This window comes from Lolium perenne, chromosome 3 (genome assembly GCF_019359855.2).
Source record: "Lolium perenne isolate Kyuss_39 chromosome 3, Kyuss_2.0, whole genome shotgun sequence".
In the NCBI taxonomy this organism is placed as follows: domain Eukaryota; kingdom Viridiplantae; phylum Streptophyta; class Magnoliopsida; order Poales; family Poaceae; genus Lolium; species Lolium perenne.
Window position 1 is genome coordinate 244,270,652 of NC_067246.2, and position 72,089 is coordinate 244,342,740.

At 46.6% G+C, this 72,089-nt stretch overlaps 3 protein-coding genes and 1 long non-coding RNA gene across 4 annotated transcripts; 3 read left to right on the forward strand and 1 right to left on the reverse strand.

Moving 5' to 3' along the window:
* The first annotated feature begins 8,537 nt into the window (after nucleotides 1–8,537).
* Nucleotides 8,538–10,458, forward strand: LOC127343749 (anthocyanidin 5,3-O-glucosyltransferase-like). The gene has a single exon (XM_051369930.1). The coding sequence runs from the start codon at nucleotides 8,709–8,711 to the stop codon at nucleotides 10,134–10,136; it is 1,428 nt and encodes a 475-aa protein (XP_051225890.1). The 5' UTR covers nucleotides 8,538–8,708; the 3' UTR covers nucleotides 10,137–10,458.
* Nucleotides 10,459–11,755: 1,297 nt separating this feature from the next.
* Nucleotides 11,756–13,341, forward strand: LOC127343747 (UDP-glycosyltransferase 88F3-like). Its single transcript, XM_051369928.2, has one exon. It carries the CDS (start codon nucleotides 11,779–11,781, stop codon nucleotides 13,192–13,194), a length of 1,416 nt encoding a protein of 471 aa, XP_051225888.2. The 5' UTR covers nucleotides 11,756–11,778; the 3' UTR covers nucleotides 13,195–13,341.
* A 3,684-nt stretch (nucleotides 13,342–17,025) lies between these two features.
* LOC139838126 (leucine-rich repeat extensin-like protein 6) lies at nucleotides 17,026–18,328 on the forward strand. Its single transcript, XM_071827482.1, has one exon. The coding sequence runs from the start codon at nucleotides 17,026–17,028 to the stop codon at nucleotides 17,671–17,673; it is 648 nt and encodes a 215-aa protein (XP_071683583.1). The 3' UTR covers nucleotides 17,674–18,328.
* Nucleotides 18,329–36,685: 18,357 nt separating this feature from the next.
* Nucleotides 36,686–37,147, reverse strand: LOC127343748 (uncharacterized). The gene is made up of 3 exons (XR_007877489.2): nucleotides 37,042–37,147; nucleotides 36,856–36,928; nucleotides 36,686–36,769 (listed from the first exon to the last, which is right to left on the reverse strand). It is a non-coding gene; the product is annotated as an uncharacterized lncRNA (long non-coding RNA).
* Nucleotides 37,148–72,089: the final 34,942 nt, after the last annotated feature.

Sequence of the window (72,089 nt, forward strand, 5' to 3'; positions counted from 1 at the left end):
CCATCTTGATTGGAGACGCATTTAAGAAATACCCCTGCTGCACTTCGTTTGTAGAGCTGTCCATCAACTATTGTGTAGGTTCTTGCTCGTCTGACGATCTGTCGTGCGAGGACCTCGTCCTCTGGCAACTTCTGATCGATGAGGTAGTCCAGGAAAGGCTGTGTCCAAGCCGGAATGATAGCCATCACTTCCCTAGCTGGAGACACTGCCACCTCTGGGTTTTCCGGGTTAGCGCCCTTAACTGAGGGTATCCGGAGATGCTCCAGGAAAATGCTAGGCGGAATTTGCCTTCTGCCGGATCCGAGCTTGGATAGCATGTCTGCCGCTGTGTTATCGTCTCTTCTGACGTACTTGACTTCGTATCCGAGGAAGCACTTGGCGATCTCATCAACTTCGTCTCTGTAGGCCGCCATGACGGAATTTCTGGCGTTCCAGGTTCCGGCTACTTGTTGTGCCACCAGGTCGGAATCTCCACAGCATATGATGTGCTTGATCCCAATTTTCTTAGCGATGCGCAGACCGTGTAGTAGAGCCTCGTATTCCGCCATGTTGTTTGTAGCTTCGAAGTGGATCTGCAGAACGTACTGCAGTTCTTCTCCGGTAGGGGACTTCAGGGTGACTCCGGCTCCTGAGCCTTGATGCTGCTTGGATCCATCGAAGTGCATGACCCATGTCTCTGGTTCCGGCTCCAGACTTGCATCCGGAGCTTCTGTCCAATCTGCAACGAAATCTGCCAGAACCAGGGATTTTACCGCAGTCCTTGGCTTGTAAGCGATGTCGAAGGCGGATAATTCGATGCCCCATTTAGCCGTACGTCCTGTTGCGTCAGCGTTGTTGAGGATTGTTGACAGCGGAGCCTTGCTCACGACTGTTACTGGATGCTCTTGGAAGTAGTGCCTCAGCTTCCGGCTGCCCAGGAACACTCCATAGGCTAGCTTCTGAAAATGAGGGTATCTTTGCTTTGACTCCGTCAGCACCTCGCTTATGTAGTAGACAGGTCTCTGGACGTCATATTCACGACCTTCTTCCTTTCGCTCCACCACGATAACGAGACTGATGACTTTGTTGGTAGCTGCCAGATAAAGGAGCATTGGCTCTGACTCTGCTGGAGCTGCCAAGATAGGTGGGGAGGTGAGAATTTCCTTCAACCCTCGAAGAGCTGCGTCAGCTGCGTCGTCCCAGACAAATTTGTCTGTTTTCTTCAGCAACTTGTACAGAGGTAGTGCCTTCTCGCCAAGACGGCTAACAAACCTACTGATTGCTGCAACACAACCAGTTAGTCGTTGCACATCTTTGAGACAAGTTGGCCTTTTGATGCACAGGATTGCCTTGATCTTTTCCGGGTTAACCTCAATGCCTCTGTGAGAGACTATGAAGCCAAGGAGTTTTCCGGCTGGCACGCCAAAAACGCACTTTAGCGGATTCAACATCATCTTGTACCTGCGGAGGTTGTCGAAGGTTTCTGTGAGGTCGCTGATCAAATCGGATCCTTTCCGGGTCATGACCGCGATGTCGTCGACGTAAGCGTGTACGTTCCGGCCAATTTGGTCCTTCAGGCACCGCTGCATCGTACGTTGGTAAGTAGCACCTGCATTTTTCAAACCAAAAGGCATAGTAACATAGCAGTAAGTACCAAACGGGGTAATGAATGAAGTCGCCTTTTGGTCGGATTCCTTCATCCGGATCTGATGATACCCGGAATACGCATCAAGAAAACACAGAAGTTCCGCCCCCGCCGTCGAATCAATGACTTGGTCAATGCGCGGCAGGGGGAACGGATCCTTCGGGCAATGCTTGTTCACGCCAGAGTAATCGATGCACATTCTTAGTATTTCAGTGTCTTTTTTGGGTACAAGGACGGGATTCGCGACCCAATCGGTGTGGATAACTTCTATTACAAAACCTGCTTCTAGTAACTTTGCTAGTTCCATTCCTATGGCGCGGCGCTTCTTATCTCCAAAGCGTCGCATAGCTTGCTTCACCGGTTTGGCTCCCGGATTTATGTTGAGGTAGTGCTCGGCGAGTTCCCTAGGTACTCCGGACATGTCAGAAGGCTTCCATGCGAAGATATCCATGTTAGCGCGGAGGAACTCGACGAGCGCGTCTTCCTATTTGGGATCCATGTTGGCTCCGACCGAAACCTGCTTGGAAGAGTCACCTGGGATGAGGTCGTGCTTCTTGGTTCCTATCGCGGCCGTAAAGGAGGTTTTTTGCTCGGAGATCTGCTTCTTGGTGGTCTGCATCGCATTCGGATCCACCGCGGCTCTGTAGCCTTTCAGCTCTTCTCCCGATATCACAGACTCTGCGAAGGCGGCTTCGCCTAACTCGCACTCATGAGCCTTTTTGTAGTCTCTGGATATGGTAATCATACCTTTAGGACCCGGAATCTTGAGCTTGTTGTAGATGTAGCACGCTCTTGCGTGGAACTTGTGGTAGGTGGGCCTGCCGAAGATGACGTGGTAGGAGCTCTTGAAGGGCACAACTTCAAACGTGATCTTCTCTTGGCGGAAATTATGAACATCGCCAAAAGCCACGGGAAGTGTTATGCTGCCGAGGGAGTTCGCCTTCTTACCCGGAACCACGCCATGAAACTCAGTGGTGCTGTGTTTGAGCTGTTCCTTGGTGAGGTTCATCCGCTCTAGAGTCTCCAGGTACATGATGTTCAAGCTGGCTCCGCCATCCATGAGGCACTTGGAGAAGTCATACCCATCTATGCGGGGACTTACGACCAAGGCATAGCATTCCTTTGGCACAATTGCGGGGTGATCCTTCCGATCAAATGTGCACGGGATTTCCGACCACCTGACGTACTGCGGCACAGCCGGAACTATGGCGTTCAGGATCCGGGTAGCTGACTTGGAGGCGCGAACTGTTGGGGTTCCGAGGAAAGTGTGGTAAGCCCCCACACTCTTTTTGTCGAATGGGTTGGATTTACCTGCGGATCCTGCCTTGGGATCCGGCGAGTTATCATCCTCATCCATCGCCTCGGAACTATCGTCCTCTTTGTCCTTGTTCTTGCCCTTGCCACCTTTGCCGCGTGGGCGGTGCTTCCGGGCGCGCTTGTACCCTGCCTCCGGGTCGTTCTTTAGATCATTGACCCATTTGCAGTTGCGGTTGGTGTGAGTGGACTTCCCCGTAACCGGATCCAGATGGGCCAGGCAGGGCATGTCTCTGTACTCCTCGTAGGTTTGCGGGGCGCGGGATCCGCCAGCAGTGACCTCGGAGGTATGCTGCTGACCCCGGCCGGCTCCGCCTCCACGTCCGCGTCCTCTTCCGCCTCCTGGACCTCCGCGTTGAAACGCCATGGCGACCATCTCGGATCCGCCACTCTTCTGGTCATCAGGGTTCTTGCGCTTATGACTGCTGCTGCCACCGTTGTCACGGTTCTTCTTTTGTTGATGCAGGGGGATTGCTGTAGCTGCGAGATCACCGCCTGCGTCGTCATCGGCGGCAGTGTGGTCGCTGGCGATGGTGATCATGTCGTCCAACGTTAGTTGATTTGCATTGACCATGCAAGTTAGCTTGTGTCGCAGCAATCCTCCTCGCTGCAAGCCCCCAATGAAGGCGTGCATTGCTGTGCGGTTGTCAACGTTCTCGCACTCGTTTCTGCATGCCAACCATCGGGTGAGAAAATTCCTCGATGTTTCGCCCTTCTTCTGGATGCATGCCTGCAGGTCGCTTGTTATGGCAGGTCTCTTGTAGGTGCCCCTGAAGTGTTTCTCAAAAGCGTTCTTCAGGTCGAACCAGCAAAAGATGGAGTTCGTCTCGAGGTCACTGAGCCAGATCCGGGCTGGACCTACAAGGTACAACTGGAGCATGCGGTAGGCGATGTTAGGGGTTCCTCCGGCGAAGGTTACATCATTATAGTAATCCTCAATCCAGGTATCCGGCCTTTCGGTGCCATCATAATGCTTCAGATTTCCGGGTAGCTTGAGGTTCATCCTTGGCTTTGGTTCCTCTCGAATCATCCTGCCAAAGCACTTCGGACCAATGTAGTCGGTTCTGTACTCGTTAAGGCGGTCCCGCGCGTCGCGCGAGCCGTGGCGAGGAGACTTTGAGCGAGAGCGAGATCTCCGGCCATTGCCTCCGCCTCCACCTCCGCCGCCACCGCTGGGTGGTGGTGAGGGAGACCTGCGAGGTGGGCGGTCTGACTTCTTGCTTCCGCCATCTGAATCTCCTCGGCCTTCCTGGTGCTGGCTCCGGCTCCTGTGGCTGCCTTCGCCTTGGCGCTGGCTGCCCTGGTTGTTCCGGCGAGGCTCCGGGTCACGGCTCCGGCGAGGCTCTGGGTCCCGGCTCCGACGAGGTTCTGGGTCGCGGCTCCGACGAGGTTCTGGATCGCGGTTCCGGCGAGGTTCTGGACCGCGGTCTTCATTCTGACTCCTTCTGGGCTCGGGCTCATGAACATTGTTCTGATTCCGGCGAGGTTCCGGCGAGGGCTCCCTGTTTCTGTTTCTTGGCAGCACGTTGTCGCGGATAACAATCGCACCATGCCCTATGGGCCTGGTGTTTCCGGCTGGACTACGGCGGCGAGGGGGTCGCGGGTAACCGTTGGGCGGAGGAGAGGGGTTGCGGTATTTGTCTCGTCCGGAGTACATCGCATCCTTTCCCTTTCTTGGATCTGACGAAGGCGTCTTTGACGGAACGGGGATCGGATTTGGGTGTTCCCTGGTCCTTCTTCTGCGCTCCGAGGATCCGGTGCGTGATTCATCGTCGGGATGCCGATCGGCGCGGGCGTCCTTCTGCGCGGTAGATACACAGTTAACCGGATTGGATTCCAGCCTGCGCGAAGTATCCGCCTTGCTCTGCTGCTGCATTGCTGAAGCGACGATTGTGCGGAGATAGTTGATATCAACCTCTTCGTCCTTCTTCTGTAATAGTTCCGCAGCTTTTAGCATGTTGTCCTTTGGGGTTTCCAGCGGCTGGTGATCTGCGGGCGTGTTGAAGGGTATCCTGCGAGGCGGAATTGCTTCTCTAACAATTCGATCGGCCTCCGCCTGCGCATAAGTCATCTTCACTTCCCACTCTTTCGCCATGCCCTTGACCTGCTCGAGTGTAGCAGCAATTTCGCGATCCTGTCTGTCGAAAGTTTCCGCCAGACCTGCAGCTTGTTCCCTTTCTTCCCTTAATGCGGCTTCGGTATCAGCGAGCTTCTTGGCTGTGGCCAGCATTTCCTTTCTAGTGGCCTCTAGGGCCTCCAGATCTGCGGCGTCGCCCGGGGTTATAGGTGTGTTAAGAACTGCTCGCGCCACCATCTCTTCAGCTGACAGGATTTCCTCCGAGGAAGAATCCCTGTGGGGTCGCACCCGAGACACTGGAGATCCTTGTTGGGATGGTTGAGGGTCAGATTGGCTGGTTTGGTCTCCAGATCCAGTTTGTCCCAGCGCTGCTACCGTTGCGAGAACCTGCTTAGGCTGGGTGGAGTCAACTTCAGGTTGATCACTGTATCCGTATTCCCTTATCTTGCGAACGAAGTCGTCAGATTCCATGGAGGGGGCATCTCCCGAAATTGGGCTTAGATTGCCTAAAATCGACTCTTCAACCGGAGTTTCGCTTTCTCCGACAAGCTCAGCCTGATCCGGATCCGCGTTGTGTTCCGGTGCCTCTACCTGCTCAGGACCAGCTCCGAATTCTTGAGGGGCAGTTCCGGCGGTATGGGCCAAGAAGTGTACGAAGTGGCACCTCTGCTTTTCTAACACCTGGGAGACCCAGGCGGATCTGCATTGGTCTTCCACCTTTGTTTCCTGCTCAGGGGCGGATTGGGTGGGTTTTGAAATTTCCAGATCCAAGGCGGAATCTTCCTTGGGAAGCTCCTGCATCTCAGATCGGATCTTTGCGACAGCGTCCAGCTCTGCGGCGGTCGCGTCTGCGTTACTTACCAGTGGGTTTCCGTCGGAGCCGACGGTTTCCCCGATGAAGATGTGAATGCCGCCAATTGGGACGATGGAGAGCTTGACGGGGTTTGTCCTAGCCGGAATCCAGCACTCATCCGGAGGGATGATCGGCAGATTCCCGGCGTAAAGGACGCGCCCCACAGCAATGGTGTCGTCGTAGCTTCCCATGGCGGAACCCTCCCGGTTCCGGCCTCCAGACGCCACAGGCCCCACGGTGGGCGCCAACTGTCGTTGCCTAATCGACGGTACCCCGGAGGAGGGATCCTCACGAGGGGGAGAAGAAGTAGGGGCCATAGGGCGGAGTGCACACGGGACGGTGGTACGCGAGTTACCCAGCTTCGGAACACCTGCACGATGACAGGGCCTACTGCTGCTTGTCTGGAATTATCTGGGCGCTTTCGCGATGTTACAATGAGTTGTACTTGTGCCTCTAGGGCTCCCGGGATCCGGCTTATAAAGGCGCACGGATCTAGGGTTTACATGGAGAGTCCTAGCCGGATTACAGATAGCCTAGCTACGGTACAATATCTTGCCGTGCACGTCACGGATCCGCCTTCCATACACGTCGTACTGGATCCGGGTTCCTCACGGGCCTCCGTGGATCCGGGTTACTCCTATGTCAGTACGGATCCGGCCATCGATCCTGGGCCGGACTTCTTCCTTCATGATCAACAGCAACTGGGCCGCCCGATGGGCCACATGCCTCATCACCGTCTGTGGGCCACCCGGGCTTGCCGGATCTAGGCACTGTCGATGGTACACCCATGAAGTATACCCACAACAGCGGCGGCGGCCCAGGACGAACAAGCGAGGATGATCAGCATGGCCATGGGCGGCGGCAGCATGTTCCCCGGCCAATGGCCGACGCAAGGTACAACCAGTTCCCCGTCGTCCTTCTCCCCTTCGCTGTACTCGCCGTCGCCGTGTTCCAAGAGGGCGCCTACGTCCAACCGTCCAGGTCCACGCCGTCGCCGCCCGAGCTTGACGTCAGCGGCGGCGGCCAGTTCGTGGACACCTCGCCGGCCATGCGACGAGGGCCGCTCGCGTTCGGTGCGATGGCGGCGCCGAACGAAGAGGAGATCCACGAGATGATCACCTCCGGCTCCGCCGCCGCTGCTGCGAGCCCGGGGTTTTTCATGGCCGCCGCCGCTGCGTGCCCGGGGTTCTTCACGCAAGAGGAGCAGAGGGCGACGGCCGCTGTGGCGGCGCGCAACGAGCATCAGGAGGATGTTGCCGACGGAAGCCAAGCCGTCGAAGAAGAAGACGAGGAAGAAGAAGAGCCAACACAAGCCGCCGCCAACCTGTCGAAGGGGAAGAAGAAGAGGAAGAAGGACTCGCCGCCTGCCGAACCGCGTATCAAATGGACGCCGAAGGAAGAGGAGTGCCTCGCCGAAGTTTGGAAGACCGTGTCCACGAACGGCATAATCGGGGCCAATCTGTCGTTCGACACATATTGGCTTCGAGTGAAGCAGGCGTACGAGGAGCGCAAACTCGTCGATCCCTACTTCAACAAGACGAACATGAATGTGTACCGGGGAGACAAGGCAATGGCCACCCATTGGGGGATCATGCAGACGGCATGCAGCAAATGGCACGGCATACAGGAGGAGTGCGACAAACGGCCGATCAGCGGCCACGACTTGGAGCAAAAGGTATGCTCCGTCGACCCTGCATCACCGAGGTACATCGTCGTTAGCTGACCCGTATCGCCGTGCTCTTTTTTCCCCAGCTGCGCCGAGCTTTGGACATGTACACGGACGACACCGGCCTGCAGTTCAAGTTCCTCAACGTCTACGCCCGCCTCGAGAACTGCGAGAAGTGGAAGGAAGTCCGCACGACCCTCTCGAAGAGCAAGACCGAGCAGTACAACCCCGACGCTCCGGCGGCAAGCGCGGCGGAAGGGCGCCCTGAACTCGGCCAGAAGAAGCTCAAAGAGCTCAAAAAGACAGGAAATCCCGCCGACAGGATGCAGGCGTCGATCGGCAAGTGCTGGGCCGACTTGAGGTCGCACGCCGACGGGAGGAACGACAAGTTCGACGGCAGGTGGCGGGAGATGCTCGCCAACCAAGGCGTCCGGATCGCCCTGCTGAAGACGACGGCGGCGGCGAAGAAGAGGAACACAGACTTGGCGTTCCTCATGGGCGGCGGCGACATGGAACTGATGGACGAGGAGACGAGGAATTGGTACCAGGGCCACCGCAGCGACATCCTCCGAGCCACTCCGGCCTGTCCTTCGTCGTCTCCGCCGGCTCCTACCTCGTCGGCCTCACCATCTACCTCGTCGACTGCGGCTGCTTCGACGTCCACTGCCGCTGCTTCATCGTCGGCCGCCGCAGCCGCTTCGGCCACGACGTGTGAGGAAACTGGTCCGTCGGACACCGCCGTGCCGCCGGATCGCGACGAGCCTGTCTCCGTGTAATTTCCCTCCGACCGCCGATCTGTGGCTGATCCTTTTGCTCCTTTTGCCGATCAACTGGCCGTACTTGTAGCGCGGGACGGCGATTTGTTTGAATTTAAACTCTATCCGCCGAACTCCGGGTGGACGACTGGAAATACGGTACTCCCCACGACTTATTTTCGTCCAATTCGGCGGTTGTTTCGTCCAGATTTAGGCGTGAGGAGCGCCAACGAGTGGGGATGCTCTGACTTACACTGCTTGAGTGCTGAGTGCTCACTGCTCATGACATGAGTGCTACATCCGTGGCACGCGGTTCACCCTTCACTCTTGTAAACCGCGCACGCTCGATTTCTCCGTCCATTCTGTGCTGACCAGCCAAATCTCTACTCCTCGTGACTCCTGTGATTCGGCGGGCGGCCATGACGGACAAGACGGTGGTCCTCTACCCCGCCCTGGGCGTGGGCCATCTGAACCCCATGGTGCAGCTGGCCAAGGCCTTTCTCCGCCGCGGCGTGGCCGTCACCATCGCCGTCGTCGATCCGCCGGGGAAGGACCCCGTGCTGGAAGCCGCAGTCGCGCGCCTCGCCGTCGCCTGCCCCTCCATGACGGTCCGCCTCCTGCCCATCCCGCCCGCCCGCGCCGACAAGCCCTGCTCCCACGGCGCCATGCGCATGCTGGCCGAGCTCCGCCTCGCGAGCCCCGTGCTCCGTGACCTCCTCGCCTCGCTCCCCGCCGTCGACGCCCTCGTCTTCGACATGTTCTGCATCGATGCGCTCGACATCGGCGCCGAGCTCGACATCCCCACCTACATGTTCTTCCCGTCCGCGGCCGCCGACCTCGCGATCTACCTCCAGGCTCCCGACCGCTGCCGCGCGGCGCCTTCCTCGTTCAGGGACATGGGCGAGACGCCGCTGCACTTCTCCGGCGTGCCGCCCGTCCGCGCGCTGGACATGCCGGACACCATGGTAGACCGGGAGAGCGAGCTGTGCAGGACGCGGCTGCAGCAGCTCGCGCGGATGCCGGAGGCGAGAGGCGTTCTGGTGAACAGCTTCGAGGAGCTGGAGCCGAGGGCCTTGAAAGCCCTCCGGGACGGACTCTGCGTTCCCGCCGGACGCTCCACGCCGCAGATATACTGTGTCGGCCCACTGGTCGACGGCGGCGTGAGCGCGAGCGGGGGAAGCGGCGAGAAGCACGCCTGTCTCGGATGGCTGGACATGCAGCCAAAGCAGAGCGTGGTGTTCCTCTGCTTCGGAAGCAGGGGACTCTTCTCGGCGGCGCAGCTCAGAGAGACGGCGCGCGGGCTAGAGGAATCCGGGCACAGGTTCCTGTGGACGGTGCGTAGCCCGCGCGAGGAGCAGAGCAGGTTGGCCGAGCCGGACCCGGAAACGTTCCTTCCCGATGGGTTCTTGCAGAGAACCAGAGACAGGGGATTGGTTCTGAAGAACTGGGCGCCGCAGGCAGAGGTGGTGCGGCACGAGGCCGTGGGAGCCTTCGTCACGCACTGCGGCTGGAACTCCGCGCTGGAGGCGATCATGGCCGGCGTGCCGATGATCTGCTGGCCGCTCTACGCGGAGCAGAGGCTCAACAAGGTGCACCTGGTGGAGGAGATGAGGATCGGGGTGGCCGTGGAGGGCTACGAGGAGGAGCTGGTCAAGGCCCAAGAGGTGGAAGCCAAGGTGAGGCTTGTAATTGAGTCCGACCAAGGAAAAGAGCTGAGAGACAGGGTGGCCATGGCGAAGGAGATGGCTGCACACGCCGTCAAGGAAGGTGGGTCGTCTGACGTGGCATTCTACGCGTTCCTCAAACATTTGGAGGTGAGCAAGCTCGACAACAACAAAGCAGGCTGAGAGACATTTGGAAGTGATAAAACTCCGGCTACGGAGAGCTCCTCTCAAATGGAAGACGATCGAGACCGCCACTCCAAAAGATGCAAATGATAGTGCTTTGCCTGTTTAGCACACTTGATGGTGCAAGCGTGCACCATTTGAATTGTTTAGCACACTTTGCGTATTAACCTCTTCTTTTTTTGACGCTTGTATTAACCTCTTCCCGAAGGCTTCTCCTGCATCCCAGAAAAAGTTAGAGCGGCTGCACATTAAAACTAGATGATACCCCGCACGTTGTTGCGGGATTATTATCCGGTATAAAAGAAAAGAAAATCTGACTTTAGTGGAGTTTTAAAAATATTAAAATCCAGTTGTGATGTAATGTAAGGATGGAAAAAAACACCAAGGTAGAGATGAAAATGTGCGTTTAATATTTCCTTCGAAGAGGCATGAATTGACCAAATATTCAACTTAATATAGCGTCAAAAGGGAAATTAGTCGAGAAATGCATATCTAAAGCTAGTTAGACAACACCATCATTTTGATGGGTGTATTAGCATCGTCGTATTTTTGTTAACATAAATATTTAATGGATACGAAGTGGAGAGTGTATGGACAACTTCATGTATTCAGAACTGCCTCTAGGATTTAGTCATCAAGCATGAAAGGTACAGAGATCTTGGAGAGGGAGTCAAATAATTGACAATTCACTGGAATCTCCAATCTGGATTTCTACATATTGATCGTTATTCCTGCATATTGACAAAGAAGAACCAAGACGAGAGTGTTTGTGGATATTTTGCCCGATCTACATGTAAAATTTAAATATGACATTTTAAATTAAAAGTAAACTGAAATAAATCCAAATGGAGATAATGTTGTGTTCTACTTCTACCAAAATGTAAATTACAAATCGAAATACCTTATTTCCAGGGCTGTATAAAATGGCAAAATCGGACAGATTTTGAGATTTTGCAATTTTGCACCACTCACTGCTATAGATGTCAGATTTTGTTATTCTTACACACCCACGAATATAATAAATGCGAGTTGCAAATTTGCACATTGGTAGAACACAAGATTTTCTACATCTATATTAATTTAATATTTTTTCGAAACTTTAAAATACTGTTTTCAGATTTTACAAAAAAAAATCTACATATGAAATTCCAATAAATGATGTCTTTTAGCGGTCTTTGATAGAGAATGATGATCTGAAGTGAAACAAGTGTTTCAATTTCCAATAAATTTAGGATATTGTTTTAGAGCCTACAATACCCACAAGCCGTTAACTCCTCTGCTCGTTGTTGGCAACATACAGTTAATTGCTCATTTGATCATGCATTCCTACTCCCATGTATAGAGCTGGAAGTGATGAACCAATAATTTTCGAACCATTGAAAAAAATTATCTTAATCTGATCTCCGAAAATGGTTAGACGTCTCATGCTTCCTTTTCCCTTGCATGCGCATTTTGGTGACGTCGGCTTCAATCAGCAATCATGTAGCGGAATACATGTCCAACTCCACAGCCAGGTAGCCGCCGCCGACGACTACGAAAATGCGGCTACTCCAAAACATCACCACCATATAAACTCACCCCGATTGCCTGCTTCTCTCATTCAGAGTTCACCACACAAGAAGAACACCACCACAGAAGCAACATGGAGAGCACCATCGTGCTTTACACATGGATGGTCAGGGGCCACCTCCACCCCACGACGCAGCTCGCCCACCACCTCGCCGAGCTTGGCCTTCCTGTTACCGTCGCTGTCGCCGACGTTCCGTCTACCGGCAACTCCTCTGAGACCATTGCCCGTTTCGCAGCGTCCTATCCTTCCGTTTCCTTCCACCTACTCCCTCCGGCAACCACCCGCTCGGCAGACACGGCTGACCCCGACGCCGATCCTTTCATTGCCCTCATCGCCGACCTCCGCGCCACCAACGCTGCCCTCCTCGCCTTCCTCAGATCCATCGGGCCCGTCAAGGCTCTCGTGGCCGACTTCTTCTGCGCGTACGGGTTTGACGTCGCCGCGGAGCTCGGCGTTCCGGCCTACCTGTTCTTCGCCTCAGGCGCGTCGGTCCTCGCGGCCTACCTGCACATCCCCATCATGCGCACCGCCGTGTCCTTCGGGGACATGGGGCGCAACCTGCTGCACTTCCCTGGTGTTCACCCGATTCCGGCGTCCGACCTGCCGGAAGTGCTGCTCGATCGCGACAACAACCAGTACAAGACATTTCTTGGCCTCCTGGAGCAGCTACCGAGAGCGAACGGCATTCTGTCGAACACGTTCGAGTGGCTGGAGCCCCGCGCCGTGAAGGCGATAAGAGACGGGACTGTCCGCCCCGGCGAGGCAGTACCGCCATTCTTCTCCGTCGGCCCATTGGTCGGCGAGGAGAGGGAAAGCACCGCAAAGCACGAATGCCTACGGTGGCTGGACGGCCAGCCTGAGCGGAGCGTAGTATTCCTCTGCTTCGGAAGCGCGAGCTCGGTGCCGGCGGAGCAGCTAAACGAGATCGCCGTGGGGCTGGAGAGGAGCGGCCACGCGTTCCTCTGGGCCGTGCGCGCGCCCGTCGCGCCGGACGCTGACTCCACGAAGCGGTTCGAGGGGCGGGGCGAGGTGGCGGTGGAGGCGCTCCTGCCGGAGGGATTCTTGGACAGGACGAGAGGACGCGGCATGGTGGTGTCGTCCTGGGCGCCGCAGGTGGAGGTGCTCCGGCACCCGGCGACGGGCGCGTTCGTGACGCACTGCGGCTGGAACTCCACGCTGGAGGCTGTCGCGGCTGGGGTGCCCATGGTTTGCTGGCCGATGTACGCGGAGCAGAGGATGAACAAGGTGTTCGTCGTGGAGGAGATGAAACTTGGGGTGGCCATGAACGGCTACGACGAAGGAACGGTGAAAGCGGAAGAGGTGGAGGTGAAGGTGAGGTTGCTCATGGAGTCCGAGCAAGGGAAGGAGATCAGGGAGAGGACGAGGCTAGCGAAACAGATGGCTGCCGATGCGCTGGAGTCCGGTGGATCGTCAACGGCAGCGGTTGTTGACTTTCTCAACAGTTTGAACATTTCTATACACCACTGAATCAGTTGAGTGGCTTTTACTTATGTATTGAGTGGAATGGGGAGTGTATGTGACAAACATATGTTGAATTCTATTGGAAGATGAGTTGTGTTTAATTTTGTCAAATAATTTTTTTCATGATTTATAACCTAATTTTTTATTTTTATATGATTTGCAATACAAGATTCTTTTATAATATGTTCCTATGAATCAAATAACTAGTGTAGGAAAAAAATTCCATATAATTTAAATTCTACACAATTCTTATACGAATCCTATGAATCAAAGAAGTTCTTAGATTTTTATTTTATGTAAAGCTGAAGTATCCATACTTCAGACAAACAACTAGCACTTCGATGATAGCGGAAGAAGGCACCAGCTGGGATATTCATTTTGGCTCATAGGTGCATATGAACCCACTGTATGAAAAACATATTTTAAAATATCAATAAATTCCGAAATATAATTGCGCATGTACATACTATCATTAAGGATTCATATTGTCATTTGGATTTTCTCACGGAATAAACTAATCAACAAACTAAAACTATGGAGGAATTATAGGATGGTACACAAATTAGGTGTACATTTAGGAGAAATTTCACCCGAGTAATTTATGTGATATGAATTCAAAGGGGTTTATTCTTCTAGTTCTATGTATCCAACAGTAAACTTTAGAGGTGTACAAAAGATTTAGATTTTCTTACATGTTGTGTGGAATTTGAAAATTTCACTAAGGATTCATGTTGTCATTTGGATTTTCTTACGGAATAAACTAATCAACAAACTAAAACTATGGAGGAATTATAGGATGGTACACAAATTAGAGGTACATTTGGGAGAACTTTCACCCGAGTAATTTCATTGATATGAATCCAAAGGGGTTTACTCTTCTACTTCTATGTATCCAACAGTAAACTTTAGAGGTGTACAAAAGATTTAGATTTTCTTACATGTTGTGTGAAATTTTCAAATTTCACAAAGGATTCATGTTGTCATTTGGATTTTCTCATGGAATAAACTATGAATATAGATTACATCGGGGCAAGAGGTATGCGGGTATGCGAAAATCTTAAGAGTGTGAATTATCAAAGGAAATTGAATATATGGAGTATCATCAGAAATTCCTATCTGATCCCGAGAGCACAGATAGACTCGACATTAGACCGAACGCTACTCTCGTGATTCACACCAGCCAGCCTATATCGGTTTGTATTTCGTATTTATTGATCCTTCAAACTGTTACATGGCCGTCTGGAAGGGTATTAATATGGAAGAAGATGTTGCCCAGCCGGTCTTGACAAGCCCGCATGTCTTGGACCGAGTTCTACAGGCTAGTTCTATAGAAAAGGCTATCAGGTACATATCTCGGCACGTTGCTATGCGGTACAGATTTCGGGAGCAGCTGAGCTCGGGAGCAAAAACGCACTAGTGGAAAACAGGGCTTTTGTGGCGGGTGGTAAGAGTCTTTTGTCGCGGGCGGCCATCCACGATAAGGAAGGCGCGATAAAAGATCCACCTTTTGTCGCGGGTCGCTTACCACCCGCGACATATAGTCCACCACGTGGTAGGCGCGGGGCGCGCAGGGGACAGGTCCTTTTGTCGCGGGCGGTATTACCACCCGGCACAAAAGGCCCTCTACGTGGCGCGCGCACAACGCTGCTGCTTTAGGGTTTGAGGGGTGCAGCACACCCCCCCCCCCCCCCACCCCCTTTTATTTCATTTTTTCATTCGAAAATAAAAGTTGCATATATTTGTACGCTACTAGAAGTGGTACACGTTCATTCATTATATATAGATCGATCAAACAAATATTGGAAGCAAAAGTCGATTCCCCTTACATATTCGTAGATTCCCCTTATATATATATATATATATATATATATATATATATATATATATATATATATATATATATATATATATATATATATATATATATATATATATATATATATATATATATATATATATATATATATATATATATATATATATATATATATATATATATATATATATATAGGATAAATACTTCCTACCCCTGGGTGTAACTACACCCATGTCTAATATACTACCATATTGAAGTATGTACGATACTTTATCTATTTGAGTATGTTCATACAATATATCTAAGATACTTCAAATCAAGTTTGGTGAAAAAAATGTATTTGAACATGTAGTTTGCACTACATATCCGAAATACATGCATATGTACACGTAAAAAATGAGTCTACGTAAAAAAATGTACATACTATATATATATATATAAGGGGGAACGACGGAGAGCACGAGCTCGCCGGGATGCCAGCCACCCTCAAGAACCACCTGCCGCGCTGACCTACAACGATGCCGCCACCCACCGCCTCCGGACGGAACCGTCGACGAAGGCGGAGACGAGGCGGGCATCGCGTCAGATGGGCAGAGAAGCATGACGTGAGGAAGAAGTGGGCGGCGCGCCGGAGGGCAACACTGTTGAGGAGGAGAGGATGGGTTGGAGCAGTGCAAGATGCGAGGACGAACGCTTTCTGGCTTTTCATGGTGTATGTTTGGTCAGGAGCATCAGCCACCAGGGCAGGACAAAAGGTAAAATACAAGCCCAACGGCTTAATCTGAAACGGACGAGCCTGACAGCAATGCTCCGCCTTTGGCTGGACCATGGACCGGCCCCTGACGTTACCTGTTCTAGGTAGCAGCCATCGATCCACTAAATCAGATGCTGTCCATTTAGAAATGATTTTCTTATTCCTAGCACGCATCTTGGCAAACATGTGAACGGCAACGATAGCTAGCGCTGCAGTTTGGTTACATACCAAAACTTTTGTCTATATATATATATATATGGGAAATAGCCACATGACTTGGTGCATAGCTGTGCACACCCCCCAAACCGTTGATCTACACCATTGTTGATATAGAGAGCATGCATGTTGGCTGAAGATTCTAACGCCAGCAGGATTTTCCGTCACACCAAGAGCATGTCTCATGCAACGTCTTAACCAACACATGCATGCCTTTAACCGAAACAAAAGAACACACACGTTGTTGCATGAGAAACCAAGCAGCTCACCACATGCGATACCACAGGAGTTGTGGAGGGACGGTCCAACAAGCAAGAGTATCCACATGCTAAGCTAGTTAGGGAATGAACCTGGGAATTCCATGCGCGTGTTTTGAGGCATATAGATGATTGTTTGATACAACAATTGATTTTTTATATTGGATGATACAAGCAGTTACACATGCAATTTTTTCAGACATCCTGTGTTGTATGTTGTTACGGCATGTCCCGCCACTATTTTTTGAAAACTTAATCGGACGACCATACTGTGGGAAGCAGGTGATCGCCCTGGGCTCAAGGACTAGTCTAGCACATGATTTGTTAAGTTGTGTAAGCGTTGCGACACACACAAAATAATAAAGCTGCAAGCCCATTCCATTGGAGGATGCATGTGTGTGTTGGAGTAGGTTTAATTTTGGAGCAACGCCGTTACACGAAACCTGGTTGTTTTCAGCGTGGAACCATCGTGGTATCTCAAATGCATTTGTGTCCTTTTACGTTTCGCCAAACGAAGCACACACAAGCCAGAGTTGTCTAGCCGAAGCCTTTCATGCTCGATGCAGTTCTGCACAACATTTCTTGCTCTAATTAACCAGTTCCTGCTGACACTACGGAGTTACATCCTAGCCACTTGCTGATATCCAGGAATACCCCAATCTCACCCCTTCTTCCGTTTCGTGTGCAAGCAGGATGAGTAGCGGCTCAGGAACATGGATCGGGCAGAAAGGGCGCAAACAGTCGGAGCAAAGGACGAGGGCGGTGATGACTCGAGTGGCAAACAATTAGCCCAAATGCGGGAACTCGGAGTTGCTTGTCGCCGCTGCTCCTTGCCGCCGTGCTCCTCCTCTCCGCCGCGCTGCTCTGCTCGGGCCACCCGCCGGGCTGCCCCGTCCCGGCCGCTGCCGACGCAGACAGCGGACAACAACCCGCGGCTACAGCGCGCGTATGTGGCGCTGAAGAAGGCCATCACCGACGACCCCAAGAACCTGACGGAGGGCTGGTGCGGCCCCGACATGTGCGCCTACTTCGGTGTGTTCTGCGCGCCGTCCCTCGACGATCCCTGCGCGCGCACGGTGGCCGGCGTGGACCTCAACCACGGCGACCTCGTCGGCACACTTCCGTTCGAGCTCGGCCTCCTCACCGACATCGCCGTCCTCCACCTCAACTCCAACCGCTTCGTGGGTGGCTTGCCGGACTCCCTCCCCAAGCTGAGCCTCCTCTACGAGCTGGACGTTAGCAACAACCGCCTCTCCGGCGGCTTCCCGCAGCACATCCTCTGCCTCCCCAACGTCAGGTTCGTCGACATCAGGTTCAACAACCTGTGCGGCCCCGTGCCCACGGCCATCTTCGACAAGAAGATCGATGCGCTCTTCATCAACAACAACCACTTCGACTTCGAGCTCCCGGACAACTTCGGCAACCCGCTGGTGTGGAGCTAGGCGCGGAGGTGGGTGAACAGCCTCGACCTAGGAGCTCTGGCGCGGGAGTGGAACCTCTACGACAAGAGCGCACGGTGCGGCAGGGGCGAGACCGCGCGATGCATGAGCCACTGGGCCAGATGGATTTCACCCCGATCCTCCTTGTGTGTTGCACTGTTGCTAGCCATCCAAGTTGGTTTCCTTTTGTTACCTTTTTTGTTCTGCTAGCACGAACTGGGTTCTTTTTCCTGGTTCTCGGTATCACTTTCCTGATCTGCTCCTCTGAAATTTTAGTGATTATTTTTCTTGTTCCGATGTTTCTGTTATTGGTGAGTTTTTTCTACCTGTTGATGGCGTGGTGGAAGATGCACGCGTAGGATAGTCATCTCGCAATTTCTTTGTCAATTTCGTGGATCTAGATGGATGGACTTGGTTATATTTTGTTTTATTTGTTGTTCATTGTCTAGAGGCGTATGGTGTATCTGCTCCAGGCCTAAAGTTTCTGCAGCACAAGCTTGTTCTTGCTTTGATTGCCTTGATTTTTTGCAATTTACATGTCATTTTCTTGCCCAAGATTTGGGAGGACGTGATTGGGTTGCTAGTTGGGATCTCTTAGCGGATTTTCTTTGGTTTATGATATCATGAGTCTTCTGATGGGTTTGATTTAGGTGCAGATTTCCCACCGCCGTCACAGTGGTTGCTGCTCCACCCCGGCATCCCGACGACCTGCGATTCCAGCCATCTCGGCCGCTGCTCCAGGTCGCATGTGCGGGAACCAGGAGTTGAAGTGATTACCGGCCGCGAACATGGATGGTCGTCACGTGAGTTAGAAACTGAGGCGGAGTTGAGAAGAGGACTCTGCCATCCCTGGGGCTCCAGAAGACGGCGTCGGGAGGAAGAAGAAGCCGGAGCGGAGACAGATTTTCTCTTTTGGGAGATGGGATTAGCAGAGGATTATCTGTTTCATTTTTTAGTTTTCTTCCTACAATTTTGGTTCCAATTTGTGCGTAATCCTACAGTGTTTTAAATTTTGTTGCTGACAATGAAATAACGAATTATTCTTGTTCCTTATGGCATTCTTAATATGGAGCATTTGGATATATTGATACTGATTCAGTTTAAAGCCAAGCGATATTTAGCATTTAGGTGCCAAAATTTCTTCAGGTTGCTTACGATGAAGATGAATACATGATTATCTGGTTGCCAGAATAAATTATATTTTTCCCTTTGCTTTCGTCTAACCCCAGAAGAAATGTCCAGGAGGGCTCTGGCATGTATGTCTAACATAATGATTTTAGAGATACTTGTGCCATCTAAAGCATGAATTAAAAGGGTTCCTTTAGCTGGATGTTAGTGCAAATTGCAAAGAATTGTTCATTGGCATGGCACCTTGTGTGACAACATGCAGAAGACGATTCACTTGCGTACTCATGATGTTGTTGCTGAGTCATGCTAGTGTTTAAAATTGTTTCAATTTACACGAGTTTGCCTTGGTCCCTCTGCACCATTTTTTCTTATGTTTGTGTGAAAGCCAACGCAAGAAAAATGTATTTGTCTTTTTGAAAGCAGCAGGATGCCATGCAACCTGATCGATAAAGTCGGCAGCCAGTGCCTCCATGCGCCATGAGGTCGCACCACGGTTTGGTTTCCTCTACTCGTTCAAGATCAGTAGAATGAGGATGAGAGATTAGAACGTGCAGCCTCTCCATCTGCATATATATAGGTTTAAGTAGCTGCAGCGTATGCTAGCGTAAATGTCCCAAGTTCACTGACAAGATTTCTCTATACTGCCCAGCGGTCAAAAAAAACATCTCGGTCACACATGTTGCGCTTCAGTTTTTGTGCATCACATATCCACCAAACCTACACTAGCACATGACAAGCAACAGCGTTGTGGAATATAACGATTCACACAATCGACGGCAGCTACAACTGCTTGAACGAGCATGCCAAACCAACATTCGCTATATAGACCGTTGTATGAAAGAGTCTGCGTCGTCCTTGCCTTTCAGCTGTGCCCACACGGTCGTCGAGTGTGCCGATGAAAACAACCTTGGCAGGCCAGTGTTGCGAGGCTAAGCAGATGCAACCATGCCACTAAATCTATGTACGCTATGACAGGCAGGTGAACACGTGGTGCTCAAGGACTATCCTAGCAGATGAATGCTAAGTTAGGCAGCGTTGTGACATACATGAAGCAACACGACCAGCTCACTCGCGCGTTGTGCGGATCGATGCACATGGACTAATCTAGTGTTGTGACATACATGAAACAATAAACTGGCAAAAACAGCTCACTACATCCGTACAGAGAAGCATCACGACGCAAAACCAAATTCAGCCAGAATACGGAGTGTAGGCTCTTGTCAGCCAGAATAAGGAGTGTAGGCTCTTGTCACATGTTTTCTCTTGCTCAGCAATGACACGCGCTAAACCTCGTGGTATTCCACTCTATTAGACTATACGTTCTGTTTTTGCCCCCAGCCAAGTGCATGCATTTTGACGGAGATGCATGACGATGTTAAGTGCCCAAAACAATGTGAAGTATCCAAAATCATCAAGTGTCAATCATGCTCCCTTTATCAAACGGCTGTCCATGTGTGCACAGCTAGCCATGCGGTTAGAAAATCCGCGTTGATATATATATATATATATATATAGGACATATTCATGCTACACCCGGGTGTAGTTACTCCCACGTGTGTTTCTCATAATCTAGAGCGTATCTATCATACCGGGAAGTATGTACATGTAGTATGAAGTATATAAGACTATTTTGGTAGTATATATAATACTTTGTAGGCAGTATGTACATTTTTTTACGTAGACTCATTTTTTACGTGTACATATGCATGTATTTCGGATATGTAGTGCAAACTACATGTTCAAATACATTTTTTTCACCAAACTTGATTTGAAGTATCTTAGATATGTTGTATGAATATACACAAATAGATAAAGTATCGTACATACTTCAATATGGTAGTATATATATATAGGGTCGCACTATTTTGAAACCGATGCTCAAAATAATATTCTGAGCATCAACCGACCCTTATAAGAGACGAAGCGGTTCGATGAAAAAAATCACCCACCGCGTTTCCACTTCGTCCTGAACTTCTGCCCCGATGGCACCTCCTGCCGGTCAACCTCCCAAGCTCCCGCTGGCCAACCTGTCTCACACCCCGCCGCCCCCGGGCCCCATGCGCCGCCGCCGCCCTGGATCCTCCCGCTGCCGCTGCCCTGGGCTCCTCCGGCTGCAGCTGTCCCGGATTCCATCGACCGCCGCCGCCGCTGCCCCAAAGATCGCCGGTGACGGCAGCTCCTCCCGCCCATGGCCTGACCTCCGGATCCTCCCGCAGCGGCTGGTGGCACGCCCGCTGCGCCCGACCTTGCCTGCCCCGTCGCCGATTGTCTGCAACCGCTGCCAAACTTCTGCTTCCCCTTGAGCTCCACGCGTCTGTCATGGATCCCCACGACGCGTGTGAGGTAGCTCCACAAACGCCCCAGGCCAACCCGGCGCTCTGCCCATCAGATTGGTCGTCCGTGTCTCAGCGGATGTGTGTGTGGAGGATTTGTCCAGCGTCATGCCTGGGTGTGCGCGGCCACGACCGGAGCTGGTCTCCATGTCCTGCAGAAATCAGTTGTGTTCCGCAGTACACATGCATTGTGAAAATAAGTGCAGGTACAGATACACAAGTAAAAGCAGGGCAGGAGTGCAGAAAAAAGTTGGGAATTTCTGATTTCGGTGCTCCCTATTTGTATTCAAATGTCTACAGGAATCCTTTTCAGGTCTCTCGTTTTAGTTTTGGTATTTGTGACCTGTGCCTGTTGCTTCTCTGTATTTTTGTGCCCGACTATGCGGCATTTTTCTTGTTTCTTGAGCTAGGCAGTACAAGCAAGTTCTAAACAAAAGTACTAGTCGGCTGCAGGCCTGTAGCGCTTGCCGGTCGTCCAGCTCGGTTCCTCCGCGTTCCTGCCAGGATACCAACAGCACGAAGCTGATGTTGCTATACTGCTCCAGCGACTGGATTTTTCCCTAAATGCTCTAGCGACTAGCTGGCCTATACAGAGAACGTGTGGTGGTTAATAGGAAATGGAAAGAGCGCATATCTGTGGTGGTTAACAAAAGTAGCTAATCTTAGAGTAAATAAAATCATTGCTTCTAAAATAGACTACATTATAGCATTTTTTTGTAGAAGGAAGTTGTACTCGGCAACCTGTATTTAGTCCTTATCTAATTCAGTTCTAGTAAAGTAAAAGTATACATACGCAATGCCAGAAATGCACATTTGGGTTTTTTCAAATGAGCAAAACAATTGTGCGGAAGCACAAAAAAGGAACACCGCCGGTTAGCACATATTTTAAGTTCTAGGAAGTACACGTCCTATCTAAAAACGGTCCTCGGAATACACCCGACCCTATGAAGAAGTTATTCACGCTGTGAAAGCACAGTGAAATTGGTTCCATTAGTGAAAAAACCCGCCCCCGACCAACCACGTTTCCCACTCCTATTGACCTTCTCTCTCTCGATGGGCTTCCTCGCACCGGCCAACCCTGCATCCCCGCTCTCAGCCAGGCCTGCCTCCTTCCATCGTCCCGGCATACCCCATCTCCATTGGCCACGTGTGCTTCTCTAGTATCTAGTAGGCAGTTCAACCTTGACGAGCACGCGGGTCATCCTTGACAGGCATGCAGTACAAGCTCATAACAATTATCCAGTGGGAAAGGGCCGCCGCGTCCCAAAAAATCAACGCCGTTGGATCCTCCCCAGCTCCACCCGCCTTCAAAATCGACGGATGTATCTCCTTATACGACTCCCCAGCTCCGCAGAATGTACAATTTTAGGGAGCACACATATCAAAAATAATAAAAACTAGCGATCTAAAAATCGGTATGAACAAAAAACATTTATCCCATGGGAAGTGCAAGTTATGATTCCGAGAAGTACAAGTGGTGACTAGAAGAAGGACAAATGATCAACTTTGAAAGATCAAAGTTCTTCGTGAAGTGCAAAATAAATAATAAAATATCTAGAAGAAGCTCACATAGCAACGTACAAACTTCATCCTTAATTTTTCATATGTTTCTTTTAATGTGGAGTGAATGTGCACCCTCAAAAATATGGCGAGGAGAAGTACACCCATTCAACATGAGTAGTACACCCCACTTAATATAGAAAGTACAAGAAAACAGACAAAAATCAAATGTAGAACAAATAAAATAATCCCGTCATTTGAGGAGAAGTTCAAATGCTTGACGGTAAGAAGTACAACCATTCGGCACAGTACACCCACTTAATATAGAAAGTACAAAAAACAAAATAATCCCGTCATTCATGAGGAAGTTGAAATATTTGATGATGAGAAGTACAACCATACAACATGAGCAGTACAACCACTTATTGTAAGAAGTACAAGAAAACCGACAAATTTCAAATGTAAAAAAGTAAAACAATCGCGTCATACGCGAGGAAGTTCAAATACTTGACAATGAGAAGTACAACCATTCGACACGAGTAGTACAACCACTTATTGTAGGAAGTACAAGAAAACCGAAAAAACCAGAATGTACAAGAAAATAAAATAATCTCATCATCCGCGAGGAAGTTCAAATACTTGACGGCGAGAAGTACAACCATTGGACATGGGCAGTACAACCACTCATTATAGGAAGTACAAGAAAACCGATAACAATCCAAATATACAAAAAAAACAAAATAATCTCATTATTCGCGAAGAAGTTCAAAGACTTCAAGTTGAGAAGTACAACCATTCGACACAAGAAGTACACAAACTTAATATAGGAAGTACAAAAAGCCGACAAAATACAAATACACAAAAAACAAAAAAATTCCCCTCATCCGCGGGAAGTACAATCAGTGATTCCGAGAAGTACGAGTGGTGATTGCAGGAAGTACAAGCGGTAACTACGGGAAGTAGAAAGTGTTTAGATAAAAATTTATTAATTTTTCTGAACGGTTTCGTGAAACCGCACCAAGAAGTAGAACCGCGTTGCCCGAGAAGTACAAGCACATGTCGAGAGAAGTTCAATGCTCTGTTTTTGCGAGGCGAAAATGTATTGTGCAAATCTCATTGTTTTGATCACCAACCACCTCAACCATTGCCACCCAAAAGTTTATCTGATAGATTAGGAGTCTAATTTCATTACCTACAACATTTCACAACAAATAAAGAGATCTAATGCATCAAATTCAAGTCGTTATCTCGCAAAGTATACCGGAAACATGATTTCAAAACTTCTAAAATTAATTTTAAACCATTTAGATTTGGCAAAAATGATATATATGAAAAAGATGCGCCTTTTTTACACCTTTCCAACCGTATATCATTTGCACTGCTTAAATATACCGCATAGAAATCGCGGGGAAAATCATTCGGTGCCCGTCTCATAAAATGGGCGGACAGTAATTCGAGTTATTCTCTTAAACTATAAGGAATTAGAGAAAACAATTGGAAGATGAAAGTTGCGCCTAGTCCGTAGCTTTCCAACGGTTTATCATTTGCATCATTCCGACATACGGTTGAAACAAATCGTCCAAATTACTGTCCGCTTGTTTTTTGAGTACGTCCGAATTTCGGTATTTTCAAAATTGTTCAAAAACTGTGAGGATTTTGAAAAAACGTAAAACATGAAAAAGTTGCGCAATTTCATTATCTTTCCAACGGTATATCATTTGCACAGTTTCGATAAGCGGTTCGAAAATCGAACTAAAAGTTTGTTTTCTGGCCATATAGAAGCGTTTTCGTATTTTCAAAATTAAATTTAAACCGTGCAAAATCTGTGAAAAGTGTGAACATGAAAAAGTTGCGGTTTTTCATTATCTATCCAACGGTATATCATTTGCATAGTTCCGACAAATGGTTGAAAAACTAGTATTATAATCATTACCTCTAAAGAAAACGGGAAGTTCAGATAAGTTCGACAGAAAGTTGAACCCTGTTATCCGGAAAGTGCAACCTTGTGTCCAGGAAAGTACAAGTCGGTGCTCAGAATATTATTCTGCAACCGGTTGCAGAATAGTGCTGGTATATATATAGTCGGAGCTCACGACTACCGGTACTAAAGACCGTCTATTTGGAGGGAGAGGGAGAGCGCCTATTTGGACTAAACAAGCCGTTGTTGTCTATTACTTATCTAACCAAAAGTCCCGCCAGTTCCTCCGCAATTCCTAGTAGGTGTTCCTTTGGTTGGAGTGTGTCCCGCATGAACTCGACCTATATACGAAAATGAGATGAGTATGACTATATCAATCTTGATAACGAAATATTGACGATAACAAATAAAGTTGTGAATGTTATTGCTTACGTTGAATTTATTATTGTTCTGCTTCTCATTGGTTAGCATGCGAATGGATTCGCAAACGTAGTATCCACATAGATTCGTCCCTTGTGGCTGCTGGGCGCACGGTACAGGAGTAAATGTTAGCCTCTCTGCCCAGGTACCCTTAGTATGGTTCCTGAAAGCTCTCCAAGCCCTACCAGGCAAAAGAATGATTGAATGAGCGGATAATTAATTGATATCTCACGAAAGATATAGCGCGGCGATGAAGGAAATTACACTTGGAGCAACTTCTGCAAGTCGCGGAACCCGTCCACGCCTCTACTCATTGGGTCCCTTACTTCAACTATTCCCTTATCAACTTGAATGTCTAGTAGAATCCAGTGGAAGCTGCACATGTTATGTATATACGTCAAGAATTACACTTAACATCGAGTAAGAAAAATTGAATGTGCATAAAAGATCATTAAGACTCTCACTCGTAGTTGTAAGGAAACAATATTGAATCACAGAAATGTTGCTCCCCCAAAAACCTTAGTAGGTTTCCCCCCGTTTCTGAGCCTTTATGCTTTACTGTTTCAACATGTACTTTATCTGGGTCAACAAACCCAATATTGATAATATTATTACTTTTGCATTCACTGATCTTCAGTCTGCATAAGAGAACACATAAGATATAATGAGTATATGCAATGAAAACAAACATGAACTGAATGAAAATGAACTTATATGTAGTTAACAACTTACAAGCAATAGCAACTCATGAGAGATTTGTCGAGGGCTTCTAAATTGAATAACTGCTAGAGTTCATTCATCTCAATATGGATCTTCTCCTTTCGTTAGTAATATTCAAATGGTATATTCGCCACGATGTACCTTATGTTCTCCTTGCATGCATAAGGTACCACTGATGCAAATTCCGCAGATGTGTTGGCAGTTTATGCAGCCGCTCTCTGCTGACCAAGTCGGCCCCGTAGACAAATTTAGGAGCTATATCAGCAGTGGCTAGTGCAGCATCTGCGGCACCCAGCAATTCCTCCACGGTAACTCCACAGGTAGCCGCTAGCTTTGCAGCTTCTTCCATATCGATACCACCTTGGGAACATCAAACACTTTGAGTGCTGGGATCGATTGTTTGGGCTGTTCTCCGAGCAGGGGAACTTCCTTTCTTTTTTTGCCTTTTGTCGTTTGCTTGGCCTTGAGGGGTGCACTTGTTGAACTTGACTTCTTCCCGGCTACACTTCTACCTGATGATTTGCTCGTGCAAGCAATATCCTTCTCCTTATCCTTGTCATCCTTCTTCTCCTTAGCCTTGTCATCCTTCTTCTCGTTAGCCTTGTCATCAATTACCCTCGCAAGGTAGCGTGTATAGTCACCCTTCTTCTCGTGTAAGTCATATTGCGATGGTGTGTTCAGAAAACTAAGAGCATATTCTTTTTGCTTCTCTGTGAATGGCTCTGGCGCTGGAGGTTTTGGCTTATGAAAATGATCATACGTGTGTTTCGCAACAATGGCCTCATTTTCCTCGACAGTACGATCGTAAGGACGGGGGGAGGAACCTTTGGTACTTTTGGGAGTGGCGACATCTTGCGGACAGGACTCTTGAAACGCTTTCGGTTGGGTGCATTCCGAGTCTTAGTGGGTGATGACCCACAAGTATAGGGGATCGCAACAGTCTTCGCGGGAAGTAAAACCCAATTTATTGATTCGACACAAGGGGAGACAAAGAATACTTGAAAGCCTTAACAGCGGAGTTGTCAATTCAGCTGCACCTGGAAACAGACTTGCTCGCAAGAGTTTATCAGTAGTAACAGTTTTATAGCGATAGCGATAGTGAAATAACAAAGACGAGTAACAGAGACAGCAGTAGTGATTATAGTAAACAACAGGATTAAAATACTGTAGGCACAGGGATGGATGACGGGCGTTGCATGGATGAGAGAAACTCATGTAACAATCAAAGCAGGGCATTTGCAGATAATAATAAAACGGTGTCCAAGTACAAAGCAATCCATAGGCATGTGTTCCGTATATAGTCGTACGTGTTCGCAATGAGAAACTTGCACAACATCTTTTGTCCTATCAGCCGGTGGCAGCCGGGCCTCTAGGGAATCTACTGGATATTAATGTACTCCTTTTAATAGAGTACCGGAGCAAAGCATTAACACTCCGTGAACACATGTGATCCTCACATCACTACCATCCCCTCCGGTTGTCCCGATTTCTGTCACTTCGGGGCCTTCGGTTTCGGACAACGACATGTGTATACAACTTGCAGGTAAGATCATAAAACAATGCATATCATGATGAAATAATAACATGTTCAGATCTGAGATCATGGCACTCGGGCCCTAGTGACAAGCATTAAGCATAACAAGTTGCAACAATATCATCAAAGTACCAATTACAGACACTAGGCACTATGTGACATAGGCATCCCAAATGGGCCTGCCGAAGATAGTACCCGGGGTTTACTGAAGGCCCACTACCCGAAGAATAAGAAGATTCGGAAGCCCAAGATAGTATTAAGGAAAGTTAGAGTTGTAATAGAAAGTCTTATTTGTAATCTTGCGGGATGAGTTAGAAACCTTCCCGGATTTTGTAACTTGTACAGCACGAATCCCTCGGCTCCGCCTCCTATATAAGGTGTAGTCGAGGGACGCAGAGATTATCGAATCATTGTCTACAAACCCTAGTTTTCATAATCGTCGAGTACTTTTCAGCTGAAACCTTCGAGATCTACTTGCCCTCTACTTCCAACTAAACCCTAGCCTCCAATCCATAGGCATTGACAAGTTGATACCTTGTCAATTGGCGCCGTCTGTGGGAACTAGAGGCGTAAGGATCTGATCTCGATGGCACGTTCAAGATCTTCGACATCATCAACCGCAAGCAACGCAATGGATCGAGGTAAACAGATCGCTGCTGGTCCTGTCGATTTTGTTCCTCACCCACCCTCCCGTTTGGATGCATATGCGTATCTGGCGGAGCCTATGGAGATGACGATCGGAAGGTTTCGCTTTCGCGTCGAGAAGGAAGGAGCGTATCGTGTCGAAATTCCGATTTCGTCGGGATCGTCGGCGGTCGATTCCGATTTTTCAAGCTATACATCATCAACCGAATCAGGAGAAGAAGAAACTTCGTCGTCGCGCTACATCAGCATCAGGGCAAGAGAGAAACTCGCCAAAATCTTCAGCGACATGTCGTTTGAGTCATCTGCGGACTCATATATAAGCGATGGCTCAAGCAGTGTCGACAGTTACGACTTCATCGACAAATCTACTACAGTGGGCAAGGTCTTCACCAATCTCAATGATGGTGTCACCAAACCCAACATAGATCTGAACACAAAATATCATCAGATTTATGTCATTGGAGAGCCAAGCAATGACCAAGAGGAAACATCTGAGGCTTTCGACGATCTGGGAAATCCATACGTCGATCCCTCCGATCTGCGATGAGGCTTAGGCAATAAATACGTCGGGCCACAGCCGCGACACAGAGTTCAACTCCCGCAAGCAGCGTGGGATAGAGCCGCGAGAGCTATGGACGGCTCAGAACCAATGGCCACCACAGCCACGCCAGAGGAATTGCAAGCATATCAATACAGGCTCGCACGAGCTGCAAGAGAATTGGAAAAACAGACAGCTGAGTTAAACAAAAGAAAGGAGGCAGCTTCTGCATCCAGCAGGAGAAGAGCAGATCTGAGTCGACAATCTAGAACTTCGGGTGATAGCCACAGAGAGGCTCGGAACAGAGCAAGATCAAGGTTACAACACATACCCGAAGCAGAAAGAGAGCACTTGGTCCAAAACCTCGACATGTCCTTTATGTCGATAGATACAAGAGGAAACATCATCCCTAAGACACCAGAGGCTGGGTATATGGCGACACATGCTTTTATCCTTGCATCTAAACCACCTCCAGGAGATCCAAGGGAAACATTATACAATATGGCGATAGCAGGAGTTGGAGCTATGGGGACAGCGTTTGTATCAACGCCTCCCAAAGGAGCGGCAAGGCAAAATAGTCCACGACCTGCAGCAGCAGCAGCGGCAGCCCCTGAAGGACCAAGTGGAGCAAGAGACACGGCAGCACAAGCAAGGGTCGACAGAGCGCGGCAAAGCAGAAGGGAACATCGGCAATCCCCAGAGCTTAACGACGAGGATATGTGTGGCTTGCCGTGCTTCACAAGGAGAGTCCGAAAAACTCGAGTCCCTTCAGGATTCAAGTTACCCGACAACTTCAAGAAATTCGACGGCCTTCAAGATCCAGAGGACTGGCTAGTTGATTATCTCGAGACGGTGAAGCTCATAGGAGGAACCAGGGCAATAGCTATGCAAAGCATCCAGGTGCATTTGAGTGGAGCCGCACGATCTTGGATAAAGAAACTTCCTCCAGGATCTATCGATAGCTGGGAAAGCTTCGAGGACGTGTTCGTCAAGAACTTCCGGTCCACATGCAAAAAACCTGCGTCGTTGGGGGAGTTGAGAGCATGTCGACAAAAGCCGGACGAGCCAATGAGAAAATATATCCAAAGGTGGAACATCATAAAAAACTCGGTAGAAAATATATCTGACGAGAGAGCGATAGATGCATTTGTCGCAGGAATCAGGCGTGGAGATTTTGTCGAAGACTTGGGAAGGACCAACCCAAAGACAGTATCCGCGTTAATGGAAATAGCAAATAGATGGGCAGATGGAGAAGATGTCGTCCACAACAAACGGCACAGGTCGCCAGAGGAGGATCGTGGTCGAAATTATCAACCGAGGCGACGATTTCCTCGGCAGTACCCGAACTATGACGCTCCAGGACAAATTTCGGCAGGTTTTCGGGCAAACACAGGAGGAAACAACAGAGATGATTATCAGAGAAGCAATGAGCAGCGAAGCGATAATAGAGACGATTCTCGAAACAACAGGCAAAATAGCGGGCCTAGGTTCCCGAGGCCTTTCGTGTCTCCCGAAGAAATGATGAACGGGCCGTGTCAGATGCACTTTTTCCTGGACAGCAATGGAAAAAGACAGTCAGGACATCTGCATAAAGATTGTCGCAATTTCCAGGCAATGTTAAGGTGGGCAGAGCACGCTAACGCTCGGGCAGCACAGAGAAATCCTCGAGAACCCAGGAGCGAGATTCACTTGCCACCTCCTCCCGCGATTACAGAAGACAATCGACATCAGCTCAGAATAGCGGCAGCACCTCCACCACCACCTTACGTTGATCCTAACTCCAACGGAGCGGTGTCGATGATTCAGAAGGGAAGGCCATCCAATAGAGCTCAGAAAGTAATCTCACGACAGGTGTTCATGGCAGAAAAAATGCCTCCACCAACAGTCGAGTATCTTAATTGGTCAGGGCAAGATATTGGCTTCACCATAGCAGATCATCCACAGCAAGTTCCTCGACCAGGGCAGTCAGCACTTATCTTACCAGCAGTTATTGCGGGATTTGATGTCTCTCGAGTGTTCATAGACGGCGGCAGCAGCTTAAACCTTATGTATGCAGATACATTGAGGAAGATGAACATATCCCTAGCAAACTTGAAGCCAACAGACACAAGGTTCCATGGTATCACACCGGAGAAACCAAGTTATCCATTGGGGAAGATCAATCTCGACGTTCAGTTTGGAACCCGAGAGAATTATAGAATCGAGAAGCTGGAATTTGAAGTTGTGGATTTTCCGTCGCAGTACCACGCTCTGTTGGGACGACCAGCATATGCTAGATTTATGGCGGTGCCACACTATACATACCTGTTGTGGAGGATGCCTGGACCGAAGGGACCAATCACAGTCAAAGGAAGCTTCGCCTTAGCCGATAAGTGCGATAAGGATTCTCATCGGATATCAGAAACTTTCGGGATGCAAGCTGAGTACCTGGCATCAAGGAGTATGACTGACTACGATGTGCTGCCAGACGTTGGAAGGCCAAATAAAGAATCAACTTTCAACACCGAAAAAAATTCTAAGGAGGTGCAGATTCACCCGACAGACCCGAAAAAGACGACGTCCATCGCAAACGACATGGACCTCGCATAGGAAAGCGCGCTCGTCGAGTTCCTCCGTGAGAACTGGAAAATCTTCGCATGGTGTCCAGCTGACATGCCAGGACTACCCAGGGAACTTGCCGAGCACCACCTAAACTTGGATCCACTAGCGAGACCAATCAAACAACCTTTGCGGCGTTTTTCGGAACCAAACCGCAAGGCCATGCTGTCAGAAATCGATCGACTACGAGAAGCGGGTTTTATCAAAGAGCTGCACACAGAAGCCACATGGGTAGCAAATCCTGTGTTGGTGCCGAAGAAAAACACTAAGGTCCTTCGCATGTGCGTCGACTTTACGTGTCTCAATAAACATTGTCCAAAGGATCACTTTCCCCTCCCGAGGATCGATCAAATTATCGACTCCACAGCTGGATGTGAACGTATTTCCTTCCTGGATGCATATTCTGGTTACAACCAGATTAGATTGAAAGAAGAAGATGAAGTAAAGATAGCGTTCATCACACCTTACGACGTGTTTTGCTACAGAACAATGCCCTTTGGTCTAAAAAACGCGGGAGCAACATATCAGAGGATGATGCAGAAGTGTTTGGCGACACAGATTGGGAAGAACGTGCAAGTATACATCGACGATGTCGTCATAACGTCAAAAAAGGGGGCAACGCTGATCGAGGATCTCAAGGAAACCTTTGACAACCTCGACAAATTTTGCCTCAAACTGAACCCGACGAAGTGTTCTTTTGGCGTTCCAGCAGGAGAACTTCTGGGGTTTCTAGTTTCAGCAAGAGGAATTGAAGCAAATCCCGACAAAATACAAGCTATCGTAACAATGAGGAAGCCAACAAAGTTGAAAGAAATACAGCAGCTAACTGGGCGAGTCGCAGCTTTGAGCAGATTCGTCGCCAGGCTGGGAGAAAAAGCGTTACCATTTTACGCTCTGATAAAGCAAGGAGAGAAATTCCAGTGGAACGAAGAAGCCGACAGGGCTTTCGAAGATTTGAAGCGCACAATCTCGACACCACCAATCTTGGTGGCGCCAAAGGAAAAGGAACCTCTCCTGCTGTATATTGCAGCCACGCCCCAAGTGGTTAGCACGGTGCTAGTTGTTGAAAGAGAAGAAGAAGGAAAACTCCATGGAGTGCAAAGGCCAGTATATTTCATCAGTGAAGTTTTATCGCCTTCCAAACAGCGGTACCCGCAGTACCAGAAACTAGCATATGGAGTAATTACAACGGCAAGAAAGTTGCGCCACTATTTTTCGGCACACCCGATAATAGTAGTCAACGAAGCACCTCTTTCAAATATACTGAACAATCCAGAAGCTACAGGGCGTGTCTCCCTTTGGGGAATAGAACTTTCCCCTCGGGACATCACGTATGAAAAAAGAAAGGCAATCAAGTCGCAAGTTCTACCAGATTTCATTGCAGAGTGGATGGAGGTACAAAACACGGGACCCCCAGATTTGTCGAGAACTTGGACCATGAACTTCGATGGGTTCAAGAGAGTAGAAGGGGCTGGCGCAGGAGTAGTACTTATATCACCTGAAGGCGACAAGTTGAAATATGTCCTTCGGATGACGTTCCCTAACGCATCCAACAATGAAGCAGAATATGAAGCCCTCATACACGGGATGAAGATGGCGAAAGCTTGCGGTGCAACTCGACTAAAAATCTTTGGCGACTCACAATTGGTGGCTCAGCAAGTTATGAACCAATGTGACGCAGTCAATGATAGCATGATGGCATACAAGGAGGTGTACAATGAGCTCGAGAAGCTGTTTGATGGATGCGAGGTAAATCACATCAGTAGATTGAGCAATGATGAAGCCGACGTTCTCGCAAACATCGGGTCGCAGTGCCTCCCAATCCCGCCAGGAGTATTTTGGGAAGAAATAGCGGAGAGATCCACGAAGCCGAAAAAGGTGCAGAAAAAAGCAAAGGAAGAGAAAACTTCGGCACCCCTCAAAGAAACCACGGAGGACGAAGAGGACCAAGAGCTTGTGATGATGGTAGAAATTCCTTGGATGCAAGCATATATATCATACATCCTCAGGAAAGAAATACCCGACGATCCAGTTGAGGCAAGGCGAGTTATTCGACGATCCAAAGCTTTCACAGTGATCAAAGGGGAATTATACAAGCGAAGTATTTTAGGCGTCCTGCAAAGGTGTGTCACACCCGAAGAAGGAAGAATAATTCTGAAGGATGTACATGAGGGAATATGTGGCCACCACGCAAGTAGTCGAGCTATTGCAGCCAAGGTTTTTCGGGCGGGATTCTATTGGTTGACAGCAATCGAGGATGCCAAGGAAATAGTACGAACCTGCGACGCGTGCCAAAGGTTTGCCGCAAAACCTCACTCTCCAGCGGCAGAACTAACACCAATACCATTGTCATGGCCCTTTGCCCAATGGGGACTCGATATGGTGGGCAAGTTGCACAAAGCTTCGCCTGGAGGATATGAGTACTTGCTGGTCGCTGTCGATAAATTCACCAAGTGGATAGAAGCGAAGCCAATAAATTCACCAGATGCAGCATCGGCAATAAAGTTTGTGAAAGGCCTCGTTTTTCGGTTTGGCGTGCCTCATAGCATTGTTACAGATAACGGTTCAAACTTCACATCCAAGGAATTCAAGGAATACTGCGCAGAAGTAGGCATTAAATTGCACTTTGCGTCAGTTGGGCACCCGCAAACTAACGGACAAGTCGAGAAAGCCAATGGTATCATCTGCAACGGCCTCAAGAAGCGCCTGCTAGGGCCACTTGAAAAAGCTCGACATACTTGGCCAGAGGAATTGCCAAGTGTTTTGTGGAGCATCTGAACAACACCAAATACGGCGACACAAGAAACTCCATTTTTTCTCGTCCACGGAGCCGAAGCGGTATTACCAATTGAAATAGAGAATGATTCTCCAAAGAGTAACGGAGTATGACGAAGAAACATCACAAAAAGCTCGGGAGGATGATATGGATGCACTCGACGAAGCTCGAGATGAAGTACTTTCACGAGTCACCAAATACCAGCAAGACCTCAAAAACTACCACAGTCGACGGTTAAGGCCAAGGTCCTTTCAGGTCGGGGATTTGGTCTTGCGGTTAAATCAAAAAAGTACTGAGAAGCTCGAATCACCATGGTTGGGGCCTTACGTTGTCACGGAAGTCATCGACGGAGGCGCATACAGGATCAAGGACAAGAAGACGGGGGCTCCCGAGAAAAACCCCTGGAACGTAGCACAGCTCAGGCGGTTCTACGCCTAGAGTTGAAATATAGTCCTTCTCTGTAAAAATACAATGTACTGAAACGCCCGCGAGTTTTCAGACGCACTCTTTTCCTTTTCGGGGCACCGAGTGGGGCCGGAAAGGTTTTTAATGTGGCGGGCTCGCGGTGCTGCAATATAATAAAGATAGTGGAGATATATTTCTTATTCTTCGACACGCTCGGGGGCTCAACGCCTTCAAGTCTCAAAATGCGTACAATATAGACAAACTAGACTTACCAAAATATTTCGCCTTGGCACACCAAATACCTCGCCAAATATAAAAATCGGAAGCTAACAATTATAAATAAAGTGTACACGTCAAAATCTTATTGCTTTGGTCCAAGAACCTCGCAATAAAAATATAGAACTTCGACATTAAGATACGTGAGGGCTTGCAATCCGATGTCTTATTACAACAGAAGGGGAAATCTTCGAAACAGTATAGACTCCAGCCAAAGGCTCAGGGGCTCGGTGGTTTAAAACAGGAAACATACAGAGTTAGCAGCTTTACAATATAGATTGTGTTTACAAATACACAAGAATATATCAATGATGGAAATACAGCAAGAAGAGGAAAAAGTATTCAAGGGAAACCTAGCACATGGTCTATGGTTATTCGCTCAGTAGAAGGACGAGTACTATGCTCAGCATAGCTTCCCTTCACGAAGAATTCAGAATCCATCCGAAGAAGTTCATCCATCATATCTTCGGCAACAGGAGTAACCAAATCATCAATCTTGCCCATATTTCTCTTTTTCTTTGCTATTTTTGCCAGACAAGTAGGAACAATTTGATCTATGGGCAATTTTGGATGACAAATCTTTATCATCATCATGGCAAATCTAGCGCCATCAGAAAGTTGAGCCCGCACAAAACCATGGATTCGAGGAGCATCTCGAAATTTTTCCATTAAAGCTGGAAGGGTCTCTGGCATCTTATTCCGAGGGAACATGGTCCCATAAACTAAGAATAAAGTTTTCGTACAGAAGTCAAGGAAGTCACGGACCTGAGCCGCGCGATCTTGAAATCTAACGATTTGGCGAGTACGCTCAGGAGTAACCCAAAAGTTAGATCCATGTTGCGTAGCCAGTCTCAGCAAAACAGCGGTTCGAGCTTCAACACGTTGGTCTTCGGCAGCAGTATCCAGAAAAGAGCCTGGCACAACAAACAAAATATCAAGGAACGAATAAAAAAGAACAACATCCAACACGGTCATGAGCAGGAAACATACCTGTCATATCCAAACTAGCGTCAGTCATTAGCTGAAGCATATAATTCTCACGAGAAGAAGTTTCAGCAGCCTCAGCAATAGCAGCATCCTTCGCAGCGATGGCCTCCTTTGCCTGTTGAAGAGCAATTTTCTATCCTTCAGATGCTTTTCGAGATTGTTCCATCATTGCCAGAGTTTGTTTCTTCATGGATTGAAGTTGTTGTCGAAGTTCTTGTAAATCTTCCGACAAATGTTTGCTTGAAGAACCTTCGAGGGGATTATCATCGACTAGTATTTTCTTCGAGAAGGAAGAAGCAGGTGAAGCATCGGCAGAACAAGGATTGGTCGAATAGTTATCAAATATTAACTGGAAAAGAAAGCGCCAGGATCAATGATAGTGCCAGAAGGAATTTCATTAATTTCTAGAAAAATTTACATAGACATTACAAAAGAAGTTTCTCCAAAAGGACGACCAGGATAATTGTCACCACAGCTAAATTGGCGACAAGGGCAAAAGAGACAGAGGAAGCAAAAAATAAAGAGGCATGCAACTAGACCTCCGGCCTCGATGAGCTAGGAGTTGAAGGTGGCTTGATACCGAGATAGGCCAGGATTTTATTTGTATTGGGCTTGGCTGCCTTGATAAAACACCGCCACTTTGTTTGCTCTATTTTCTCGGTGTCGCCAACCTTCATCCAGTCAACAGTTTGTTGGCTGTCAACGACCAAGGCAACAGTGCTTTCGACAGCAATCTTCATGTTCTCCTGGCGCATTTTCAGCCCAAGGTCCTCTGATGAATTGAAGCTCTGGGCAAGGGCAAGGAAAGTCTTGGGTTCCTCTTTCTTCGGGAAGAAGTAGGGGAATAGCTTTGACAATCCTGCGTCAGCATTCACCACGCCTTCACGAATTTCGGATCCATGAAACTCCAGATAAGAAAGTGCGTCAAGGAGAGGATCATTGTCGGGGTTTTCCAGATCAAACTCTTGGTTTGTTTGGCCTGCCACAGGAAATAAACGTTGGTCAAAAGCAAAAGAAAGCAGGTCCTATAAAAAATAGAAGGAATCGATAAAATTACCTTTGAAGCGCCGACTTTGCAAATTCAGGCGCTTGAGGATTCCCTTTTCACGAGCAGCCTGTGCGGCTTTGTGCTCATTTAATGCAGTTTCAGCATCCTCAAGCCTCTTCTGCAGCTCCTCGACACTAGCAGCTTTTGCCTTGGCTTCATCAGCCTCCGCTTTGGCTTCGCTAGCAACATGTTTGGCTTTCTTGCGGGCCGCTTCACTTTGCTCCAGTGTTTGAGCAAGAGTGTCGGCAAGCTTGTTGGCCTCTGCAAGTTTCTCTGTCAAAGTAGAAAAGAAAGGTCAAAATTGCGACAAAAAACAAGAGCAAGAAGTCAGAAATAACGACAGCAAAAAAAGTTATTACCTTCAGTTCTGCTGGCATACTCACGGTACCCAATGAATTGGGATCCGATGCGAATAAGCTCTTTGATCATGGGCTGTCAAAGAAGAACAAAGAAAGAGAAACATCAGCATGAAAAAAGAATGAAGGCATAAAAAAAGCAAATAGAGGAAATATAGATATTGGCAAGAAAATTAAAAAAACACTTACATCATCCAAGAGCGGAGTAGAAGAGCTACCCAATTGAGGGGCAGGCTCAATGATCGTTTCAATCCTTGTCCTTTTTGGTGAAGGAGCAAGGGGGCTTGATGGCGGAGTAGTGGTGACGATGTTTTGTTGAGGAGGCGAGGTTTCTTCTCCTTCAACTGGCGTATCCGAGGCAAGTAAAGTATGTGACGTGCTCATCCGAGGAGCCACGTCAAAAGTTGGTACTTCTCCCTCATCATCGCTGTGATTAAAAATCGACAGCATAAAAAGCAAGATAAGACAAAAATTTTGAGTACAGAAATAAGGAGAAGTAAAAATGACTTACGAGCTGACGAGGGATTCAAGATAAGGATCATAAGTTGCCTTCTGACGTGAAGGATCAACTTCTTCGGCTTTGGAAGTGCCGGAATCTTCGACGTCATTCCTCTTCCTTTTGCCTTTTGGAGAAACAGCGGGAGGAGGAGATAGTGCCGACGCAGTGCCTTCGGAAGATCCCGCAGATTTTCGAGAATCCACGGGTTCATTCACAAAAGACGGAGCTTCTTGATTGTCATCAGTGACAATGGCCCTTTCTTCGACTTCTCCACCTTCAGGAAGAGGAGGAAGCGAGACAAGGTCTGGATGATTCTGTGCAAAATAAAACAGGGAGAGACGTCAGAAAAGAAGTTACAAAAAAGTTAGCAAAGCAATAACAAGTCAATAGACAAAGATTACCTTGGGGAGTGGATTGGCGGCGCTGAATGGTGTCACACGGCAGGAAGAAGGGACAGCATCTTTTTTGCTGAGAGACGAGATTTTTCGGACAAGTTTTTCTAAATCCTTGACCTCCAAATTCACCGACAGCCGATCTACGTCCTCGTCGCCAGCATATTTCCATAGAGGGTATTTGCGAGCCTGAAGCGGCTGCACTCTAGTCCTAAGAAAGTATGCAGTGATTTGGACACCCGATAACTCTTTGCCGCGAGTATTTTGCAACTCGTGGATACGAGCCATCAAGCTTTCTGTCGACGCCCTTTCTTCTTCGGTGGCCTCCGCGTCCCAGGAGCGGCGGCGAAAGATTTTCTCGGCGCCATCAAAAGGATGGATGTTGTCCTCCGCACATCCATGGTTCTCCTCCTGAATGTACAACCACTTCTTGCGCCATCCTTGAACTGAGTCAGGAAACTTGATGTCGAAGTAGTCGACAGTGGGCCGAACAGAAATCACAACGCCGCCTATATTATAGTCTACATTGGGCGAGCCATTACGGCGGCAGAAGAAAATGCGCTTCCATAGCGCCCAGTTAGGCTGGACGCCAAGGAAGGCCTCGCACAGAGTGATGAAAATAGAGATGTGGAGGATTGAATTTGGCGTGAGGTGGTGGAGTTGCAGACCGTAGATAAAAAGAAGTCCACGGAGAAAAGGATGAATGGGGGCGGAAAGACCGCGGATGAGGTGGTCGACAAAACTTACCCGGTACCCCATTGGAGGGGTTGGGTAGCTTTCCTCCTTGGGGAAGCACAGTGCCTTGGGTTTCTTGCTGATCCCCAGCTTCTTGAGCATGTTGATGTCTTGAGTGGAAATCTTCGATCTTTCCCACTCCGCCGCCCCAAGATCCACGGCGGCCATGGAGGACTCCGGCGTGCTGTGCCTTGTCAATCGACGAGGTGGCATCAACAATGGCGCAGGGTTTGCAGCTTCGAGGCGAGGAGTTTAGGAGGCTGTGGATCGCAGGAGGAATTTGCAGATGAGAGAAGGAGGACGGCGCGAGCGGAAGTGCTCAAGGAGGAAGAAGACGAACTTATATAGGGGTGCGGTGAAACGACGAACCGTTGGATAAGGAAAATGTGTGACAGATGATAGCCACGTGGCAACAAGGGTAAAAAAATAATTCAACATTGGGGAAGTTACGGTGCGTGCGCCAGAAAAAGCGGAGGACGTGTGTCCCCCACTTGCACGACGTGTCAAGATAGTGGATTAATTGGGCCCGCATGGCAGCGAGAAAGACTTCTCGCAAATTTTTGACAAGCAATCGTGGCTATCGTCAGCAACAACGTCATCTTGGCAGAAAAAAAAATTTCGACTCAACGGCTTCATAAAAGGCGACACGGAAAAATAATGTTGAGCCTTTGATCAAATACAAGTTTTTGATCAAATGCTCGGGGGCTACTTTGGAAAAAAGGAAAAGATCCAGAAGGACAAGATGGAAATGGCGTGAGCCTATGACCAAATATAAATATTTGTTCATAGCCTCGGGGGCTACTCCCATCGGGAGCGCTGTTCGCGCACCCGAGAAATTATAAAACTTCGGGAGATAAAAGAAAATATATTGGCATAAGGCGTGGAGCCTACACCCAAGTACAAGTCCTTGGCTGTAGCCTCGGGGGCTACTCCCATCGGGAACGCTGCTCGCGTGCCCGATGAAATTATAAAAAAGAAAGAAAGAAAGAGAAAAAAGAAAGATAGAAGAGCAAAAGAGTATATTTCGAGTTATAATTAACTCTACATATACTCCCATCGGGAGAGCAATATAAGTCATCTTTGACTCGATAAAATGTGCCATTCCAACAGCCGAAAAAGCACTCGACAATATATTCTCAGAACGCCAAAGTTGCGATCAATTTCTGAATGCCGCAAATTTGCGAAGGTAAGACCCCAGATCCGTTCTGCTGGGCGTGGCATCGCCGAAGACTGCGCTCTGCTACTTTTATCCGTATCAACAGATACGAAGAAAAATCCTAACGGACGCGTTAGGTACCCGATAAATTTTACTGGGACTCGACAGAATGGTAAGACCTTAAGCGGCACCTGTCGAAGTTTACACCGGTATGCGGATTGCCACTAGAGCAGTTAACTAGTACCTGATCCGTCAGATGAACTAGCCCCAACTACCATTATCCCTGTACAATATAGATGTTTATGAGAAGAAATATAGAAAAGTCGAAGCTGTCGAATAAAAATAAACAATGGAGATTTTCCTTGACCCTACGATTCAAGCAAAATCTCGGGGGCTACTGACATAGGCATCCCAAATGGGCCTACCGAAGATAGTACCCGGGGTTTACTGAAGGCCCACTACCCGAAGAATAAGAAGATTCGGAAGCCCAAGATAGTATTAAGGAAAGTTAGAGTTGTAATAGAAAGTCTTATTTGTAATCTTGCGGGATGAGTTAGAAACCTTCCCGGATTTTGTAACTTGTACAGCACGAATCCCTCGGCTCCGCCTCCTATATAAGGTGGAGTCGAGGGACGCAGAGATTATCGAATCATTGTCTACAAACCCTAGTTTTCATAATCGTCGAGTACTTTTTGGCTGAAACCTTCGAGATCTACTTGCCCTCTACTTCCAACTAAACCCTAGCCTACAATCCATAGGCATTGACAAGTTGATACCTTGTCACTATGCCCTAACAATCTTATGCTATTACATGACCAATCTCATCCAATCCCTACCATCCCCTTCAGCCTACAGCGGGGGAATTACTCACACATGGATGGGGGAAGCATTGCTGGTCGATGGAGAGGCGTCGGTGGTGATGATGGCGATGATCTCCTCCAATTCCCCGTCCCGGCGGAGTGCCAGAACGGAGTTTCTGGCCCCCGAGACGGAGTTTCGCGATGTGGCGGCGTTCTAGAGGGTTTCTGGCGACTTCCACTTTTCCTCGCGTTTTTTAGATCAAACCCCTTAAGTAGTCCAGAGGGGGGCGTCGGAGGCCAGCCGAGGGGGCCACACACTAGGGCGGCGCGCCCCACAGGCCGCCGGCACGGTGTGTGGGGCCCTCGGGCCTCCACCTGGCTTGCCCTTCTGGCTCCGTGAGTCTTCTGGTAAAATAGGCCCTTTGGTATAAATTCCGAGGATTTTCCCGAAAGTTGAATTTCTGCACAAAAACAAGACACCAGAGCAATTCTGCTGAAAACAGCGTTAGTCCGTGTTAGTTGTATCCAAAATACACAAATTAGAGGCAAAACAATAGCAAAAGTGTTCGGGAAAGTAGATACGTTTTGGACGTATCAACTCCCCCAAGCTTAGCTTATTGCTTGTCCTCAAGCAATTCAGTTAACAACTGAGTGCGATAAAAGAACTTTCACAAACACATTTGCTCACATGATGTAAATATTCTCATGATATGGCTAACACTTAGGCAGTTCATAATAAGGTACATGCAAATAAGATCATCTAATAGCTATGTCAATCATGGAAAGGTACCAACAATTAATAATAAGCATCATGAATCATGTCTATAAGCAGGATTGCAATGTTCATAAAAGAGTATGATAAAGTGGTATCTCGCTTGCCCATATTTGATCAGCAAAACATAAATGCTCAGGCACCTCTGAAGTTCATAGAAAGACTAGAAATAGAGATTGTCAAAGATAAAAGCATCAAAGTTATACCACAATCAATCATATTTTGAGACAAGCATATTATACTAAGAATGACAGTTGTGCTCTCAAGAAAGTGCTCAAAGAAAGGATGGAGACACAACATAAAAGTAAAAGATTGACCCTTCGCAGAGGGAAGCAGTGATTAACATGCGCTAGAGCTTTTCATTTTTAAAACAAGAGTAAAATTATTTTGAGAGGTGTTTGTTGTTGTCAACGAATGGTAATGGGTACACCAACTACCTCGCCAACCAGACTTCAAGAGCGGCTCCCATGAAGGACGTTATCTCCATCAGCAAGGTAGATCATCCCTCTTCTCTTTTGTTTACACACGTATTTTAGTTTTTATTATGAGTGACACTCCCCCCAACCTTTGCTTACACAAGCCATGGCTAACCGAATCCTTGGGTGCCTTCCATCAATCTCATACCATGGAGGAGTGTCTATTTGCAAAATTAAGTTGCTTACTGATGAATCAGAGCAAAACATGTGAAGAGAATTATTAATGAAGTTTGATTAATCGGGGCTGGGAACCCCGTTGCTAGCTCTTTTTGCAAAATTATTGGATAAGCGGATGTGCCACTAGTCCATTATGAAAGTCTGTCAAAAGTAAATGACAAGGTTGAAAGATAAACACCACATACTTCCTCATGAGCTATAAAACATTAACACAAATTGAGAAGCATTTTGAAGGTTTAAAGGTAGCGCATGAGAATTTACTTGGAATGGTTTGAAATGACATGCATAGGTATTTATGGTGGACACTTTGGAACAACTTGGTTTTTAGGGGTTTGGAAGCACGAGCAGCGTTCCCGCTCAGTACAAGTGAAGGCTAGCAATAGACTGGGGAGCGACAAATCAAGAGAGCAGTCACTGTCATAATCATGCTTGCGGCAAAATAAATTAACGGAGGCATAAAAGTGATACAAGAACTCTGAAGCAATGTAAATCATAGAGGCTTAATTGACTTTTGTTCAGTCATATGCATGCGTGAGCATGTGCCAAGTCGATTCAAATGAATTATTCAGAGGAGGATACCACAATATCATACCTACTTATGAATAAAACAATGCAAGCAAACATCCATGACATGCTACTCATATTAATAAATTGGAGCTAAACATGAGAGATCATGAACTACTAGACTTTCTTAAATGACATATACTTCACATGAACCAACTAAGCATGCTCACATGGATGAGTATATGTACAAAAATGAAAACAAATAGAGTTCATACCAGCCTCTCACCACAATCCAATTGTCGTAGATCGTCATTATTGCCTTTAACTTGTGTAGCTTGGATAATATGAAATGAAAACCACGCTCCAGCCACCGAAGACCATTGAACTCATAATGAACTTTACAAACCAAAGAAGAACAGCAAATATTTTTGGTGTTTTCGAATTGGAAACAAGAACAAAGGGAAACAAGCAAACAAAGCAAAATCTTTTTGAATTTTCTTATAGCAAACCAACGATAGCAAATAAAGCAAAATAAATGCAAGAAACCAAAACAAACAAATGGTGAAGAGAAACAACAGAAATATTTTTGGTCTTTTTGTGTTTTAGGAAAGAAACAAAGCAAAAACAAGAAAAGGAAAACTAGAAAAGTCACATAAACACAAAGCAGCAGGAATTCATCAAACTTGACAGCAGTACAGTAATCGATTTTTAAGAAATTCTTCCACTGCTCAAATCGAAAAGTGTTAAACTAATGAAAGTTAGATAACAACCTGGGGAACATGCACAAAAATTGGATTCGCAAAATATCATTCTGGCTATTTTTGAGAATTTTTTTGGTAACATTCCAGAATCTGTTTTCAGGCAGCACTTCCCCAAATATCATCTCCCTCTCATTAGAAAACCACTCAAAGAAACTAAACAAGTATATACAAGTATCCAGCAACCATAATATGCAAAGAATGAGTGATGCCGGTATACCTACCCCCAAGCTTAGGCTTTTGGCCTAAGTGGAGTTCAATCCCATGGTGCCCATGAAGTAGCACCTCCGTAGTACGACGAACATGGATCATATTCCGGGTATGTGCTGGAAGAAGCACCCGGATACGTGACGGTGTAGTCGTAGGAGGGCTCGGCGTCCTCGGAGTCATGCTGCTAGTGGAAGCCTTGTATCTTCATTTTCTCATCCACCTCCTCCTTAGAGCGCGGCCATGGTTTCCTGTCAATACTGAACAAATCTGGTTGTGGCAAAGGGATTTCCCTCTCATCCCAGTCAGCAAACAACATTCTATAGACCAAATTATCTGAACTAGAATCAGCGGTAACAAATTGATGTCTCTTCATAGCAGCAATATCAAGTCTCATAGGAGTTAATGGCACATCAGTAGAGTCAAGAGGAAGTTCTAGATGTGCTAAAATGCGTGATGCAATAATTCCTCCAAAAATAGGCCCCTTGTTAGACAAACGGCGAGCAATAAGAGAACCAAGATGATAAGGTGTCTCTCCAGTAAGTGCAGCAATTAAGAAAGCAAGATGGTAGCTAGAAATATTGCTAGTGTTCTCCCTACCAAGAATGCTAGTAGCAATGTAATAGGCAAAATACTTAATGGCGCGGAGTTGGATGTTTCTTATCTTGCCACGCTGAATGGTGCGGCAATCATCATTGGTGATCCCTCGATAGAGCTCCAACAAGGCCCTGGGGTTGTCCTCAATCCTCCTTGATGTACCTACAGGGGCAATACCCAATGCAACACAAAATTCTTCCAATTTCATAGTAATGGGATTACCATAGATCTTGAATGCAACTGTTGGGCGATAGTGCTTGTTGTCGAACTTGAAGCTCTCAACAAAGATTTTGGTGAGCATGAAGTATTGCTCCCTTTCGTCTCCCATATAGGCGGTTAAGCCCGCCTTATCAACGAGGGTCAAGAAATCATCCAGCAACCCTGCATTACTCAAAAAGTCATAACATGGGAAAGATGAAGCGTTAGGGACTCCATTGTCTTCTTCGGGCTCGAAGCTTGGCGCGATGACATCCTCATTGTAGGATCGCCTGAATCGAGTGGCGGTCCTAGAGGGCCTTCTGGTGCTTGTCGTCTCTCTCTCAAACACTTCTCCAAAGTTAAAATTATCCATCTTCCTTTTCTGAAATTTTTCAACAAACATTATAAAATTTGATTTGGTGACATATAATTGAGGGGAACTACTATAGGAACTTGCTAGGGTACTAATCATGCATCAAAACTAGTTTCTACAACTTAGAACAAGCATGCAAGCTCACTAAACATGTTACCTACAGTAGCAAAATATTCAAGATATACTCAACCAAACAAAATTCTACTTGGATAATCGTCGGAGTCACATACCGGAGAGCAAATGTGCCAAATTTCAGGCAGAAATCTGGGCTGAGCAAAGAGATCGAGAAATCTTGAGCTCTTGAGCAGAAACACGAGTGAGAGAAAGCTGGTGCTAGTTTTTTCGGGAGAGAGAAGAGTGTGGGAGGAAGAGATGGAAAAGTGGGGCAAAGGGGAGCCCACACACCAGGGTGGCGCGCCCCCCTTCCAGGCCGCGCCGGCCTGTGGGGTGCCACCCTGGGGTGCCCCACTGGTCATCCCCAGGTACTCCCAGGTGCGTCTTTGAAAAATAGGACCAACGATATATTTTTTGTGAATTTTTGAAAACTTAGAAAAATGCACATTTCTGGGTATTAAGTTTATTATTACTGGACAGAAAAAGATTTTGAAATCTCTAATTAACTAAAGAACTTTGCAAAACAAAAGTGCTACAGCAAGTAAAACAAGTGGAGGAAGAAAGAGATGTTGTTTACCTCCTCTATGCATATAAAAAGTATTTGTTAACAAGGTTGATCAAGTCTTGCCACCAAATAAATTTTACATAGCATAAGAAGAAATAAACCTCAAATCAATCATGTTACCTTGAATTGTATTGATATGGATCCAATCATAAGATTTTGATATCCTTCTTTAGGCTCATATATAGGACAATCAATAGTTCCAACTTTAATAGTTCTCACATTAGAAATAGTATTAACTCCACATACTTTATCAATCCTCTTGGGGAAATAGACGGTATGCTCCTTATCATCAACATTGAAAGTAACTTTTCCTTTATTGCAATCAATAACAGCCCCTGCGGTGTTAAGAAAAGGTCTCCCAAGAATAATAGACATATTATCATCTTTAGGCATTTCCAACACAACAAAATCAGTTAATATCAAGCAGTTATTAGTAACTTGAACAGGAACATCCTCACATATACCAACAGGAATAGCAGTAGATTTATCAGCCATTTGCAAAGATATATCAGTAGGTATCAACTTGTCTAAATAAAGTCTCTTATAAAGAGAAAAAGGCATAACACTAACACCGGCTCCTAAATCACATAGAGCAGTTCTAACATAATTATTCTTAATAGAACAAGGAATAGTAGGTATACCTGGGTCGCCCAACTTCTTTGGAACTTTGCCATTGAAAGAGTAATTAGCAAGCATAGTGGAAATTTCCTCATTAGGAATTTTCCTTTTGTTAGTGACAATATCTTTCATATACTTTGAATAAGGAGGCAATTTAATAGCATCAGTCAAAGGGATTTGCAAGAATAAAGGTTTCATCCAATCGCAAAATTTATTATAATGTTCTTCTTCCTTTGATTTTAGTTTCTTAGCAGGAAAAGGCATTTGCTTTTGCACCCAAGGTTCCCTTTCATTACCATGTTTCTTAGCAATAAAATCTTCTTTAGTATACTTTTTATTTTTAGCATGCTTTTCAGGTTCATCCTCAACCTCTTCTTTATCAGAAGCATCATTCTTATTATTATCATTATCATTATCATGCTCATTACCACTTTCGGTTTCAGCATCGGAAATAGAAATACTATTAGGATCATTAACAGGTTCAGAGGATTCTACAACATTTTTATGTTTCTTCTTCTTTTTCTTAGAAGGAGCACTAGGTTCAATTTGTTGAGAATCTTGTTCAACTCTTTTGGGATTCCCTTCAGGATATAGAGGATCCTAGGTAGAAACACCGCCTCTAGTTGTTACTTCATAAGCATGTTTCTCTTTAGAATTATTTTTTAACAAGTCATTTTGAACTTTAGTGAGTTGATCAATTTGAGTTTGAACCATTTGAAAATGTTTAACAAGCATCTTAACATCATTGGAGGTTCTCTCCACAATATCATGCAAATTGCTAATAGCTTGAGAATTTTCCATTAGGTGATTCTCTACTCTCATATTAAAATTTTCTTGCTTAACAATATAATTATCAAACTCATCTAAGCATTGAGCAGGAGGTTTTGAATACGGAATATCTTCCCTAGTAAAGCGTTGAAGGGAGTTTACCTCAATCATGGATGAAGGGGGAATTATCTCGCATAAATCTCCTATGGGAGGTAGATTCTTCACATCTTCGGATTTAATACCTTTCTCCTTAAGAGACTTCTTGGCTTCCCTCATATCTTCATCATTTAATTTAATCAAACCCCTCTTCTTCAATATTGGCGTCGGAGTTGGTTCAGGTATAGTCCAATCATCATGATTCTGGCCTATTTTAGCCAATAATTCTTCAGCTTCGTCTAGAGTTCTTTTCCTGAAAACACAACCAGCACAACTATCCAAATATGCTCTAGACTCAACGGTTAGTCCACTATAGAATATATCAAGTATATCATGCTTTTCCAAATCATGTCCACGTCGAGCTCTGATAAGAGAGCAAAATCTTGCCCATGCTTCTGGCAATTTCTCTCCATCTTCCTGGTCAAAGCTATAAATTTTCTGTAAAGCAGCATGTTGAGCACTAGCAGGAAAGTATTTCCGAAAGAAAACATCAAGCAAATCACCTGGACTTTTAATAGAACCAGGAGGCAAATTATTATACCAAATTTTAGCATCATCCTTTAATGAGAAAGGAAAAAATTTAGCAACGAAATAAGTACGCATCTTGACATCATCAGAAAACAAGCTACTCATAGAAGAAAGTTCATTCATGTGTTCTACAGCACTTTCTCTTTCAGTACCACAAAAGGGTGTTTTCTCAACAATAGCTATATGAGATAGATCAAGAGAAAAATCATAATCTTTATCCTTAATGTTTATAGGAGATGTGGCAAATTTAGGATCAGGAGATAGCTTATGTCGAACAGTATATTGTGCGAGAAACTTTTTAATTTTTCTTGCATCAGCAGTAGCATTGCATCTATTAATAAAATCATCATTAAGCTCCACATAATCTTCATCAAGATCATCACTAGAATAATCAAGTTCAGGTGAATTAACAGGTGTAGCAGCATTAGGAGTTTCAGCATTATCAATTTGTCTAGACCTAGCAATTGTAGCATCTAGAAAGGATCCCAATGAACCACTATCATCAAGCACACAGCAGAAACATTATTAATATTATGAGAGTTTTCAGATTCAGCAGAAGTAGCAGCAAGTGAAGCTTGCGGCGGTGAAACAAGTTGACTTATCACAGATGGTGAATCAAGAGTAGCAGAGGTACTCAGAGTTGTACCTTTTTTTGTAGTCGATGGTAATATGGCGACTTTAGGATCGCGAGATTTACCCATGATGGAGAATTTGCAGCGAACAATATCAATCCAAGTGAACCTCCAAATAAAGCTATGCTCCCCGGCAACGGCGCCAGAAAACAGTCTTGATGACCCACAAGTATAGGGGATCGCAACAGTCTTCGCGGGAAGTAAAACCCAATTTATTGATTCGACACAAGGGGAGACAAAGAATACTTGAAAGCCTTAACAGCGGAGTTGTCAATTCAGCTGCACCTGGAAACAGACTTGCTCGCAAGTGTTTATCAGTAGTAATAGTTTTATAGCAGTAGCAGTAGTGAAATAACAGCAGCAGAGTAACAGAGACAGCAGTAGTGATTATAGTAAACAACAGGATTAAAATACTGTAGGCACAGGGATGGATGACGGGCGTTGCATGGATGAGAGAAACTCATGTAACAATCAAAGCAGGGCATTTGCAGATAATAATAAAACGGTGTCCAAGTACAAAGCAATCCATAGGCATGTGTTCCGTATATAGTCGTACGTGTTCGCAATGAGAAACTTGCACAACATCTTTTGTCCTACCAGCCGGTGGCAGCCGGGCCTCTAGGGAATCTACTGGATATTAAGGTACTCCTTTTAATAGAGTAACGGAGCAAAGCATTAACACTCCGTGAACACATGTGATCCTCACATCACTACCATCCCCTCCGATTGTCCCGATTTCTGTCACTTCGGGGCCTTCGGTTCCGGACAGCGACATGTGTATACAACTTGCAGGTAAGATCATAAAACAATGCATATCATGATGAAATAATAACATGTTCAGATCTGAGATCATGGCACTCGGGCCCTAGTGACAAGCATTAAGCATAACAAGTTGCAACAATATCATCAAAGTACCAATTACGGACACTAGGCACTATGCCCTAACAATCTTATGCTATTACATGACCAATCTCATCCAATCCCTACCATCCCCTTCAGCCTACAGCGGGGGAATTACTCACACATGGATGGGGGAAGCATTGCTGGTCGATGGAGAGGCATCGGTGGTGATGATGGCGATGATCTCCTCCAATTCCCCGTCCCGGTGGAGTGCCAGAACGGAGTTTCTGGCCCCCGAGACGGAGTTTCGCGATGTGGCGGCGTTCTGGAGGGTTTCTGGCGACTTCCACTTTTCCTCGCGTTTTTTAGATCGAACCCCTTAAGTAGTCCAGAGGGGGGCGTCGGAGGCCAGCCGAGGGGGCCACACACTAGGGCGGCGCCCCCCCTGGGCCGCGCCGGCCTGGTGTGTGGGGCCCTTGGGCCTCCACCTGGCTTGCCCTTCTGGCTTCGTGAGTCTTCTGGTAAAATAGGCCCTTTGGTATAAATTCCGAGGATTTTCCCGAAAGTTGAATTTCTGCACAAAAACAAGACACCAGAGAAATTCTGCTGAAAACAGCGTTAGTCCGTGTTAGTTGTATCCAAAATACACAAATTAGAGGCAAAACAATAGCAAAAGTGTTCGGGAAAGTAGATACGTTTTGGACGTATCAGTGGGCGGAGGCGGCGGCGCTGGAGATGGAGATGGACTACAGATGTCGTGGTCGACATTGTACCCATGGGGTGATGGTGGCGACATGTGATCAGTAGGAGGAGGTGATGGTGGCCTGCGATCACCTGGAGGAGGTGATGGTGACCTGGGACGACTGGTACTAGGGGCTACCCAGCCTTGCAACCTGATGTTCTTCTTTTCCCAGAGAATGATTTCTCCCAGCACCTCTCTAAGTGTAACCCCCCATCACCTCCAGGGATTTCGAGCTCCAATGTCTCCCACGACGGTACAACTGAATCCACCCCGACACGAGCATAGCCAGCTGGAATCTGATTGCCATGCCATGTTGCCGACTCACCTTCAGGTCCAAATGCAGGTAAGACATAGCGGACCGCCACCTTAACAAACATGTTCCTAAACACCTCATGGAGATCACAAGGTGTTTGCTCCTTGATTCCATCCAAGGGGTCGCCAGGACCGCCATCTATCATCCGTGTAGGTGGGGCCTCTGAGTCGGCCACGCTGCTGTCTCGTCGCTGAGATATGTCGGCGTATTATCTGGCTGGCGCTGTCCTTTAAGTTCATTAATCTCCCACTGCTGCTGAATCTCCCGCTTCTACTGGTCTAGTTGCCGTTGGGACTCAGCCATCCGGTCATTCTGCACCTCCAGCTCACGTTTTTTTGCTCTCGCTCGGCTTCTATAAGTCTCTGCGTCATTCAGAATCCCAAGCGCCCACGGAATACTAGGGCCGAAGCCTCTTGTTCGTCCTCCCTTTTCAGGATTACCGAGGACAAGCGTCAGCAAGTCTTTCTCTCTATCGGGATCAAACTTCAGTTTTCCCGTTTTAATATCAGCCGTCACTTCAATCCATTTTTCCCTGGGTACCCTAACCTTGCTGTCACTTTCAACAAGGTTCCCTACCTTCATGTCATACTCACAACCATGTCCAAGGAACCAATTTCGAGCCCTAATGTCCCATCCTTCTCGCTCTGGTTCTGGAGTGATTCCATTCAGCTTCATCTTAGCCTCTTGTTATCCCACTTAGGCATGGCTACTTCGTAGCCCCCTCGGCCCGTATGATGGTGATATTTCTTTTCGCTTGCATTCTTCTTGTTTTTCTTTGACAAGTTCACAGCCTCCTCTGATTCTTTGTACTGCACAAATTCTTCCCAGTTATGCTCCTGCTTCGCTAGATAGTTTTCGAATAATGGAGGCTTCTTCTCGGCCTTATAAGCTCACCATAAACGGTTCTTATACTCCCGGAAAAGTTCCCCCATCTTCTTAAGAGCCCATTTCTTCACTAGCGCCCTCTGCTTGGCATTCTCAGACTCCGATCCCAAATATGGCAAAGTGAAATGTGCCATGAGGTCGGCAAAAAGTGTGTCTTTGTACCTATCGGCAACCTGACTTTCAGACACATTCTTGGTCTTGTTCCATTCTCTAATAGTGATCGGGAGACGATCTCTAACCAGAACTCCGCACTGATTTTTAAATGTCACTCTAACACTCGCGGGTGCCACCGGTTGGCCTTTCGGTGATATAGCTTCAATTGTGAAGTGGTCTTTTTTGTTCAACTTCTTTGCCGGGCCTCGTTTCTCCAACTTATCTTCGGAGGCCTAAGAGAATAAAAATTAATTAATTTATATACATATGTACATATAGAATTTCATTAATGCCTCAACTGATCGTATACATCGTCATGACCGGAGCCGTCGGCTTCTCCATCACCGGAGTCGTCGGCTTCTCCATCACCGGAGCCGTCGGCTTCTCCATCACCGGAACCACGGGCTTCTCCATCACCGGAGTCGCGGTCTTCTTGGTTGGCTTCTGGACCATCACGGATTATGTTCTCGAAAATATCTTCCTGTTCCAAGTCCCGATGGATTTCGAATGGATCCATTGTTTCTGCAAAAAATTAAATCGATAAGTACATGTTCTAACCCTAACCAAACCCTAACCCTAATCAAACACTAACCCTAACCAAACACTACCCAAACCCTAACCCTAACCATGGATGGGGTAGGCTCAAGGAGAGGATCTCGACAATGCTCACGTGAGGAAGAGGGTGTCGACGTCGGTTGTTTGCGAGAGGGAGAGGGTGTCGGCGACTGGTATTTGCGAGAGGGATAGGGTGTCGGTTGTTTGCAAGAGGGAGGGAAGTTGCGACGTCGGGGGTGTTCGCGAGAGGGAGAGAAGAGGGGTGTTCGCGAGAGGGAGAGAAGAGGGGTGTTTGGGAGAGGGAGAGTGCGCGTGAGAGTGTCGACGACTGGTGTCGGCGAGAGGGGGAGGGGAGGGAAGTTGCGACGTTTCAGATGTAGAGGAGAAAAAAGTTGCGGCATCGGGGGTGTTCACGAGAGGGAGAGAAGAGGGGTGTTCTCCCTCTCGCGAACACCCTCGACGCCGCAACTTCCCTCGGCGAGAGGGAGAGGAGAGGGAGAGGGCCGGTGTCGGCATCGGGTTCGTTGGTGGAGGAGTCGTCTGCTAGGGTTTGGCATCGGGTTCGAAAATTACTAACTAAATAACTAAATAGATATACTACCTAAATTACTAAATAGATATACTAACTAAATTACATATACTAAATTACTAACTAAATTACTAAATAGATATACTAACTAAATTACATATACTAAATTACTAACTAAATAGATATACTAAATACATGAATATACTAAAAAACTATACTAAATACATATAGTAATTTAAGCAAGAATTAAACAGTTTCTGAAATGGTAAAAAGGGTAAATGATGTCGGCATGATGTCATGATGACGTCAGCCGACGGCATCTGCCTCTGGTCACGCATGGATGCAGCAGAGGAGGGCGCGAGGGGCAGCGCGCGTCGGGAAGAGGAGCTCGCGGTGAGCATTTGGGAGGTGGCGCCGCTCTGTTTGCGTCGCCGGAGCTTGGCCGACGACGAGCCGTAATGGCGGCGGCCAGAGCCACGCGTCGCGGGGACGCTGCAGAGCGAGAGAGAACGAGGGGGCGGCGTCCTGAGCACCATCTGCTCACCAGGAGTGCGAGGACGTAGGCGGCGAGGCCGTAGGAGGCCTGCAGGCGGAGGAATCGGCGACGATGTGGCCGCCGGTGGTGGTCGGAAATGGCGATGGCGGCGGCGATTCGAAGCCTCCCGCGTCGATTCCTTGTTGCAGGGTGAACAAGGACGACGAGGCGGTCCCAATGGTGGTCACGGTGGAGCTTGGCGTCGGTGTCGGCGGGGCGGTGAAATCCGGCAGCCTGGCGGCGCTAATTCGCTAGGGTTTGGCCTCCAGAGTCGCGGGTGGTGGCTCCGCCCCGCGACGCGCAGGTTATATACGAGACCCCCTTTTGTCGCGGGTGGTGCCATGGCCCGCGACAAAAGGCCCCCTTTTATCACGGGTGGTGCCACCACCCGCGACAAAAGGGGGGTCTTTTATCGCGGGCCGTGCCGACCCGCGACAAAAGGGGTGGGGCTGATCCACGGCGTCTGCATCCAACGGCTCCGACGCGGATAAGCCCCTAGAGCCGTTTTTTTCTGTTTTATAAATAAACCTTTATTTTTCTATTTTAACTTAATAAAAACTATTATTTCAATAACTTTTAAATGGTGACTCAAATAGAAAAGTTTTATATATGAAAATTGATCAGAAAAATCCAATGAACATGAATATGACATCCATATAACTATTTGCATCTCGCATCATATCAAACATTGCATTTCGCCGCCGCTTCCACGTGCCTCGCCCCGTCGCTGCCGGCGTGCGACGTGTGTAGCCGTGGCTTACACGTGCCTCGCCACGTGTCGCCGCCGCTTCCACGTGCCTCGCCCCGTCGCTGCCGGCGTGCGACGTGTGTAGCCGTGGCTTACACGTGCCTCGCCACGTGTCGCCGCTGATTCCACGTGCCTCGCCCCGTCGCTGCCGGCGTGCGACGTGTGTAGCCGTGGCTTACACGTGCCATGCCCCGCGTGCGCTATATAGAGCGACGCGTGCGGGCGCAACCACACGTCGCCACCGCCTCCGCTCATTCATCTCCGGGATGCCTCCACATCGTCGAGGGTCGTCCGGTTTCCGTGGCGTTCGAGTGCATCCGAGCGGTAGGTTCTACGTCGAGATACGCGCCGGTGGCTTCCGCCTCACCCTCGGCACGTACAACACGCCGGAGCTGGCGGCGCGCGCTTACGACGCGGCGGGGTGGCGCTTTCGGTGGCCACGGCGCGACATGAACTTCCCGGATGTTGAATCGCTAGAGGAGGCGGAGTTCCTCGCGCTAGCGCCGTGCCTCATCAACGACGAGGACCGTCGTCGGCACCGCCAGGTGCAGCGCAGGATTGCCATCGCCGAGCACGACGAGCAGTTGATGCGCCAGTGGAGGGCGCAGTTCCCCAGTGACGTCGACAACACCGACGCGTTCTTCGCTGACCTTAGGGCACAACACAGGTCCAACAGGCGCCACCGTCGGGCCGTCGCCGAGTTCGAGCTCAAGAACCCGAATACAACTTGGACCGAAAACGACCCTCGGTGGGATGATATTTGGATGGAGACAACCTCCGACGACGAGTAGAGACTAGACTAGTCATTTATCTATTTTATTGTAATTTCAATAAAGTCGTTGTCGGTTCTATTAGTTTAAATTTAGTTTATAAAGTCGTTGTCGGTTGTTTTTGTTCAATAAAGTGGTTGACACGAAATTTTATTATGGTTGAACTGGAATTAAAGTACAGAGCTCAACTGAAAATTAAGATACATGGTCAGATTCGAATGTTGGAGCCATTCAGTCATAGTCGTGCCTAGCCCTATAATAGTCGCCACTGTAGTCATCATAGTTGCCGACGTCATCGTTACTAGCATCGGGGTCGCGGTTGTCGAACCTTGGCGGGTGAGCACGCGTGGGCTGGGATTGAGGGTAGTGCAGGCGGGGGCCACGGTAGGCCATAACGCTCTGGAGAGTCCGGCCGCGCCACCACAGCCGACGGCCGGCCTCGTTGAAGTTCGAAGGAGGCGGGCCGTCCTCCTCGTACCTGGCAACCGCCCTCTCACGCCGATTGATGAAGAAGCTGTCCCAAGTCGGGCTGTAGTCGGGATGCCACTAGGGATTCCTCCGCTGCTCAGGCGTGAGCTTGAAATAGTAGTGGTTCATGATGGCCATCTCGCGTGGCACACCTAGAGGGATAGGAGGGACCGGTACGCCTCTGACACTCAGCAACCAGCCGGTCGGGACGCGGTACCCTGGCGGGCAGGGGTAGTTCGAGGCGCAAAGCGCCTCCGCCTCCCGGGGTGTGAGACATACGATGGAAGCCATGGGAGAGAATGATGAGATTTGCAGATATGAGTCTACATGTGATATGTAAATGCAGGCCAAGCCTACATATATATAGTGGAAAAATGGCGGGAAGACGGAGGGAGGAACGCGGGAAGAAAATAGTCGGGAACGCAGTGGCGCATGAAACTTTCATCCCGGGTGGAGGCTCAAACCGGGACAAAAGACTGGGGGAGGTGATACGTCTCCAACGTATCGATAATTTCTTATGTTCCATGCCACTTTATTGATGATACCTACATGTTTTATGCATACTTTATGTCATATTTATGCATTTTCTGGCACTAACCTATTAACGAGATGCCGAAGAGCCGATTCTTTGTTTTCTGCTGTTTTTGGTTTCAGAAATCCTAGTAAGGAAATATTCTCGGAATTGGACGAAATCAACGCCCAGGATCTTATTTTTCCACGAAGCTTCCAGAACACCGGGGGAGAAACAAAGTGGGGCGACGAGGCGGCCAGACGCTAGGGCGGCGCAGCCCAAGCCCTGGCCGCGCCGGCCTAGTGTGTGGGCCCCTCGCGTCGCCCCTAAACCTACCTCTCCGACTATAAGAAGCCTTCATCGATAATAGTTCTAGTACCGAGAGCCACGATACGGAAAACCTTCCGGAGACGCCGCCGCCGCCAATCCCATCTCGGGGGATTCAGGAGATCGCCTCTGGCACCCTGCCGGAGAGGGGAATCATCTCCCGGAGGACTCTTCACCGCCATGACCGCCTCCGGAGTGATGAGTGAGTAGTTCACCCCTGGACTATGGGTCCATAGCAGTAGCTAGATGGTCATCTTCTCCTAATTGTGCTTCATTGTTGGATCTTGTGAGCTGCCTAACATGATCAAGATCATCTATCTGTAATGCTACATGTTGTGTTTGTTGGGATCTGATGAATAGAGAATACTATGCTATGTTGATTATCAATCTATTATCTATGTGTTGTTTATGATCTTGCATGCTCTCCGTTACTAGTAGAGGCTCTGGCCAAGTTTTTGCTTGTAACTCCAAGAGGGAGTATTTATGCTCGATAGTGGGTTCATGCCTCCATTAAATGCAGGACGATGTGAGAAAGTTCTAAGGTTGTGGATTTGCTGTTGCCACTAGGGATAAAACATCGATGCTATGTCTAAGGATGTAGTTGTTGATTACATTACGCACCATACTTAATGCAATTGTCTGTTGTTTGCAACTTAATACTGGAAGGGGTTCGGATGATAACCTGAAGGTGGACTTTTTAGGCATAGATGCATGCTGGATAGCGGTCTATGTACTTTGTCGTAATGCCCAATTAAATCTCACAATACTCATCATATCATGTATGTGCATGGTCATGCCCTCTTTATTTGTCAATTGCCCAACTGTAATTTGTTCACCCAACATGCTATTTATCTTATGGGAGAGACGCCTCTAGTGAACTGTGGACCCCGGTCCATTTCTTTTAATCGAATACAATCTACTACAATACTTGTTCTACTGTTTTCTGCAAACAATCATCATCCACACTATACATCTAATCCTTTGTTATAGCAAGCCGGTGAGATTGACAACCTCACTGTCACGTTGGGGCAAAGTAATTTGGTTGTGTTGTGCAGGTTCCACGTTGGCGCCGGAATCCCTGGTGTTGCGCCGCACTACACTCCGCCGCCATCAACCTTCAACGTGCTTCTTGGCTCCTACTGGTTCGATAAACCTTGGTTTCTTACTGAGGGAAAACTTGCCGCTGTATGCATCACACCTTCCTCTTGGGGTTCCCAACGGACGCGTGCTGTACGCGTATCAAGCTCTTTTTCTGGCGCTGTTGCCGGGGAGATCAAGACACGCTGCAAGGAGAGTCTCCACCTCCAATCTCTTTACTTTGTTTTTGTCTTGCTTTATTTTATTTAGTACTTTGTTTGCTGCACTAAAACAAAACACAAAAAAATTAGTTGCTAGTTTTACTTTATTTGCTATCTTGTTTTCCATATTAAAAACACAAAAAAATTAGTTACTTGCATTTTACTTTTGTTACCATGTCTAGTTCTGCACCTGTTTCTTCTTCACCTGAGGAATAACTCTTCACTTTTAAACAAGGGGATGAGGAGAGTTTTAAAGATGCTTGGTCCAGAATTTTTGATTCTTATCGTAAAGCTGAACCTCAAATGACTCTAAGTTTGCTCCTTAGTAACTTTTATTTTGGGCTTATGATTCGCTATAGATATGCCTTGGATGCTGTAGTGGGAGGAGATTTCCTTCATTGCAATGGGGATCAAGCTTTTAATGCCATAAAGAAATTGGTTGCATCACATAATTCAGCTAATAACTTTGATTCAGCTCTTATTAGCATTTATAATAGATTAAACACTCTTGAGACAAGTACATCTTGCTTGAAAGAAAATTATAGTTATGTTCGTAACCGTCTTGATCAAGTTTTAGTGAATTCTGAACCTTCAAAATGGGACCCTACCATTAAAGTTGTTATCGGTGGTGAAACTTTTCATGCCAATTGTGATATTATGTCTGAATTTTGCCTTATGCTTAAGAGTATTTATGAATCTTTGACACTTTGGGGACTCGTTGAAGGGGGAGAAGGAATAACTCTTATTGATAACTCTGTTATAATTCCTAAGGGAATAGCCGCTGGTGTGCATACAACCATTCTTGGAAGAACAGTATCCACTGATTATCTTGTTATTGAATGTGTAGGAACAGGACAAATCACACTCGGAAGATCCCTGCTGAAACTATTGGGAGCAGTCATAAATGTGGGAGAAGGCACCCTAAAATTCACCTCTACACTGGGGGTAGACATGTATTCCCTAAATCAAAGAAAAAGAAGGGTAGGCGTAAAGCCCGAGGTAATGTTGATGCTTCATCTCTTGATAATACTTGATACACACTTTCTGCGCCTAGCTGAAAGGCGTTAAAGAAAAGCGCTTATGGGAGACAACCCATGATTTTACTACTGCACTTTTATTTTATATTTGAGTCTTGGAAGTTGTTACGAATGTAGCAACCTCTCCTTATCTTAGTTTTGTTGCATTGTTGTGCCAAGTAAAGTCTTTGATAGTAAGGTTCATACTAGATTTGGATTACTGCGCAGAAACAGATTTCTTGTTGTCACGAATCTGGGCCTAATTCTCTGTAGGTAACTCAGAAAATTATGCCAATTTACGTGAGTGATCCTCAGATATGTAAGCAACTTTCATTCAATTTGAGAATTTTCATTTGAGCAAGTCTGGTGCCTCAATAAAATTCGTCTTTACGAATTGTTCTGTTTTGACAGATTCTGCCTTTTATTTCGCATTGCCTGTTTTGCTATGCTTGATGGATTTTTCGATTCCATTAACTTTCAGTAGCTTTGTGCAATGTCCAGAAGTGTTAAGAATGATTATGTCACCTCTGAACATGTGAATTTTGATTGTGCACTAACCCTCTAATGAGTTGTTTTGAGTTTGGTGTGGAGGAAGTTTTCAAGGATCAAGAGAGGGAGATGATACAATATGATCAAGGAGAGTGAAAGCTCTAAGCTTGGGGATGCCCCGGTGGTTCACCCCTGCATATTTCAAGAAGACTCAAGCGTCTAAGCTTGGGGATGCCCAAGGCATCCCCTTCTTCATCGACAACATTATCAGGTTCCTCTAGTGAAACTATATTTTTATTTCATCACTTCTTATGTACTTTGCTTGGAGCGTCGATTTGTTTTTGTTTTTGTTTGTTTGAATAAAATGGATCCTAGCATTCATTGTGTGGGAGAGAGACACGCTCCGCTGTTGCATATGGACAAATATGTCCTTAGGCTTTACTCATAATTTTCATGGCGAAGGATGAATCTTCTTCGTTAAATTGTTATATGGTTGGAAACGGGAAATGCTACATGTAGTAATTGGTAAAATGTCTTGGATAATTTGATACTTGGCAATTGTTGTACTCATGTTTAAGCTCTTGCATCATATACTTTGCACCTATTAATGAAGAAATACATAGAGCTTGCTAAAATTTGGTTTGCATAATTGGTCTCTCTAAGGTCTAGATAATTTCTAGTAAGGGTCGAACAACAAGGAAGACGGTGTAGAGTCTTATAATGTTTACAATATGTCTTTTATGTGAGTTTTGCTGCACCGCTTCATACTTGTGTTTGTTTCAAATAACCTTGCTAGCCTAAACCTTGTATCGAGAGGGAATACTTCTCATGCATCCAAAATCCTTGAGCCAACCACTATGCCATTTGTGTCCACCATACCTACCTACTACATGGTATTTCTCCGCCATTCCAAAGTAAATTGCTTGAGTGCTACCTTTAAAATTTCTATTCTTTATCTTTGCAATACATAGCTCATGGGACAAATAGCCTAAAAACTATTGTGGTATTGAATATGTACTTATGCACTTTATCTCTTATTAAGTTGCTTGTTGAGCGATAACCATGTTCCTGGGGACGCCATCAACTACTCTTTGTTAAATATCATGTGAGTTGCTATGCATGTCCGTCTTGTCTGAAGTAAGGGCGATTTACCATGAGTTGAATGGTTTGAGCATGCATACTGTTAGAGAAGAACATTGGGCCGCTAACTAAAGCCATGATCCATGGTGGAAGTTTCAGTTTTGGACAAATATCCTCAATCTCATATGAGAAAATTAATTGTTGTTGAATGCTTAAGCATTAAAGAGGAGTCCATTATCTGTTGTCTATGTTGTCCCGGTATGGATGTCTAAGTTGAGAATAATCAAAAGCGAGAAATCCAATGCGAGCTTTCTCCTTAGACCTTTGTATAGGCGGCATAGAGGTACCCCTTTGTGACACTTGGTTAAAACATATGTATTGCGGTGATAATCCAGGTAATCCGAGCTAATTAGGACAAGGTGCGGGCACTATTAGTATACTATGCATGAGGCTTGCAACTTGTAGGATATAATTTACATGATGCATATGCTTTATTACTACCGTTGACAAAATTGTTTCTTGTTTTCAAAACCAAAGCTCTAGCACAAATATAGCAATCAATGCTTCCCTCTGCGAAGGGCCTTTCCTTTACTTTTATGTTGAGTCAGTTCACCTATTTCTCTCCACCTCAAGAAGCAAACACTTGTGTGAACTGTGCATTGATTCCTACATACTTGCATATTGCACTTGTTATATTACTTTACATTGACAATATCCATGAGATATACATGTTCTAAGTTGAAAGCAACCGCTGAAACTTAGTCTTCCTTTGTGTTGCTTCAATACCTTTACTTTGAATTTATTGCTTTATGAGTTAACTCTTATGCAAGACTTATTGATGCTTGTCTTGAAAGTACTATTCATGAAAAGTCTTTGCTATATGATTCATTTGTTTACTCATTGCATTACCATTGCTTTGATCGCTGCATTCATTATATGTGCTTACAATAGTATGATCAAGATTATGATGGCATGTCACTTCAGAAATTATCTTTGTTATCGTTTACCTACTCGGGACGAGCAGGAACTAAGCTCGGGGATGCTGATACGTCTCCAACGTATCGATAATTTCTTATGTTCCATGCCACTTTATTGATGATACCTACATGTTTTATGCATACTTTATGTCATATTTATGCATTTTCCAGCACTAACCTATTAACGAGATGCCGAAGAGCCAGTTGCTGTTTTCTGCTGTTTTTGGTTTCAGAAATCCTAGTAAGGAAATATTCTCGGAATTGGACGAAATCAACGCCCAGGATCTTATTTTTCCACAAAGCTTCCAGAACACCGGGGGAGAAACGAAGTGGGGCGACGAGGCGGCCAGACGCTAGGGCGGCGCGGCCCAAGCCCTGGCCATGCCGGCCTAGTGTGTGGGCCCCTCGCGTCGCCCCTAAACCTACCTCTCCGACTATAAGAAGCCATCGTCGATAATAGTTCCAGTACCGAGAGCCACGATACGGAAAACCTTCCAGAGACGCCGCCGCCGCCAATCCCATCTCGGAGGATTCAGGAGATCGCCTCCGGCACCCTGCCGGAGAGGGGAATCATCTCCCGGAGGACTCTTCACCACCATGGTCGCCTCCGGAGTGATGAGTGAGTAGTTCACCCCTGGACTATGGGTCCATAGCAGTAGCTAGATGGTCGTCTTCTCCTAATTGTGCTTCATTGTTGGATCTTGTGAGCTGCCTAACATGATCAAGATCATCTATTTGTAATGCTACATGTTGTGTTTGTTGGGATCCGATGAATAGAGAATACTATGCTATGTTGATTATCAATCTATTATCTATGTGTTGTTTATGATCTTGCATGCTCTCCGTTACTAGTAGAGGCTCTGGCCAAGTTTTTGCTTGTAACTCCAAGAGGGAGTATTTATGCTCGATAGTGGGTTCATGCCTCCATTAAATCTGGGACAATGACAGAAAGTTCTAAGGTTGTGGATGTGCTGTTGCCACTAGGGATAAAACATCGATGCTATGTCTAAGGATGTAGTTGTTGATTACATTACGCACCATACTTAATGCAATTGTCTGTTGTTTGCAACTTAATACTGGAAGGGGTTCGGATGATAACCTGAAGGTGGACTTTTTAGGCATAGATGCATGCTGGATAGTGGTCTATGTACTTTGTCGTAATGCCCAATTAAATCTCACAATACTCATCATATCATGTATGTGCATGGTCATGCCCTCTTTATTTGTCAATTGCCCAACTGTAATTTGTTCACCCAACATGCTATTTATCTTATGGGAGAGACGCCTCTAGTGAACTGTGGACCTCGGTCCATTCTTTTAATCGAATACAATCTACTGCAATACTTGTTCTACTGTTTTCTGCAAACAATCATCATCCACACTATACATCTAATCCTTTGTTACAGCAAGCCGGTGAGATTGACAACCTCATTGTCACGTTGGGGCAAAATAATTTGGTTGTGTTGTGCAGGTTCCACGTTGGCACCGGAATCCCTGGTGTTGCGCCGCACTACACTCCGCCGCCATCAACCTTCAACGTGCTTCTTGGCTCCTACTGGTTCGATAAACCTTGGTTTCTTACTGAGGGAAAACTTGCCGCTGTACGCATCACACCTTCCTCTTGGGGTTCCCAACGGACGCGTGCTGTACGCGTATCAGGAGGCTTATCTAGGAGGGCCTTATCTGGGGGACTAACGTGCGGGTAACCTTTTGTCACGGCTGGTGGGTGCAACCGGGACTAAAGCTATCGGTAGGATAAGGATGTGTCGGTAACCTTTTGTCACGGTTGGTGGGTGCAACCGGGACTAAAGCTGTCGGCAGGATAAGGACGCGTGGGTGGACCCACTGCTCGATGAGATAAAGCATGTAGCGCACGACGCCCTGTCGAAGGAACAAGACAAAATAGAAGTAGTGTCATGCCTATAAAAGGAGCATCGATACACCTTGCCAAGCAGATCAACAAGCCAAGCACAGTTTCATTCCCATGGATGAAGGAAAGGGTTGGGAAATCTCCCGTGGCGCAGCTTCTCGAAGATGTCGTTGGTGCACACGCCCTACGGCATCTTCGGAAGCTGCTCCTCGGAAAAATTTCCCTGCAAGCCCGTGAAAGACTCCGTCTCCTCTAACAGTGTTGGGGAAAGGGTTCTCATTATTACATAAATGTAGAGATTGTCTTGGGAACTATATATGAAGAATACATTATTACATCACCATCTACTGTTGTGATCTTCTACACCATAGCCATGTAGAATCTTCATCATTTAGCAAGATGCTTGGGTCAATTTTCACCGTGAAGGGCGGAATTTCTTTAAACTTATTATAATCTTCTGACATGTCTGTCTTGTCATCCACTCCCACGATGTTTCTTTCCCCCGAAAGAACTATGTGGCACTTTGGCTCCTCGGTTGATGTATTCTTTTGTTGATTTCTTTTTCTCGATTTGCTAGACATGTCCTTCACGTAGAAAACTTGAGCCACCTCGTTGGCTAGGAGAAATGGCTCGCCCATGTATGCAAGATTGTTGGGATCCACTGTTGTCATACCGTACTTATCGTCTACCTGTACACCGCTGAGCTTCACCCATTTGCACCAAAACAAAGGGACCTTAAAAGTGGGTCCATAGTCAAGTTCCCATATCTCCCCTATGTATCCATAATATGTGGTGGTCTGCCCATTCTCGTCTTTTGCATCGAAGCGGACACCACTGTTTTGGTTGGTGCTCTTTTTATCTTGGTCGATCGTGTATATACTATATTCCCATTTATCTCGTACCCTTGGAATGTACATATGTTTGTAGATGGTAACCTGGCCAACAAGTACAGCTGCTCTACAACAGTGGTGTCACTCATGAGATGTCTTTGCAACCAACCGCCGAAGGTATTCATGTGTTCACGTGTAATCAATGAATCGGGCTTGCCCGGGTTTATTTCTCGTAAAACATTCTTATGTTTCTCGATGTACGGAGCCACCAAGCTGGAATTGTATAGAATTGTGGAGTGTGCTTGATTGAAAGAAATCTTGTCCCGGCACACCGTTGCTTTCCTTCCTAGTGTGCCTTTTCCAGTCAGCATCCCCTCATACCGAGATTCAGGAACACCAATCGGCTTAAGGTCAGGAATAAAGTCAACACAAAACTCAATGAACTCCTCAGTTCCATAGCCCTTTGAGATACTTCCTTCTGGCCTAGCTCGGTTATGAACATATTTCTTTAAAACTCCCATGAACCTCTCGAAGGGGAACATATTGTGTAGAAATACAGGACCGAGAATTCTAATCTCTTCAACTAGGTGAACGAGGAGGTGCGTCATAATATTGAAGAAGGATGGTGGGAACAACAACTCGATGTAAGGATTCGTTGCATAGAAAACAAAAGTTTTCCTACCGCGAACACGCAATCCAAGCCAAGATGCAATCTAGAAGACGGTAGCAACGAGGGGATGATCGAGACTCACCCTTGAAGAGTTTCAAAGCCTACAAGATGAGGCTCTTGTTGCTGCGGTAGACGTTCACTTGCCGCTTGCAAAAGCGCTAGAAGATCTTGATCACGGCGCCACAAACGGGCAGCACCTTCGTACTCGGTCACACGTTCGGTGTTGATGAAGTCGACGTCCACCTCCCCGTTCCAGCGGGCAGCGGAAGTAGTAGCTCCTCTTGAATCCGGCAGCACGATGGCGTGGTGGCGGTGGTGGTGGAGAACTCCGGTGGAGCTTCGCTAAGCGTGCGGGAGTGTTGGAGGAGAGAGGGGGCGGCTAGGGTTTGGGAGGGGGTGGCCGGCCACTAAGGGGGTGCGGCCAGGCTGTGGTCTTGGGGTGTCCGGCCCCCTCCCCTTGGCCCCTCATTATATAGGTGGAAGCCCCAAGTGTTGGACTATAAGTCTTCGAATAAGACCCCAACCCAAAACCTTCCATGTAGTAGGGAAACCTACCCAAGGTAGGAATCCCACTTGGGGTGGGATTCCCCCCTTCCATGTGGGGGGGCGGCCGGCCACCTTGGTGGAGTCCAAGGTGGACTCCCCCCTCCTAGGGTTGGCCGGCCATGGGGAGGTGGAGTCCCTCCGGGACTCCTCCTTCCTTAGTGATTTCTTCCGGACTTTTCTAGAACCTTCTAGAACCTTCCGTAGAATCTTCCGGATTATTTTAAATCTTATAAAATGACTTCCTATATATGAATCTTATTCTCCGGACCATTCCGGAACTCCTCGTGATGTCCGGGATCCCATCCGAGACTTCGAACAAATCTTCGAACTCCATTCCATATTCAAGTTCTACCATTTCAACATCAAACCTTAAGTGTGTCACCCTATGGTTCGCGAGCTATGCGGACATGGTTGAGTACTCTCTCTGACCAATAACCAATAGCGGGATCTGGAGATCCATAATGGCTCCCACATATTCAACGATGACTTCAGTGATCGAATGAACCATTCACATACGATACCAATTCCCTTTGTCACGCGATATTTTACTTGTCCGAGGTTTGATCATCGGTATCACTCTATACCTTGTTCAACCTCGTCTCCTGACAAGTACTCTTTACTCGTACCGTGGTATGTGGTCTCTTATGAACTTATTCATATGCTTGCAAGACATTAGACGACATTCCACCGAGAGGGCCCATAGTATATCTATCCGTCATCGGGATGGACAAATCCCACTGTTGATCCATATGCTTCAACTCATACTTTCCGGATACTTAATCCCACCTTTATAACCACCCATTTACGCAGTGGCGTTTGATGTAATGAAAGTACCTTTCCAGTATAAGTGATTTACATGATCTCATGGTCATAAGGACTAGGTAACTATGTATCGAAAGCTTATAGCAAATAACTTAATGACGTGATCTTATGCTACGCTTAATTGGGTGTGTCCATTACATCATTCATACAATGATATAACCTTGTTATTAATAACATCCAATGTTCATGATTATGAAACTAATCATCCATTAATCAACAAGCTAGTTAAGAGGCATACTAGGGACTCTTTGCTGTTTACATATCACACATGTATCAATGTTTCGGTTAATACAATTATAGCATGGTATATAAACATTTATCATAAACATAAAGATATATAATAACCACTTTTATTATTGCCTCTTGGGCATATCTCCAACAGTCTCCCACTTGCACTAGAGTCAATAATCTAGATTACATTGTAATGTACCTAACACCCATGGCATTCTGGTGTTGGTCATGCTTTGCCCTAGGGAGAGCTTTAGTCAACGGATCTGCTACATTCAGATCAGTGTGTACTTTGCAAATATTTACTTCTCCATCTTCGATGTACTCGCGAATCGAGTGATAACGCAGGTTGATATGCTTCAGCCTCTTGTGTGACCTTGGTTCTTGTGCATTGGTGATGGCACCCATGTTGTCACAGTAGATGACTAGTGGGTCCAATGCACTAGGAACCACACCGAGCTCTACAATGAACCTCTTCATCCATACCGCTTCTGATGAAGCCTCTGAAGCCGCTATGTACTCTGATTCTGTTGAAGACTTCGCCACCATGCACTGCTTCGAGCTTGCCCAGCTTACTGCAGCACCATTCAATATAAACACGTACCCAGATTGTGACTTAGAGTCATCAGGATCAGTGTTCCAACTTGCATCGGTGTAACCGCTTACAACGAGCTCTTGGTCACCTCCATAACAAAGAAACATATCCTTAGTTCTTTTCAAGTACTTCAGGATATTCTTGACCGCTGTCCAGTGTTCCATTCCTGGATCACTTTGATATCTGCTAGTCAAACTAACAGCATGTGCTATATCCGGTCTAGTACATAGCATGGCATACATGATAGATCCTACTGCTGAGGCATAGGGGATATTACTCATCCTTTCTCTTTCTTCTGCCGTAGCCGGTCCTTGAGTCTTACTCAAGACCTTGCCTGGTAACATAGGTAAGAACCCTTTCTTACTTTCGTCCATTCTAAACTTCTTTAGAATCTTGTCCAGGTATGTACTCTGTGATAGCCCTATTAGGCGTCTTGATCTATCTCTATAAATCTTGATGCCTAATATATACGATGCTTCACCAAGGTCTTTCATTGAAAAACTATTATTCAAATAACCTTTTACAGTGCTTAATAGTTCTATATCATTCCCAATCAATAATATGTCATCTACATATAATATCAGGAATGCTACAGAGCTCCCACTCACTTTCTTGTAAATACAAGCCTCTCCATGACACTGTATAAACCCGAAGTCTTTGATCACCTTATCAAAGCATCGGTTCCAACTTCTTGATGCTTGCTTCAGTCCATAGGTTGAACGCTGAAGTTTGCATACTTTGTCAGCATTTTTAGGATCGACAAAACCTTTGGGTTGTACCATATACAACTCTTCCTCAATGTCTCCATTAAGGAACGCCGTTTTGACATCCATCTCCCAAATCTCATAATCGAAAAATGCATCTATTGCTAACAAAATCCTCATAGATTTTAGCTTCGCTACAGGTGAGAAAGTCTCATCGTAGTCAACTCCTTGAATTTGTCGGAAACCCTTTGCGACAAGTCGAGCTTTATAGACAGTAATATTACCATCAGCATCTGTTTTTCTCTTGAAGATCCATTTATTCTCGACAGCCTTGCGGCTATCAGGTAAGTCTACCAAAGTCCATACTTTGTTATCATACATGGATCCCATTTCGGATTTCATGGCTTCTTGCCATTTGTTGGAATCAGGGCTCATCATCGCTTCTTCATATGTCGCAGGGTCCTCATCATTGTTGTCCACAATCATGACATTTAGACAAGGATCATACCAATCAGGAGTGGCACGTTCCCTTGTCGATCTGCAAGGTTCAGTAGTTTCCTCGTTCGAAGTTTCATGATCATTATCATTAGCTTCCTCTGTTGTCGGTGTAGGCGGTACAGGTACAACTTCGATGCTTTGCGCTACTCTGATCAACGAGTAAAGATTCATCAATCTCATCGAGTTCTACTTTTCTTCCAGTCACTTCTTTAGTGAGAAATTCTTTCTCAAGAAAGGTTCCGTTCTTAGCAACAAAGATTTTGCCTTTGGATCTGTGATAGAAAGTGTACCCTATAGTTTCCTTAGGGTATCCTATGAAGACGCATTTCTCCGCTTTGGGTTCTAGCTTGTCCGGTTGTAACTTCTTTACATAGGCTTCGCAACCCCAAACTTTAAGGAATGACAGCTTTGGTTTCTTATTAAACCATAATTCATACGGTGTCGTTTCTACGGATTTTGATGGTGCTCTATTTAAAGTGAATGCGGCTGTCTCTAATGCATAACTCCAAAATGATAACGGCAAATCAGTAAGAGACATCATAGAACGAACCATATCTAAGAGAGTTCGATTATGACGTTCGGACACACCGTTTCGTTGTGGTGTTCCCGGCGGTGTCAATTGTGAAAGTATTCCGCATTTCTTTAAATGCATGCCAAACTCATAACTCAGATATTCACCTCCACGATCAGATCGTAGAAATTTAATCTTCTTGTTACGTTGATTTTCTACTTCACTTTGGAATTCCTTACACTTCTCGAAAGTTTCGGATTTATGTTTCATGAAATAGATATACCCATATCTACTCAGATCATCTGTGAAGGTTAGAACATAACGATAACCACCGCGCGATGCTACACTCATTGGTCCGCACACATCGGTATGTATGATTTCCAATAAGTCAGTAGCTCGCTCCATCATACCAGAAAATGGAGTCTTAGTCATTTTTCCCATTAGACATGCTTCGCATCTATCAAGTGACTCAAAGTCAAGTGATTCAAGTAATCCATCGGTATGGAGTTTCTTCATGCGTTTCACTCCAATATGACCAAGACGACAGTGCCACATATAAGTAGAATTATCATTCAATTTAATTCGCTTAGCATCAATGTTATGTATATGCGTATCACTACTATCGAGACCTAACCGAAATAAGCCATTCTTTTCAGGTGCTCGACCATAAAAGATATTATTCATAAAAATAGAACAACCATTATTCTCAGACTTGAATGAATAACCGTCTTGCATTAAACAAGATCCAGATATAATGTTCATGCTCAACGCGGGTACAAAATAACAATTATTTAGGCTTAAAACTAATCCCGAAGGTAGATGTAGAGGAAGTGTGCCAACAACGATCACATCGACTTTGGATCCGTTTCCAACGCGTACCGTCACTTCATCTTTCAGTAGTCTTCGTTTATTCTTTAGTTCCTGTTTCGAGTTACAAATATGAGCAACCGAACCAGTATCAAATACCCAGGTACTAGTACGAGAACCAGTGAGATAAACATCTATAACATGTATATCAGATATACCTTCTTTCTTCTTCTTGACAAGGCCGCTCTTCAGATCAGCCAGATACTTGGAGCAATTACGCTTCCAGTGTCCCTTCTCCTTGCAGTAATAGCACTCAGCATCAGGCTTAGGGCCGTTCTTAGGTTTCATAGGAGGCGTGGCAGCTTTCTTGCCACCCTTCTTGAATTTTCCCTTAGACTTGCCCTGTTTCTTGAAACTGGTGGTCTTGTTGACCATCAACACTTGGTGCTCTTTCTTGATCTCAATCTCAGCAGCTTTTAGCATGCCAAAGAGTTCAGGTAACTCTTTGTTCATGTTCTGCATATTGTAGTTCATCACACAGTTCTTGTAACTTGGTGGCAGTGATTGAAGGACACGATTAATCCCCAGTCTGTTAGGAATCACTATTCCCAAGTCACTGAGTTTCTTCGCATGCCCGGTCATAACGAGCATGTGCTCACTAACGGAGCTGCCTTCTTCCATCATACAGCTGAAGAAGTGTTTCGATGCTTCATAGCATTCCACGGCCGCATGAGTCTCAAATATAGCTTTCAGCTCATTGACCAACTTATGAGGATCGTGGTGCTCAAAACGTTTTTGAAGATCGGATTCCAGACTGCATAGGATGGCACACTGTACTTGAGAGTACCGAGCTTTCCGAGTTGCGTAAACATTCTTTACTTCCTCGGTTTCAGTTTTTGCAGGAGGGTCACCTAGCGGTGCATCAAGCACATATTGCAGATTTCCGCCAGCGAGGAAGATCCTCACATGACGGAACCAGTCGGTGAAGTTGCTAACGTTGCTCTTAAGCTTTTCTTTCTCTAGGAACTGGTTAAAATTGATTGGGGACGCCATCTCTACAACATATATTTGCAAAAGTTTAGACTAAGTTTATGACAAATTGAGTTCAAATTTTAATTCAACATAATTAAAAATCTAGGTGAACTCTCACTCAAAACAATATCCCTCGCATTGTCTTAGTGATCACACGAACCAAATCCACCACACCTAAGTCCGATCATCACGAGACAAGGTGTAATTTCAATGGCAAACACTCAAAGTGTTCATCATATCAACCATATGATTCATGCTCTACCTTTCGGTATCACGTGTTCCGAGACCATGTCTGTACATGCTAGGCTCGTCAAGGCCACCTTAGTATCCGCATGTGCAAAACTGTCTTGCACCCGTTGTATGCACTTGTTGATTCTATCACACCCGATCATCACGAGATGCTTCGAAATGACAAGTCTTAGCAACGGTGCTACTAAGGATGAACACTTTATTATCTTGATATTTTAGTGAGGGATCATCTTATAATGCTACTGTTGCGATCTAAGCAAAATAAGATGCATAAAAGGATTAACATCACATGCAGTTCATATGTGATATGATATGGCCCTTTTGTCTTTGCGCCTTTGATCTTCATCTCCAAAGCACGGACATGATCTCCATCATCTTCGGGCATGATCTCCATCATCGTCGGTGTAGCGTCAAGGTCAATGGCGCCGTCTTCAGGGTTGTTCACCTCATGTAGCAACTATTACAACTACTTTGAAATACTACTCAACATGAAATTTAAAGACAACCATAAGGCTCCTGCCGGTTGCCACAATACAATAATGATCATCTCATACATATTCATCATCACATTATGGCCATATCACATCACCAAACCCTGCAAAAACAAGTTAGATGTCTCTAATTTGGTTTGCATATTTTACGTGGTTTAGGGTTTTCGAGAGAGATCTAATCTACCTACTAACATGAACCACAACGGTGATACTAATGTTGTCAATAGAAGAGTAAATTGAATCTTCACTATAGTAGGAGAGACAGACACCCGCAAAGCCTCTTATGCAATACAAGTTGCATGTCGAACGAGGAACAAGTCTCATGAACGCGGTCATGTAAAGTTAGTCCGAGCCGCTTCATCCCACTATGCCACAAAGATGCAAAGTACTCAAACTAAAGACAACAAGAGCATCAACGCCCACAAAACCATTGTGTTCTACTCGTGCAACCATCTATGCATAGACACGGCTCTGATACCACTGTAAGGATTCGTTGCATAGAAAACAAAAATTTTCCTACCGCGAACACGCAATCCAAGCCAAGATGCAATCTAGAAGACGGTAGCAACGAGGGGATGATCGAGACTCACCCTTGAAGAGTTCCAAAGCCTACAAGATGAGGCTCTTGTTGCTGCGGTAGACGTTCACTTGCCGCTTGCAAAAGCGCGTAGAAGATCTTGACACGGCGCCACGAACGGGCAGCACCTTCGTACTCGGTCACACGTTCGGTGTTGATGAAGTCGACGTCCACCTCCCCGTTCCAGCGGGCAGCGGAAGTAGTAGCTCCTCTTGAATCCGGAAGCACGACGGCGTGGTGGCGGTGGTGGTGGAGAACTCCGGCGGAGCTTTGCTAAGCGTGCGGGAGTGTTGGAGGAGAGAGGGGGCGGCTAGGGTTTGGGAGGGGGTGGCCGGCCACTAAGGGGGTGCGGCCAGGCTGTGGTCTTGGGGTGTCCGGCCCCCTCCCCTTGGCCCCTCATTATATAGGTGGAAGCCCCAAGTGTTGGACTACAAGTCTTCGAATAAGACCCCAACCCAAAACCTTCCATGTAGTAGGGAAACCTACCCAAGGTGGGAATCTCACTTGGGGTGGGATTCCCCCCTTCCATGTGGGGGGGGGGGGGGGTGGCCGGCCACCTTGGTGGAGTCCAAGGTGGACTCCCCCTCCTAGGGTTGGCCGGCCATGGGGAGGTGGAGTCCCTCCGGGACTCCTCATTCCTTAGTGATTTCTTCCGGACTTTTCTAGAACCTTCTAGAACCTTCCGTAGAATCTTCCAGATCATTTTAAATCTTATAAAATGACTTCCTATATATGAATCTTATTCTACGGACCATTCCGGAACTCCTCGTGATGTCCGGGATCCCATCCGAGACTTCGAACAAATCTTCGAACTCCATTCCATATTCAAGTTCTACCATTTCAACATCAAGCCTTAAGTGTGTCACCCTACGGTTCGCGAACTATGCGGACATGGTTGAGTACTCTCTCTGACCAATAACCAATAGCGGGATCTGGAGATCCATAATGGCTCCCACATATTCAACGATGACTTCAGTGATCGAATGAACCATTCACATACGATACCAATTCCCTTTGTCATGCGATATTTTACTTGTCCGAGGTTTGATCATCGGTATCACTCTATACCTTGTTCAACCTCATCTCCTGACAAGTACTCTTTACTCGTACCGTGGTATGTGGTCTCTTATGAACTTATTCATATGCTTGCAAGACATTAGACGACATTCCACCGAGAGGGCCCAGAGTATATCTATCCGTCATCGGGATGGACAAATCCCACTGTTGATCCATATGCCTCAACTCATACTTTCTGGATACTTAATCCCACCTTTATAACCACCCATTTACGCAGTGGCGTTTGATGTAATCAAAGTACCTTTCCGGTATAAGTGATTTACATGATCTCATGGTCATAAGAACTAGGTAACTATGTATCGAAAGCTTATAGAAAATAACTTAATGACGTGATCTTATGCTACGCTTAATTGGGTGTGTCCATTACATCATTCATACAATGATATAACCTTGTTATTAATAACATCCAATGTTCATGATTATGAAACTAATCATCCATTAATCAACAAGCTAGTTAAGAGGCATACTA

What these genes read in the sequence shown, in the direction of transcription:
- LOC127343747 (XM_051369928.2), top strand. Translation starts at nt 11,779, where the DNA reads ATGGAGAGCACCATCGTGCTTTACACATGGATGGTCAGGGGCCACCTC.
- LOC139838126 (XM_071827482.1), top strand. Translation starts at nt 17,026, where the DNA reads ATGCGGGAACTCGGAGTTGCTTGTCGCCGCTGCTCCTTGCCGCCGTGC.
- LOC127343749 (XM_051369930.1), top strand. Translation starts at nt 8,709, where the DNA reads ATGACGGACAAGACGGTGGTCCTCTACCCCGCCCTGGGCGTGGGCCAT.